The following is a 50,717-nucleotide window of genomic DNA, read 5'->3' as shown; positions in this document are numbered from 1 at the left end:
CATGTGACTTTGCATCATAATGATTGTATCATCGTTAAATTACTCTGCGTTGCCTGATTGTGTAACGAAGTCGCATTGTTTTCTTGGAAACGCCGATTCCCTAGTGATGTAAATTATTCCCTTACTTATTAAATACACAATTCTAGCTGTATACAGGGTTTATTGAAATATACCAGAAAGCTCTCGGCCTTGTAGTTCCTATAGGCCGTGGGTTCGATTCCCACAACTGGACAATATTTGTGTGATCAACATGAATGTTTTTCAGTGTCTGGGTGTTTATCTAAATGTTATAAGTTTTTCTTATATTATTCAAAAATAATATTCATCACTGAACGAACACAACACAACTGGTGAATTATTGTGTATACACAATAATTCATCAGTTGTACGCATAACACAAGCTACGCTTACTTTGGGACTAGATGGCGATGTGTGTATTGTTTTAATATATTTATTTATTTATTGTTTATTAACATTAATAAAAACTAACAAATTTCGTTCTACAACTTTTCAAAATTTAATGTTTGTTTATTTCTTACAAAAAAAAAACAATAAATCATTTTATTTCTGTAAAGTCTGACACTGTGAAACCAAAACACAGACTCAGGTCCCTGTAAAAAGCCTAAACAAATAATTGATTTTTGGACTGGAAATTGAATTTAAATAGTTTACTGATGTGATTTTATTTTATGTATTTATTACAACAATACCGCATTAATTGCGTTTTTAGATTGTTTACTCAGATCTTAGATGCACTTGGAAGGTTACCTGTAACTGAGCTTTGAGCTATTTACTAGACAAATGAGGTCAGGGCTAGATTTATATGCTATTGTTAGGTCCTGTTATTATGTCACCAGCACTTGGAGCTGCTAAGGTCGAATTATTAATTAATTACTATTTCTATATGTGAACTACTGTTAGGTAGGTATTTATCATTGACAGCCGAGTGGCGCAGTGGGCAGTGACCCTGCTTTCCGCGTCCAAGGCTGTGGGTTCGATTCCCACAACTGGAAAATTGTTTGTGTGGTGAACATGAATGTCTTTCAGTGGCTGGGTGTTTATATGTATATAATAAGTATTCATGTGTATTATATTCATAAAAATATTCAGCTATCTTAGTACCCATAACACAAGCTACGCTAACTTTGGGGCTAGATGGCGTTATGTGCCTTGACGTAGCATATTTATTTATTTGTTATTTATTTATAATTATTATTATATACTCGATCATTTATTCTATTAAGTATAGATAAAGATAGATTACCTTGTACGTCGTTAGTGAAAACGTGTTAGTATCACTTTGTTTAAATCCCATTTTCCAATACAGAGTAGCGAAAATAAGCCCGCTGTACACAAAAGCCTACGCTTCGCGATACGAGCACCTCCCGCATACGAGTTGAGAGCGTGTAATAGCTCTCCATGTATGTAATGGGAAGCATTGAGAACGGCCGCGACAGAACTCTCAAACAAAAGGCCCGTGTTTTATATTGCTAAAAGTACTTATATTTTATACCGATTTTTAACTTCCAGCGCAAAATTTCCGACCTCCCTAGCGCAACGCTAAGCGCTGCGAATTTATGTGGGAGGTCCCGCGTTCGATTCCCGGCAGAGGCAAATTAGGAATTTGTACTGCTTCAGCCGTGGCTAGTTATCCACCGACAATGACGTGTCGCTAAGCGATTTAGTGTTCCGTTGCGATGTCGTATAGAAACAGATCCGGTGTAGGGCTACCATATTTCCTAACAGGTAAGCCTGCTGCCATCTCAGACTGCATCATCACTTACCGCCATGTGAGATTGCAGTCAAGGGCTAACTTGTAGTGGAATAAAAAAAATAGGGTGGAAAACCGGATTTCTGTGTCTGCGCTTGTCTTTGTAGCGCTGAATAGATTAGCATGTTCGATCGAAGAACGAAGTCCTGGATTCTATACCCGGGTAGTATCGATACTCAATTTAAATTTATTTGCATTTTAAATGACATTACTTTATTCATATATGTCTTAACTAGCTGTTGCCCGCGACTTCGTCTGCGTTTGATTTTGTTTTTTTGATTTGGCATTCAATTTAGATGTAGTTTTAAAAAAAAAAGTATTCAGTATCGCTAAGCCTTAAATAAGGGGTTTGCTGCTGTCCGCTGAGGAGTAGGAGGAGGAGTTCTGTCCTTTATCTCCAACCACATTCATCAGATCTATACAGTTTGGGCGAAATTAAATGCATATTATAACCTCTATAGTACAAAAATAATTATTTAAATCGGTTATAATTTGTCGGAGTTATGGTGTAAAATCACTTTCATCCCATCTCCCAAAGGAAACGAGCTTAATGTCGGCATAAAAAGTATCCTATATTACTTCTAACACTTCCAAGAATATGTGCACAAAGTTTCATGAGGATCGGTTAAGTAGTTTTTGCGTGAAAGCGTAACAAAGCGTAGGGAAGTAGGGAAGTAGGGATAGGGATAGGATATGTCATAGTAATCAAAAGCAATGTAAACCCTGTTAGGATAGTAGAGAGGCGGACAATTCAATAATAAATTATAATATTTAATAAAAAAAATCCGTGTACTCAATAGTTAACCTACATACAAAAAACGAGGATCCTCGGAGGAACGGAGTTCCTCAATTCGGTTTTTTTTAATGTTTGTAAATTATTTACTAAGAAAAATGCTATTTTCGTTATTATTAATGTACTGATCGTAGTTTAGAGCTTATAACATATAACATGTTCATGTAAATAAATGACATTAGTCTGCGAGAGACTCGACACGCCACCAGGTCAAGCGTCTCTCGAGTTACACTCGGAAATGACATTATACTTGAAACTGTGTTTTAAGGAGACTAACCCACTTCATTACAGTGTTAATTAAACAGTATTTCATTCATTTAATAATGGGATTTTGAAAAATATAAAACTGACTTTATAGTTCGTGGTAGATAGTTGAGATTTATGCGGCAGCACGGCTAGCATGGGCAGGAGACAATTATATCTCCGGGGAAAGGATATAAATTTATATTCTCCAACAGCTTTTTTTTTATTCTTTTTTTTTTTTTTAATTTTTTTTTTTTTTTAAATAATTAAATATACTATGACAATACACACATCGTCATCTAGCCCCAAAGTAAGCTTAGCTTGTGTACTAAGACGACTGATGAATGTTTTTATGAATAATATACATAAATACTTAGAATATATGTATAAACACCCAGACACTGAAAAATATTCACGCTCATCACACAAACATTTTCCAGTTGTGGGAATCGAACCCACTTCGAATCGAACACGCTTTATAAACTCTCAGAGCACTGGCGCACAAGTGTATATAATATCCAAATAATATTGACATCTTCATTCTGTCTGAAGGTAGCTACAAAAGAACTATTAAAAAATCTCTTCAAGCTAATTGAAATATTAGTGTTATATTCGAGAACTTAATCGATATTTATTAATATTATTTTCTCTCTTTGTGTGTTCTTTTTCTTTCTTTCTTTTATATGAATCAATCAATTAGTTTTTCTATTCCTTTGTTGTTTTTTTGTTATGTATTTTTTTAGTAGCACTAGAGATTTTTTATTTATTTATTTACTTTTTTTTCTTTTTTTTGCATTAAGTTAATGCTATGACAGCTCATTTAATTTTTTGATTAGGTACTTTAGGTACCTACAATTAATATTGTCTGTCATAGTAAGTGTTACCTGTATCTACATCGTATCGCCCTACTGCTCCTTACAATATTATGTGGATAGTGTTGTGGATTACATATTAACCCTATTTTTTTTTCTTTTTGTTAAAATTAAGAGCTATTGTTGTAATATGTAATTGTTTCTGTCCAAAAATGTAAATTGTAATTTGTTGATGTAAATTGTAAATTGTTGATGTTGGAAAAGAGCAACTGCTGAGTTTCTTGCCGGCTTCTTCTCGGTAGAATCTGCCTTCCGAACCGGTGGTAGAATCACTACAAACAGACAGACTTGACGTTTCAAAAGTGCTTATATTAGGCCTACTTGAAATAAATGAATTTTGAATTTTTTTAATTTTGTCCCAAAAAGCTTTGTCGTCAATGCGACTATGCCGCTCTGTTAAAGCCACTAATTAAGTATATTTAGCTTACCGCTACATTATATAAATCAATTAATTTTTTTTTGTAATTTGGATGACATGTTTCCTAAAACTGTATTTATACCGCCAATAGATTGGTATATACAATTTGTAAATTTGAGAATTAAACATTTCTAAATTTTCTCCGGTCTATTCGTCAGTGGCGTGCAGAGGAATTTGGACCTGGGTAAGCATAGAGCATTAAAATGGCATAAAATGTCATAATCCTCCTGTGTTGCCATTTGTACGAAAATGTTATGGTAGGCAGCACTTTTGTGCATGTGTGAAGTGCACACCACTGCTGGTTGGGTTCTACCAACACAGACGCGCCACCAAGCTAGTTTACCTTGGTGAAACACCAAGATGTTGCGTTCCATCCCTCCTCCGAACTATGTGCCTCGCCCATGGCCACTTCAGTTTCGCGACTCGTTGAGCTATGTCGGTAACTCTGGTTCTTCTACGAATCGCCACATTTTATCACGTAAAGATACTCCGAGCATAGCTCTCTCCATCGCCCGGTGAGTGACTCTGAGCCTTCTTATGAGGCCCTTAGTTAGCGACCATGTTTCGGAGCCATAGGTCATCACTGGCAACACGCACTGTTCGAAGAGGCAACTTAAGAACGCACTGTTAGTTAAATCGTGGTTCGAATTGCCGATTTTTATATAAATATCATTTTTATAAACTAGGTGCATATAGTGACACATTTTTCCCCTTTTCAGATCGAGTTCTTAATGAGGCCGGAACAAGATGAAACCTTTCATTAAACAGGTGAGTTTAAATTTTGGAAAGTATATTTTATTATTCATATTATCTCATGTTCAGGAAATTGGCGTTATTTATCTAAACTGCGGTTGGAAAACACCTCATTACATTACTGCGAGTGGAAATACACGAGACAATTATCTCCCCGGGGAAAGAGTATAATTTTTTTCGTTTCTCACAGCTTTATCAACTCTCACAGCATTATTGGCGCACAAGTGGAAATAATATATGTGTATTAATAAACGAGGGTAAGCTTCTCCTATTCCATGTTCCCGTGCTTTAGCTGGTGGACACGTTAATTATAAATAAATAATAAATAAATATACTACGACAATACACACATCGCCATCAAGCCCCAAAGAAAGCGTAGCTTGTGTTATGGGTACTACGATGACTGATGAATATTTTTATGAATAATATACATAAAAACTTATAATATATACAGATAAACACCCAGACACTGAAAAACATTCATGTTCATCACACAAACATTTTCCAGTCGTGGGAATCGAACCCACGGCCTTTGACTCAGAAAGCAGGGTCGCTGCAAACTGCGCCAATGGGCCGTCTAAATTATATCCCTTGCCAACAAGGCTAGCATGGGCTGGAGACAATTATCTCCCCGGGGAAAGGATAAAAATGTACTTTCTCCCACAGCTTTATCAACTCTCAGAGCACTGACGCACAAGTGGAAATAATATCCAAATAATATATGTGCATTAATAAACGGGGGTAAACTTCTCCTATTCCATGTTCCAGTGATTTAGCTGGTCGACATGTTAATTATAGCCCTGCTGAGCCATATACCAAAAATAAATACAGAATATGGTGACTATAGTAATATTATGTTCGCTAAAAATGGGCCTAATAAGAAAGCTCAGAGTCTCTCCGCTAGCGATGGAGACAGCTACGCTCGGAGTATTACTGCCTTATACACATATTATGATCAAATAAATAAGTAAATGCAAATCTATCGCATCGCGTTTCTACTCTTTGACCGCATTCTCCGAAACATGACGCTGTATTTCGTAATGCAACTATATTACTTTGGAATAAAGAATTTTTGCATTGTAGAAGTTCTAAGTTGGAGTTTATGGCAGTCATATTAAACTCATATCCCTAATAGGTATCTACCCGATTTAGTATCGAAACGTTTCATCGTTTGGCGACAACCAGACTAGGAAAATCTAAAAATTCTGAATTGCCAAATTGACCCCGTCTGGCGATCCTAGCAATGTAATAAAAGACTAACAGACGCTCGCGGCTTCATCCACTTTTTTTTTGGTTTTCATAAATCTCGCCGGAGCCCTACTTTTTCTGGAATAAGTAGTAAGCTTTGTGTCTATTTAAAGTATTATTTAACTTAATTCCAATTGGCAGTCAAATTGGTTCAGTAGTTTATACGTGAAAGATAAACGAACATCCATCTACCATCAACGTATTAGTACGATCCTGTACCTCTATCCTGCAGGCGTTCGTGGTTTCCGGCGCGGCGCTGAACATCGCTGGGCATGGTTGCGCACACGGCTTCCCAGCGGTGCTGTTCGCGCAGATCAAGAGCGACGGCGGCCCTGTCACGCTAACGGATCATGACACGTCCTGGATAGGTAATTTCTTTTCACCCTACATACCCCGCATCAAAGTTGATGAAGTGAATAATCGGTTACCACGCTAACGGTTCACGAAACGTTTAAAGTAGACTGTCCTTATATCGGCCCTTTTGAAACATCGAGTCTGTATATTTGTGGAGATTCTTTATTTACTTGCATCTATGCCTAAACATAGTCATGAAGCCCTGTCAGGTCGTAAAGAAAAAGTTTGACCCTTCTAATTAGTGTTAGCAGAAACAAATGTCTTTGTCAGAATAATTAGTCACAGTACATTATTAAATTTATTATAACTTTAAATAATTGCTCAGCCAATTGCTGTCATTAAATTATGTTAAAGTTACTGTGACATGTCATATTACAAACAGTCTAGACGCCGAAAACGTCATCAATAACCTATAACCGTCCACCGCTGTACTAAAGGGCTCTACCAATCGGAGGGTTTGACCATATTGACCACGCTATGTAGACGAATTGCGATCGCAGTTGATGGTAATACAGCAGTTTTAGTTTAATACAAACTTTTCGGCAGACACGAAAATTAAAATCATACTATTACCTCATTAAGCTGTATATTTGGAACCCACGGGACTAGAATAAAAAAAGTACAATTATTTAGTTATAAGTAAAAGTATGTATTTTAAATAAATAAAAATCTTAAACTGAATGCCTTAAAGCTGTGACTTTCTTTTTTCTCTTTCCAGCGTCAGCAGTAGGCGTGATGGGAATCGTCGGCAACTTTATATCACCAGTCCTGATGACACGCTTTGGTAGACAAAAGTCTCACCTCATCTGCACCATCCCAGCTTTACTAGGCTGGATTGTATTCGTCCTAGGAAACTCTGTTCCTTTATTCCTCCTTGCTAGATTCTTACATGGACTTGCATTGGGCCTACGAACACCTTTAGCTGCTATTTTGGTTGCGGAATATACAGAACCTAGATATAGAGGAGCATTTTTAGGTACTTTTGCTATATCTTTAGGATTAGGGATTTTGCTTTCTCATGTCTGGGGAGCATACATGTCATGGAAAAATACAGCTGTAGTATGCTCCTTGTTTCCACTAATATCCATGGTTATTATAAGTTTGTCTCCTGAATCAGCGAGCTGGTTGATTTCGAAAGGAAGGTTTGAAGATGCAAAGAAGGCTTTTAGATGGGTGCGTGGAGAAGGTGTCGCCCAAACAGAAGAATTGGAATCAATGATCAGAGCACAAGAAAAAGAGATTCAGCTAGAAGGAATGAGAAAGAAACGTCAAGTGAATAAGAGATTTAAGATTAACAGGCTGTTTAAGACGATAATGGATACAATAAAAACTGTAATGAGAATATTTAAAAAGAAAGAGTTTTATAAGCCATTAATTGTAGCTATATGTATGCTGGTAGTTTTTGAGTTTGGTGGTGCACACATGGTGCCAGCTTACGGAAACTTAATTTTGCAAGCAGTTTTAAATAAACAGGAGGCTAAAGATGTAGCGTGGCAGTTCACAGTGATAGATTTGTTGAGGACAATTTGTGCATTACTCGCTATATTTTTACTCAAAAATGTGAAACGAAGAACTATTCTATTCAGCAGTGGAGTTATGACGGTACTATCATTAGCTTTAATATCAGCTTTCATATATTTGAGGAAAGCTGAAATTATAACACAAACTTGGTTGTTGGATACCGTACCAATGACTCTGATGATTTTATACAGTTTATCCTTCTGTTTAGGTTTAGTTCCTTTGAACTGGGTTATTTGTGGCGAAGTATTCCCGTTGACTTACCGAAGTTTAGGTTCAACTTTGTCCACTTCATTTTTGACACCGGCTTTTGTGGTGTCAATGAAAACAGCTCCACATTTCTACACATCTATTGGCGTGGAAGGTGCTTTTCTAGTCTATTCTGCAACTTTGACTGTTTGTCTATTGGTGATGTATGCAATGTTACCAGAGACTAAAGACCGTACTCTCCAAGATATTGAGGACAGTTTTAAAGGCAGAAAGTGCTCTGATGTCGAAGTACAACTAAGTTTAATGGACGATAAGAATAATCTTGTTAGAAAATAAGAAACAAAGTAGATGTAACATTCTTCTTCTCCTTCTTTCTTCTGGGCTTGTCTTCGTACTTGTTGGGCTCCCCGCGGGGTCAATCCAGCCAGCCGAGCTCACTCCAGAAGCTAAGCAGGCCGCCCAGGTCGCCAAGTGCTTCAGGGAGTGATGCTGGGGAGCCAAGGTATGCTTGCTACTCCTCTACATCGGAGCATTTCGTGTGTCAGTATCACATGTACCCCATGCTCTGCAAAGAGGACTGTCGGTTATATCTAAAGTGAAAAAGTTTTGTTTAATTGGCAATGTGCCCTGATATCATTTTTACTACCGTTCTTAGTTTGATCTGACATAGTTTTAGTAGTTTGGTTTGCTAGAATGTAACATTGTTCAAGAATCTAATAAGTTTACAAGATAATTTTAAAACGGGGTACTGCAACACCAACTATTAAAATAAATTAATATAAATTCAAGTATAGTTTAAAGTATATAATTCTAATTAACTAATTAGTACACGAGTGCTGTGATACGTTTTTGTACCACTATTCTTTGTAGTAATTTTATTATGTAAGATTTTTAATACAAATACCAATGTACAAACTTAAATAATACTGATTAAGAGACAATAAAATATTTTAATTGAGTCACCTGGTTTTATTATACCCTTATTTGGCAGGTATTTAAATGTAATAACAGTTATCTGACCTCCTCAGCCCAACCTTCCATCTTATAAATAAAATATAATAATTATGTTTTTTTAGTCCGACTTCACAAGCGGTGACTATAGCTTAGTGATAAGGGCTTCGGTTTTCATTTCAGGGTAATCAAATTCGATTCCCCGCACGCACCTCTAACTTTTGGAAGGTTTTAAAAAAAAAATATACTACAACAATACATTCGCCATCTAGCCCCAAAGTAAGCGTAGCTTGTGTTACGGGTACTAAGATAGCTGATGAATATTTTTATACATATAATACACATAAATACTTATAATACGATAAAAACACGGACACTGAAAAACGTTCATGTTCATAACACAAACATTTTCCAGTTGTGGGAATCGGACCCACGGCCTTGTGCAGAAAGCAGGGTCGCTGCCCACTGCGCCAAACGGCTGTCAAAAGTTATGGGCATTTTAATTTAAGGTTACATTTTAACGGGGTAGGAAAACATCGGGGAACACGCAAAAACATGTTAAGTTTTAATTTAGGGTTGCATTTTAACAGGGTAGGAAAACATCGGGAAACACGCAAAAACTCCGTCTACTAATCCGCACTGGGCCAGCGTGGTGGACTATGGCCTCAACCCTTTACGTTCTGAGGGGAAACCCGTGCCCTGTAGTGGGCCGGTAATGACTTGATAATGACGATGACTTCAAAGGCTCTTTTGAAATGTCAAGTGGGTCGGTTCTTAGTTACTCTACCATCGGAAGCCAGTCAATGTGTTTTGTTAGAATTGCAGTCCATCTGACAGCTGGCATGCGCTGTATAAATCGTTACAGTTAGACGTAAATAATGTTTGGTAGGTTTGTTACCCTTATATATATCTATTATTTTAATCCATAATAATAGCCAAAATAGTGAGCATAATAAGTACATTTAAATTGGAAACTCTTATATGCAATGCACATTTTATAGTATCAAATTAATTCTTCTCGCTTCTGATAAGTATTTAAAGTACACAAACTTTAAATTAAATTTATAAAAATTTAATAAAATTAAGTTTAGGGCATGTAGTTTTAAAGTTATCGACGATGATCTTACGTGACAACGACTAGGACACCGTGAGGTTTGCATCGTCTAGAGTCTCATGCAACACTGAAATGAAAAACAACCCCTGACTTTCAATATAGTGGACATTATTCTTATAGCCCTTTAATTTGATACGCATATTAAAGGGAGTTGTGAAAATAAAATGTTATTTTCCGATTGGATTTGAAATTTATCATAGTGCATAGTATTATATTAGTCAAGCCATTTCATTTAATACCAATATTGAAGGAGTAGTGAAAAATCCTATTATAACTTTAAGGATTACTTAAACGACAAAAAAGCTTGGGTGTGAGTTGCTCTAACTTCATAAATTTACTGTGAGATAGTGATAACAAAAAAAAAACCCGGCTAAGTTTGTTGTGGGCTCTTCTTAGACCAGGGCGCGTTTAGAACCCTTGTTTGAAGCTTTAGGTTTAAGTTGGCGAACGAAGTTATCACCATCCCCTTTGAATGAACGCTTCATAAGTGCCTGTGATAGGCCTACATGAATAAAGAAATTTTGAATTTGAGTTTGAATTTGTATTCGGCCATTTTTTATACTAAGCTTAGAATACTCCTTCCTAATTCACATTACAAACAAAATTGGTTCATTCGTTTGGGCAAACTACGATGCCACATACACACACAAACACACACACACACACAAACACACTCACAAACAAGTTAACAAACTTATAACATCCCGTCGTTTTTGCATTGGGGGTTACAAATTGTGTCGATGAACAAGTCTGCCAGACGTTTCGCGGCAGCTCTTTTTTTTATTCTATTTCTGTTCGAAGAGACGAATGTTTCAGCTTGGGCGGGCGGCGCCGCTGGGCGGGTGGATGAATTCTGGAGAGGCGCAGCGTCGCATCTTGAGCACGCAGACACGAACGGGACCACTCCATAATATACTCTCAGATAGCGTGAGAGATGATAATACCACCTCTAAAATGTTACTAGCAGTTTTTATAACAGAAATCTCTTTTATAAAAATCTCTCCATCATATACTTTCAGATAGCGTGAGAGATGATAATACTAGCTTTCAAATTTTACTAGCAGTCTTTATGACAGAAATCTCTTAATGTACTGAAATCCTTCCACACGATGCTATGGCGGCAATCGTCATCATCATCATATCAACCCATTATAGGCCCACTATAGGTCACGGGTCTCCTCCCACAATAAGGGTTAAGGCAGTCACGATGGCCGGCGGATTGGTGGACTCTACATACGACTTTGAGGATATTATGCAGAACGCTCTCAGGATTCCTCGCGTTCTTTTTCCTTCAATTTTCTTCAATAGCTTAAAACGCACATAGATTATAAAATATTGGATAGAAGCAGGCGTTACTTTGCGGAATTCCATGATATATTAAGCTGAATTTGCTATACTTCGCGCAAAAGCGCGGCAAAAGCAAATTAAGCTTAATTTTCATAATATAACTCAGGACGCCTCTAAGGCCTCTACAAGGCTTCTAAGTTGAAGTCCTAACCACTAGGCTATAACCGCTTCTGTCTTTAGGCAATATTAAAGTCTATATTTTACGGCCGATTGGCGCAGTTTGCAGCGACCCTGCTTTCTGAGTGATTTACAAGCACGTCACAAGGCATGCCAAGAATACGTCCTTCAACGTGCCGCCCTGTGTCAACTAACTTGAGGCGTAAGTGTAGGTAGGTAGGTCGGTCATGCTGTGTTCCGGTCTGAAACGCCTGGTGGCCGGTGCAAGTTACATGCAGATGATGTTTACCTCATGCACATAAGCCTCATGCGCATGTAATTTGCACCGGCCACCAGGCGTTTCAGACTAGAACACAGCATGACAATAATTCTGCTTTGCGGCAGTAATAAGCATGTCAATAGTTCTTCCACGGACGAGCTCTGAAACAAAAAGCTCTACTAAAGCTTGCAACGTAAACTGTCAGGGTAGAGGTAATAACATCTCTATAGGGTACTTTTAGAAATCGGGCATACGTGCTTAAGCAGTAGAAGCCTCGATGCTGAGCCAATAATAGGCTCGGTGTAACAAGATTCCCCTCCCCAAAGTCAGGACAAGTATTTCAACGTCGCGCGCTGATGTAGGTCAAGTTCATCAGCGAATCCAATGAGCTTTATTTGCTTGAGGAAAGTCCTTGTCTATCCATATTCTTGTTCTGTTACTACGTGGTCCTTGATATTGCGTAACCATCGACGACCTCCGTGGCACAGCGGTGAGCGTTGAGGAATTCAATGCGAGGTCCCGGATTTGATCCCCGGCTAAGGCACTTTGGGAAATTATAATTTCCTCATTTTCTCTAGTGTGGTCTTCTGTCTTTAGCAATGGCTAGTTGTCGTAGGTGTCGGCCTACTGTGAAAATGTTTGTGAGCATGAATGTTTTTCAGTGTCTGTTTATATGAATATTCTAAGTATTTATTGTATATTATTCATAAAAAAAATATTCATCAGTCATCTTAGTAATCATATCACAAGCTAACGCTTACTTTGGGGCTAGATGGTGATGCGTGTATTGTCGTAGTATATTTATTTATTTATTTAGTTACCTCCGTAACTTAAGAGATTTAGCGTTAAGGTGCGATGTCGCGCAGAACCAATTAGGGGTATGAGGCATGCCCGTTACCATCTCAGACTTAAAAGGGTCTCTCAGTTTGAGAAGAGAGACGTTAAGGCCGTAGTCGATCACGCTAGCCAAGCAAGGTTATCTAATAGACTTTATAGAACGATTATAGAAAACTCTCTGGTACACAGTTTCTTTATGGCTACTATTGACAGACACAGCATATGAAAAGTTAAAGGTTTTATCGTACTCGATACCCCAAGGATGTATTTACAAATACCTATAATGCACTTAGGTTGATTTTCAGGTTTATGCAAAAAAAATAAAAGTAGTTTTTCAGAAAAATGGTTAAAGAACACACACATCTAAATCAAATTACTTGTATCGTTTCCAGCCTTGGTAAAAAAACTTCACTTAGGGTTGTATTTTCCAGATTTTCAGTTGTTCAAATAACGCAGAGTGAAAATAAAGTTTTATAAAAAATGCTTTCCTAAAAATGGCTCCATTTTCTTATAAATTGCAAAAAGCAATCAACAAATCCCTCAATTTTCCATTTCAATAGAAGTGTTTTCCAATTTTCATAAGAACATTTGGCATGCGCTGTGGAAGGACTGTCCATACAGAAAGGGCTTTGTCAACAAATCATTAATATTTCCCCGTAAATAGCCCACAATATAATAATTCATAAAGATGTCTATTTATATAATATTATATATTTATTAATAAATATTTTAGGAGCAGACGTACTTCTTAAGGGGGTGTCTTTTATAATGCAAAGTTTGTGTATTTGAAGCTTTGAAAACTATACGCAACATTGTCCGCAATGCAAAATTTCACCAAGATAAGTTGTGTTTTCAAGCCATGCTACTTTAGCATAGCAACAATTTTTTTTTTTATTCTTGGAGTATTCTTTACTAGCAGCTTTTGAAAATTTAACGAAAATCGGTTCAATGGTTGCAACGAATATAACAAACTAACAAACAGACAAACTTTCGCATTCATTAGTATGGATTGGAGGAATGGTGCTTATTTTTAACCCACAACGCAAAAACGACGGTTTATTGTTATAAGTTTGACGTGTGTATTTGTATGTGTGTCTGTCTGTCTGACTGTGGTATCGTATTTCCCGAACGGATTTACCTATTGTGATTTTGTTTTTTTTGTTTGCAAGGTGAATTAGTCGGAAGTGTTCTTAGCTATGTTAGATAAAAATTGGTCCAAGATGGCCGCCGCTAGAAAATGGTGGATTGCATATTTTTTTCACAACTCCCGCAATATGGGTATAAAATGAAAGGGGTTGCCTAGTAGCATAATGACAGGCGTTTCATAAATTTTTATTTTTTAAATTTTATCAAAAAACCTTTTTAAAGTAAGCATCTTGTCAATTCCGTCGAGACAATTTTTCACTCGTCTCCTTTTTCTGCCCCTATACAGGGTGGAATTTTGTAATGCCACCTGAAGGATTTCCCTTTCATTTCAAGTTTCTTAGAGAGATTTCATCCCTATAATTGATCTTAACGGTCGATTCAATAAAAGCACAGGTTGTCATTTTTACAAATTTTAGTCGGTTGGATTCCCGGGCGTCGCAAGCTAGTTTTCGGAAAACTGTGAATGCAGTTTTCTTTGTATTCAAAAATAAAGGAATGTTTCCTCTGAGTAAAATTTTATATCTACAGCATTGAGAGAACTTTCCCTTCAGGTGGCATTACAAAATTCCACCCTGTAACCGTGTTCTAGAAAAAAGTGAATCTTCTGAAAATTAGCCTACGAGAGATTGAAATGGATGTAGATTATCAGGAGTATTAGGAGTAGGTATTAGTAAGATTTATTATTTTTTACCAAGCTCAAATAATATATTATCAGTTTCCATGTAACTAAAATAGGAATAGAAATGGGTACCTATGTAGCTATTCTTTAACATTCTCTCAAATATATTACTTTTTTTCTGTATCCACATATTATTCGGATTAAATATTAACTAAAATAGTTAACAGAATGTGTATTTCTTTATCGTGATTTTTTTAAAAGGTTCACATCTAAAAATTATTGAGAAAATCTAATTGGTGACATTAAGTGCTTGGATGCTCCCAATGAATGATAAAAATATTGTATTATAAATACATTTATTTTTTAATTTTAATACATTCTTTATTTATTTTGAAATGTATTTAATATGTCAATAACTTGTTTCGTAGTTTATAATTAGAATTTTTCGATACGAGAGTAGAAAAAATTTGTAACTTGCTCATTTCAATACCCACTTGCATTATTCCCATTCCTTTCATGATACACGCTGACGCAAGTGAATAAAGTAATACGTTTCATATTCCGTTTCAAAGTTAGCCCCTTAATATACTCGTAATGTTCATCACGCATGTGCAAAATATTTGAAAACCCATTTTTTCAGGTCGGCCATCATTGTTTCGCGCGCTTTCGACGGCTGCTGTCAAAGCGGCGAGGTGCTGGGAAACTTTTAGTTTTTTAATTTGAAATTATCATCTAAGCAACGGGCGTCATGTTTGCAGCCTAACCATGTTGGACAAATGAAAATGTATAGATAGACAATAGTTTTGTTAGTTAAGTAAATTGGATGTGGAATAGTTCTAATGGATTTCGTTTTATTTGATTGATTAAATAGCTACATTAATGATTCAAAAAAAATATGTAAAGCTTAATAAAGTTACTGGGAGCGTGTTTTAAGTGAAAATGGCTGCCGAAAGGTTACTATGGATGTCTTTGCTACTTATTCGCCTCTGGCTCGGAGCAGGCGATCTATGCTACGCACAGTAAGTACCTAATAATAATTAATCTATAATAGTTTTTGGTTTGTAACGTGGGAATAAGAAACGACTTCACAAAAAATGTAACAAGCGAGCGAACGAACTCTAAAACCTCATTTTTAAACAGCGCGAAGTGATCTAATTCTTTAATTCATTCATCATCAGCCTATTAACATCGCACTGCTGGGCGCAGGCCTCTTCTTTCATAGAAGAGATGCTTTTAGAGCGTAGACCCACCACACTCCTCCAATGCGGGTTGGTGGGCTTTAAAGATAATTTTTACATTTTGGTAATTATAACCGGGTCCGTCAGCTTAACGTTCTCTTCGAGGTACTGAGTTGGGCACTGCCATTTTTCTAACTCCGGTCCGGTACCTCCTTAGATTTTTTTAACATACGAGTAAAAATCCAATACCGATTACAATACCGACTTGGCTTGATAATCGAACCCTGTTCCTTGTGATCCCTGCCACATCACCAAGGTAGGGATTAAATCTAAGATACCTGTGTTAATAATTAAATTCTATTTTACACAAGTAAAATCACTGCCCCATTGGTCTAGTGGAAAGGCTAAAAAATTACGTATTGGGCAATTGAAAGCCCGTTAACATCATGCGATAGTGAGGAATCTCTGAGCTCCCTTATCTCGTATATAGACTGCTTGATCTCTCTCTACTTTACTATTTATAGAAATCTTAAAAAATAGAATAAAAACCTTGTACGATTTATCAACATAAATAACCTATGTGACGAAATAAAACTAAATTTCTTTCACGGGGGAGATAATTGACTCCTGCCCTTGGTAGCCGTGCGGGCAAAGGACAAAATATACGTGTCAATCTGCTAAAAAAAACACATTTAATACATCTATGTTACTATATCTAGGTCAAAGTCAAAGTCAAAAATATCTTTATTCAAGTAGGCCCATAGGTGGCACTTTTGATGCGTACATAAGAATTACACGGTAGTGAGATTATGGCGATAACCACATTCGTAAACTTAAAACTAAAGCTACGAGGGTTCCAAACGCGTCCTGGTCTAAGAAGAAGCCCACAACAAACTTACCCGTTTTTTTTTTTTTGTTACCACCATCTCACAATGTAATTTTAAATTATTAGAAGAGCAACCTGGTTAGAGCAATAATTTACACTCAAGCTTTTTTATCGATTACGTGGTCCTTAATACTATAATAGGACTTTTCTATAAGCTTACGTATAATACAAACTTTGTTGTGAAGGTTACTATACTATTGATGAATTTCTTAATGGCTGGTTGCCTGGAAGCAAGCCGCTCCGCTTCCATCTCACACAAGGTAGAACAATGATTGTTAAATTGTTTAATGATGGTGGAGAAGAGCAACTGCTGAATTTAGACGGCCGATTGACGCAGTGGACAGCGACCCTGCTTTCTGAGTCCAAGGCCGTGGGTTCGATTCCCACAACTGGAAAATGTTTGTGTGCTGAATATGAATGTTTTCCAGTGTCTGGGTGTTTGTATGTATATTATAAGTATTTATGTATGTTATTCATAAAAATATTCATCAGTCACCTTAGTACCTATAACACAAGCTACGCTTACTTTGGGGCTAGATGGCTATGTGTATTTTCGTAATATGTTAAAAAAAAAAAATCTTGCCCTGATTCTTCTCTGTAGAATCTGCCTTGAACCGGTGGTAGAGTCACTACATACAGACAGATTTGACGTTTCAAAAGTGCTTATATTGTAAGCCTACACGAAATAAATGAATTTTGAGTTTTGAATTCTAAAAGAGCATTACCTTACGCCCCAGCACAGGCTTTCCAGGTCCGGCGAAGTACTACCACTATGCCAGTGGCGTGCGCAGGGTTTTCAACCAGGGTATGCATAAAGCATTTAAATGGCATAAAATGGAAAAACTCCCCTCCAATATGAGTTATATAAAATTATTTGGGTATGCAGTGCTTTTGTGCATGTATGAAGTGCACGCCACTGCACTATGCATATTTCTTCGCAATGCTGTGTTCCGGTCAGAAGGGCGTGGTTGCCGGTGTTATTACAGCCACACGAAACTTAAAACCTACGCCTCAGTCTTGATGGACAATAAAGATGTGTTCCTTGCATGCCTTGCGAAGCGTTATTAGACGACGGTTTTCCAATTAAACTAGCTCTGGGCCAGAGCGCCACTCTTTCAATTCCTTCTCCTCTTGCTGACAATTCTGGACGAAGCAGTAAATACTTATTACGAAAACGAAACTATGGAAAATTTAGGGGACTCCCTAGGTATGTACCTATAGGTATCGCCTAATGTTTACTCTCTACGCCTAAAGACGCTCCGGTGCCTGAGCGTAACTTGCTTAGAGAGTAAATTGCCGAAGATCTGTTTGGTGTGAAGTATAAATATTGAAGAAATTATAAAAACGCCTGCTTTTCGCAAAGTATAGCAAATAATGCTTAATTTTCATAATATATCATGGAATTACGCAAAGTAACGCCCGCTTCTATCCATTATGTGTTCTGAAAAGTTTTTAAACCCTTCCTTCATTCTCTCAGAAAACATCCATTTTTTAATCCGCGACATTCCATTTTACTAGAACATTTTTTATATGTTTCATCAATTGTGAAAACAGCTTCTACCTGCAGTTAATTAATTACTAACATATTGATTTAAAGAAGAATTAGAAGATTAGATTTTCTAGTGCTGTAGATTTAAATGATCCGCAGTTATCAATTAACGTCAGGTAACGTGACTGCACGATTGCTCGCTATTGTCTTTAAATTAAAAATAAAAAACCCCCGACTCTCAATGTCGTACATACATTACTTTACTTAAAAAATCGGCCGGCAATTTTGGATTAGAAATTAAAATTGTGTATATTATTATGCTAGTCAAGCCCATTCATTTGATACCCATACTGAGGGAGTTGTGGTAAAGAATATGTAATCCGCATTCTGTGGCGGCGGCCATCTTGAACGATTTTCACTCCTGACTTATTTACGTTTGAATCAAAAACAAAATCGGTTTATCATACGATGCCACAGACAGACACACACACACATATCAAACTTCCAAAATCTCGTCATTTAGACTTGGGGTTTAATAAAACATAACTATCATTTCTCAAAAGTCATTCCAAGATCCACCTTCGGGATTCGCATGTGTTAGATTAAATTGTCCGCATATTAATAAAATTTGGATGTTTGTCACAATATGCCCAGGTCAACCCTGGTGGCGTTCCAGGACCTGCTGCCCGAGGACCCACGCCTCTACGACAAGATGCGGCCGCCCAAGAAAGACGACCAGCCCACCATCGTCAACTTCCACGTCACTGTCATGGGGCTGGACTCCATCGATGAAAACTCCATGGTAAGCTTTATACATAAAGTTTTGAAGTTATTTATAATTTTGTTCCTACTTATCTTATAACTTGATACGGTGATATCCTAGTGAGTAATGCTTCGGCTTTCCTCTCTGGGAGACCGAGTTCGAGCCCAGGCGAATTTTCGGAGTTATCTACGTTTTTTATTTAACCAATTTAAATATAACTGGCTTTAAACGGTGAACTGAAACACTGTGAGGAGACCTGCTTGCCTGAGAGTTCTCCATAATGTTCTCCATGGTGAAGTCCACCAATCCGCACTTGGCCAGCTGATGGACTACGGTCTAAGCAATTCTTATTCTGTGAAAAGACCGAAGAGGTTGACATGATGATGATGGATTAAGCGTTTGCTTTTATGCTACAAATCATATCTTATACAATGTGTAACAGAATTACGAAATATTATTGAAGGTTGCATAAGGAATCACCCTGTAAAAATATTAAATTAAAAGAAGCATATTTATTTCTGCATGTAAACAAATTCAAAACATTCAATAAAGTGTTTACTTCTGACAACCCTATTAAACATAAAAGACCGAAACGCGCATAGAACCTATGCTACGCGACGCGTACCATATAAAGTGACAGGAGACACATGATTTGGCTGTACCTACCTGATTTCTTTAACTAAAAACTATGGCAGTGGTTAACTCAAAAACTAATAGGTTTACGGTTTAACAGATAAGTATCGGAGACAATACATAATGTACATCTAAACCTTGTTAAGTATTATTTCGGTATTCATTTACACGTTGTAGATTGTATTATGTTATTGAAACAATTCCGTTCATGAAAATCAAAAGTTTTCACCAGTTTGATTACAAGGTTTTATTCCTCTACAACTTAGCCAATGACTGCAATGTAAAGAAGTGGTGGTGACAACTGACAACTGTATTCTAGATCTGCCGTCACCATAAGGCATATGTTTCAGCACATGGCAGTTATACGTAGCATGGGGCTAACCCTTCGATGGAAAAAGGATGCTTGAAATGATGCACTCTAAATATAGAACCGATAAAAGAGAAAAATGGCAGTTACACAGCATTCATTCAAAAATATGTAAAGAAACGCTAAATTGCTTTGGGTACACGACGTTGCTTGCCCTTTCGGCTTTGAAAATCCATTACGTTATTAATATTTTTTTCATCGACGTAATAACGGGTTTTTTTAGGTATGACTGTTTTCTTTATCTGGTCATCGCTCCAAGTTGTCAAGGTAATTGATCTATTTGGATGCGGTTTCCTGAACTATGTAAATACTAACGTATGACTTTTGGTGTGAACTTAGATAGATATTTTTCAAGGCATATATCCCATACATTTCGCAACTCGCTAAATTATGACACAATCTTGGTACTTCCATGGTGCTCCTTTCGGAGTGGCTGCGCACCGCAGTTTTACCCGTACAAAAAACTTAGCGTACCGTAAAAAAAAACTCAGATAAATTCGCCGCAGGTAATGGACAGTAGAACGATATTTAACGATAAAAATACGAATAACCCCGTAAGCCACCATTGGGAATTTCATGTTTTTTAGTAGACCAAAAGAAACTATATTAAACTCAGTCCTTTCAACTATCTCTATGCCAAAATAAAGTCGATTGCTTTATTATTTAAGGCATGAAAGAAGGACAAACAAACAAACAAGTAAATTAACACAAATTAACATTTATAATATTAGTAAGGATGTTCTCACTTTTTCTAGTCACGGAGTCAATCACCGATAGAGAGAGTCAAATAGTCAATCAGCTATAGAGAGAGTCAAAGAGTCAATCAGCGATAGAGAAAGTCAAAGAGTCATTCAGCGATACAGAAAGTTCAGAGCTCGTTCAGAGTCAATCAGCGGTCTATACGTACAGAAACCGTGTATACGACTAATACTGGAGCAACAAAAACCACAATCACTTCATATCATTAAGCAGTTGACAGATATTATTTTACCTTTATGTTTTTCATTAAATGGGTAAAATAGGAAAAATTAAATGAGTGACCATGTTTCCGAACCTTAATAGTTAACTTAGGCAGCAACCACAGTATGAAAAGTTTGGTATACAGGAACTGAGTGAGTAATATCTTACAGCCCATCTTCTCGTCAATCTTAAAGGTACATGCGATGTTTGTCAGCAGGTGTAGTCATCGAGGCTAGTAGCCAAATCTTTGCTGAATCTTGAAAAACTGACCTATTACTGTAAACCACTGCCAGAGCCAGATAGCGGGATGGGGACTGTAGCTTTTTGTACTCCCCATCTTCATAACTCCCCACTCTTGGCTTTAGTTCATCATATACTTACAGAGTCATTTAGAAAGGAGATGCTCAGATCACCAATTATAAAATGTGATACTCGTTTATATCGTTATAATTTCCATAACGTATTTTAAATTTTGAAATAAAAGTGACCTAAAAAAAAAAATTTTTTTGATTTTTGACGTGTATTGGTAAGCTTATCAAGATGAACGTGTGTATTTATCTGAAGCGGTGGTAGCTCAGCGAGTAAGAGCTTGGTTTACCATTTTGAGGGAATGATTTCACCGCGAACTTTTCAGAGTTTAAGATCATTATAACTATATTTACTTAAAGCATTTTAACTATTTAAGTATCCTGAACGCCTGAGAGTTGATAGGTTGATAGTGATGATATTAATCTGTATTGAACACAGGTGACGTCACTACCTTTCTTTTTATGACTACTCAGAACAGTTATTTTTCTCCCACAAGTAATTTAATAGCAAAAACTTCTAGAAAAGAGCGTCTTTCATTATTATGAATACTGTAATAGACCTTTTCAACTACTTAGCCTTGTAAATCTGGCTAACTTTTTACCGCGGCCTCGCTTTATCTTTTGTACCACGGAACAATAAAATTGAATTCTCTCAAAAGTTCGCGCAAGTAAGAGTTTCTTTATCTGCTCTGTCTGTTTTTTGTCCCCTCAAACTAGAATTGCTGCCATGAATAGGGATTTCATGACCTTTCTCTTTGATTCACCGCGCGGCAAATTGCAGCGTTCGCGGAAACCTCTCGCAACTGCAATTATTAAAAACTGAAGCTAAGTGTTTTACCTACTTTAGATGGACCGATTGAGTGAAAAAAATATATTAATTTGACTCAACAACCTTCCCATATAATCAGTGGCGTGCACTTCATACATGCACAAAAGCACTGCATACCCTAAAATTATTGTATAACTCATAAAGGGGCAGGATTTTATGCCATTTTCCTTCTTTATTATATATTCCCTGGTCAAAAACTCTGTGCACGCCACTGCATATAATATCTAAACAACATTTTCTGGACCAGTTATGTTATATGAGCTATGTATCATAGAATCACTGCCATCGACTGAGAATTATTTTATACTAAGTGGTAGTAGATATTTGTGAAGGAGCTCGTCCGGGGAAATATGGCCATGCTTATTTCTACCGCTAAGCAGCTCCGCTGTGTTCCGGTCTGAAGTGCATGCAGTGTGGTGCACTTCATAAATGCACAAAAGCGCTGCCTACCCTAACATTTTAAATAACTGGCATCAGAGGAGGATTTAGACATTCTATGCCATTTTACTGCTTTATGCTTACCCTGGCACGCCACTCTGCCTGGTTGCCGGCCTAGACCCGAGCACGTCCTGCAACCTGTAATGAGAACACAACATAGCAACAATGCTGTGTTCTGGCCGGTGGAGCTTGTTTTACTTAATCTACTTATACTTATAATAAAACTGTAACTGTACGATTTCTGTACATTAAATATATTTTGAAAATTTGCTTGCTTTATAAACAATACTGAGTCCAAAACTGATTTTTATTTAATTTTTGTCTGTCTGTCTGTCCGGGCATCACGTGAAAACTACTGAACGGATTTAAATAAAATTTGGTATAGGGGTAGCTGATATACCGGGTCAACATATAAGATACCTTTTATCCCGATAAACAATAAGTTTCCTCCGGGAAACGGGATGAAAAATTTTATAAATTTTACTTCATAGCTTCGTTAAATTTGTACCGATTTTAATATTTTTTTTTTTATTTTAAAGTGTGTACCTACTATAAAACATGTATTAGCTAATTTTAATGAAGATCTGATAAATATTGTCGGAGATAAACGACATCACTCTTCACAAACAACAGCAAGTAGCAAGGCATATGGGACAACGATCGAATACGTGCGTACCATACTACTTAATATTGTAAATGCTAAAGTATGTGAGGGTGGATGTATATATGTATACATCAACTAAAATAATGACAACTTACTATCTTAGTATACCACGTAAAATAATAGTACACTAGCTGTTGCCCGCGACTTCGTCTGCGTTTGATATTGTTTTTAAAGTATTCAGTATCGCTAAGCCTTAAATGAGTATAGTAGTATATATATAACATGTGACTGTCAATTAATTATAGACAAATAATTTGCAATAAAATAAAATTGCGACTATAATTAAAGATCTAAGCTATCCTATCTCTTAAGTTGGACCAGACTGCTCACGGTGTGTCAATTTAATTTAAAATCGGTTAAGTTGTTTAGGAGTCCATCGCGGACAAACATCGTGACAGGAGATTTATATATATTAAGATAGGTACATAGCTAGCACGTTGATTATGATCTTAGCATCACATCTATTCTAGCTTCTCGATTGACTCATACGCGGACGAAGTCGAGAGGGTCCGCTAGTATAATAATAAAAATATAAATACTACGACAATACACACATCGCCATCTAGCCCCAACTTAAGCGTAACTTGTTTTATGGGTACTAAGACGACTGATGTATATTTTAATGAATAATATAAATAAATACCTCTAATATACATATAAACACCCAGACACTGAAAAACATTCATGTTTTTTACACAAAGATTTCCCAGTCGAACCCACGGCCTCGGACTCAGATGGCAGGGTCGCTGCCCACTGCGCTAATCGGCCGTCAAACAAAATAACTTACTAAGTATAACAAAATGACTCATTTTCCTGTTCTAGCCCGTTCTTCCTTGATAATTAAAATTTTCTATCGGTGAATAAAATGTTAAAATCGGTCGAGTAGTTTCAGACCCTATTCGCTACAAAACATTTTGTGTAGAGGTATACAAGTAGATATATTATTAAAGATTATAAAATAAAAAAAATTAGGAATTAGGAAATTAGGTATTCTACCACTGCCTTGTATGTATATAAGAGATATGTGTATATTTGTTAAAAGATATCTTAATTTTTCAAAAGAAATTGTGAATATAATACGTATAAAGTCGTCAGATATCCCAACAAGCTCTGTACTGCAAAACGATGCAATAGTACATATTATATGAAATGTGCTTGCGGTATGGCTGTAAAAATATATAATAAACTACCAACCGATTTCGAAAACATGAATCTTAATATGTTTAAGAATAAATTAAGTAAAATGCTTCTCGAAAAATGTTATTATGATGTAAAAGAATATTTATTATAAACTAAATAAATTATGGATCATTATTTCGATTTGGTTATTTATTTATTTTAATTTAATTTGACATTTAATTAAGGTTGATCTTTTTAATATACAATGAATCAAATTCGCACTCTATTAATTTGGTAGAATGTTATGCTCTCTAAAATAACTATATTGTTAACCAACATCTTTATATTGTACAAACGTTTTTGCAAATAAATTATTATTATTATTATTATTATAATAGATTTCTTCCCTTCATAGGCATAAATACGCTCTATGCTAGGCATCGTTAAATACATATAACACCGTATGGATTAATATGGATTAAAGCCATTTATAAGCTGAACGCCCATTATATACATGCATCCAAAGTTAATAGCTCCAAACTTTTTAATATCGGCTTAAATTAATCTGTTAAAGGTTTACCAAAAAATGCTTGCCTCCCTTTTAGGCTATAAAAGCTCGATCGAAATTCGGATAGTGCTCTCACACGCACTAAATCTAAATATACGTATCTGTTTTATGCCATTAAAACTACGAGTACCTAGTGGTAAAGCTGTTTGTGACACATCTCGTCCGGGGAAGTACCGCCATGCTTATTTCTGCCGCTAAGAAGCACCGCTGTGTTCCGGGCGACATGTTCCCGGTGACACAGGGCGGTAGTTTGTAGGACTTATTATTTGCATGCCTGTTAAGTGTTGTTCTGTTTATAGACGATGGTATTCCACTTACCATCAGGTTGACCTTGTGATTGGTCCGTCAATTATTATGTATATATAAATTGTCCACCAATCCGCACTGGGCGTGGTGGACTACGGCCTAAACCCCTTCTCATTGTGGGAAGAGACCCGTGCCCTGTAGTGGGCCGGTAATGGGTTGATATGATGATATATAAATATATATTAAAAAAAAAAATTTAGAAGGGACTCAACTTCAAAAATAATGTACAAGGAGTTTCTAATGAAATTTCTTGTATTTTTTACTTCCTCCTTTTTTTCCTTCTGTCTGTTATCAATATATATAAAATAATAAAAATAACTACGAGACCAAAGGCGTTGAACTACTACATCCTGTGGTAGTATCATACGCGTTACTTACGCGGTATATCATAAAATTAGTTAATCGAAGCTAAAAAGTGTTTCAAAAACCCTACAAATCCTTTTGAATTTCAAAGTCGCCCACCCTCACTGCATATCCTTTTGGTTGAAACCTTCCTTTTGTTTCAGACGTACGCCGCCGACATATTTTTCGCTCAAACCTGGAAAGACTTTCGCCTCCGACTGCCAGAGAATATGACTACTGAATACAGGTAATTAACTTGCGTTTCTTTTAGATCTAGTCACCTGTTCTGCTTTTAGATTTGTTTGTACTCTCTTGGATTTCGACGATTCATGAACTCGATTTAAAATTCAAATTCATTGGGCCCTATACTTTGTGCGATTGTGGCAGGTAATTTAGGGATCGTCGTGCTTGTTACTATCCTGGGATCCACGTCTTTAGAGAAATAACTGAGCACAGTTTTCATTGAAAAAAGGCCTTGACAACCAAAACCGTAACTGTTTGATAGGCGTTACAGGTTCATAAAACCGTGATAAAAGTGAAACCTGGTAGCTTACTATGGGCCTCATTATGAAAAAAGCTCAGAGAGTATCTCTACGAGTAAGTAATCAGTCGCGAAGTAAAGTTGCAATGGGTGGGGCAAATAGCTCGAGGAACCGATTTTGGGGTCCGAAGGTCCTCGAATGGCAACTCCACACCGTTAAACGCAGCGTTGGTCGGCCCGCAACGAGGTAAAAAGACAACATCAAACGAGTCTACCCGAAAACCAGCGGCCTAAGACCGTGGACATTGGAACAACAAAAGATGTCCAGCAGTGAAAGTGACGTCAATTGGTCGAAGTTATCATAATGAGATATCTGAAATTGAGATAATTGCTTTGAGGGTGTTAAGATCTAACAAAGGATTTTTTTATTCATCCCGCAAAGGGATTTATCAGAGGAAGACAGTTTGTATGAAACTCAATTTTTCAAGTTATACCCATAAATTTCGCATTTTGAGTTTTATTTGCTCTTAGCTTTTCCTAAAGCTTGCATTCTGGTGACCACGCAAACGTTTCTTAATCTCACAAGATTTAAGAAATTCTACCCAGATGAAGAAGAAGAAGAAAAAGGCTTTATTGCACATACAAATATAAAATCAGGTTAACAAAAAAATAAAAGATGCTGGCATCTCCTGATCATTCATGGTGATGGGTTATTAACAACCCATTATCGGGCTACTGCGAGGGACAGGTCTTCTGCTACAATGAGAAGGGATTAGGCTGTAGTTCACCACGCTAGCCAGATAAAAAAATCACAGCATCTATGAACTAAAATGCCAATCGATGGCTTCGGCTTCACTTTCGGGGCGCCGAGTTCGTATTCTAAGTTATGTGCGTTTTAAGTCATTAAAATATCACTTGCTTCAACGGTAAAGGAAAATATTGTAAGGAAACCTGCATGCTTGAGAGTTCTCCATAATGTTCTCCAGGGCGTGAGAATTACACCAACCCGCACTGGGGCAGCGTGGTGGACTACGGCCTAAATTCATCTCATTGTGGGAGGAGACCTGCGCCGGTAAAGGATTGATGTGATGATGTTGATGACGAACGCTTCTTAAGTGCTTATATCAGGTCTCCATGATTGAAACATTTTCGACAATAGAATTTATTGACAATTATATGTTCTGGCTGAAAAGATGAAGCCATTACTCCGCAGAGGGACGTTAATGATGATGTGTTTACCCAAATACACACACACAACAGACATACAACTCTCATATTTATTATTTTTTATAGAGAGGAACAAGTAGTAAGTTATATATTTATAATAAACAAAAATTATAAATCAATTAGCCCATTAGTATCTTCCTATTATTATTAAGTAATTAAACTGCATGTATAATATTTAAGCTAAAAATAATCAGAAACCCAAGGGGGTGAAGGCACTGAAGCTGAAATACAAGGTTTCATGGTTTAGCTTCAGAAGCTTGTAGTAAAATAATTATTTAAGATTTCATGGATGCTCCATCCTATAAAATAAGAAAACCTTTTTCCTATATTGTTTAGACTTAAGATTTTTTGGAAATAAACATTATTATTATTATTATTAAATAAAAGGTTTATTTTTTCCACTAGGCTTCTCGAAGTGGACTGGCTGAAACAGATGTGGAGGCCGGACTCCTTCTTCAAGAACGCCAAGTCTGTGACGTTCCAGACCATGACAATCCCCAACCACTACGTGTGGCTGTACAAGGATAAGACCATCCTGTACATGGTGAAACTGACCCTGAAGCTGAGCTGCGCCATGAACTTCCTGATCTACCCTCATGACACCCAGGAGTGCAAGCTGCAGATGGAGAGCTGTAAGTAACCATTTTGTATACCTATCATTAATTTACATTACGACAATATTATTTATTGCTTTTGGATTTGACTGCGCTTCCAACATGGCTGAAAATTGTGGTGTTAAAAGAAAACTATCAGAGAAAACAAACAAAGAAGTTCTCTTCTGCGTTGAGTACACTGTATGTAAGGTCATTGTAATAATTGACAGACCAAGCTGATAATCAGTGGAAAACCATCGCCTATTAACAGGGCAACACGGACATGCAAGAAGCCCATCCTACAAAGTACCACCCTATTTCTATCAACCTAGCGCGCAGGTGTTGCCTGTAATTACAACAAAACTTTTAGGCGGGAACACAGAAATGCTGCTCGGCGTAGAAATAGCAGTAGCACTTTCAGACGAACGCTGCCTACAGGTCTATCGTTCAGATTTTTATTTTTAGATGTAGCTAATTACACCCCTCTTCCCACGCGTGTCGTACAAGGTGACTAAGGGAATATAATGGAGAGCGGGAAGCAGCGTCTTCTGAATAGAATAGAATAGAAAATAATTTTATTGTTCACTGTTTACACATAGACACGGGCGTAAAATTATATTATTAAATAAGTAATAAAATTAAAAATTAAAAAAAAAAACAATCTAAGTATAACCACAATGTAAAATCAGTGATAAAATATGATTATTAATAATTAAACAAACTTGAAACATTAAAAAAAAAAGAAAAAATCATTAGACTAATAAATTTAAACTAAACAGATCCAGAGAACAGTCTCCACGTCAACTGTCATCAAAAAAATCATTTAAAGAGTAATAAATAGGCTTTAGCAATCAACCAATTTTTTAAAACTGTTTTAAATTTGAAGATAGAGAGATATTTTATATTATATTCTGTGATGCTACTACCATCTCCTGGGATCACCAACGTCTGCCCAGTGCAGCGTGGTGATTATGGGCAGACCCTTTCGTTGGGAGAGGCCTTTGGTCCAGCGGTGGACTGTTATAGGCTATGGCGATAACCACCTTAAGGGCCAGGGCTCTTCTCCGCGTAGTAGAGTAGTAAGACCTTAAGGATTGGGGGCGAGCGCGAAAGCTCGCTATAAGAAGAGCCCCAGGGCTCGATGACATTGGGGGAAAGGGGAACGTCGAGCCTCGAGTTGACCGTGACCATGGTATGTACCCACGACCGGTTGTCTTCAGAAATGGAGCAACATCGGTATGATCGGACTCTGGTGCACAAGAATTCCCAGGACTATAGGCACCAGCGATGAGGATAAGTTTCATTTCACTCTATCGTTCCAACATTTCGATACTCGTAATCTACGATTGCGAGCTTAATAATCTCGTACCGTCCGGTTAGTCTCACTAATTAGTAGCACAAATACATAGTATTTCATAGATATGATCGAAGCCACTCTTGTTGAGTGGCGTGGTTTTAACCACAACAATAAAATATTCATTTTGTTAGTGAAGGTTTAACGTAGGTGTTGTTTAAAAGCTTTTTGAGTAATGGCTTTATTACAATCAGTTATTATGGCTTTATATCTGCTATTAAATATTTATTAATGTGTCTATAATTTATTTATTTGTTTGAAAAGGCTTTAATTTATCGATGCAACTACCAGTCGGAGAAAAACCTTCTTTCATTATCATCATTAAATCAACCCATTCCCGGCCCACCACATTAATTGGATCTCCTCCCACAATGAGAACGATGTGCCGTAGACCATCACGGCCCACTCTGGCCCGCGTTGGTGGACTCCAAACTTCTTTGACGCAAGTGACATTTTAAGGTCTTAAAGCGCACATAACTTACATACGAACTCAGCCCCACGAAAGTGAAGCCAAAGTCTTTCCCACTAAGCTATCACAGCTTCAGCGCGACCAAAAGAGCTTGAGGTTTTTGCCATTTTTAGTATCCCAAATAAATATAAGCTTAACCAAAATTACCAAATATCCCCACGTATTTTTTATTTTATCGCAATTTCACATATTTTTTACTTATATTAAAATTTTAAGAATAATAAAAACATCCTACTGCTAAAATGCGTTGGTGGTAGTTTTTACGTTTTAATCGGCTAGTAAAATTGTATCTACTGTGGTATACAAATTTTTTTTAGTCATATATGTTATCAAGAGTAACATATCTTTATTTCGCTGTTCAGAACTTGATACATTAAATAGAACTACTATGTTTGAATCTCATTTTGAAATGCTCAGCAACTTAAGCCTAGAATGATGCATGTAAGCCACATCTTTTGTCAGTCTCAGCACTTCCTGCGCGTCTGTATTCTGTGCCAAGGTGCTTCATTATACGAGAAGCTAAGAGCTCTCATATAAAACTATACAACACATTTTTTATTTTTTAGTCTTTACCTAGTTTTTATTTTATTTTCTTCCAAGATGCTGTCCGCGTTTTTCATCCGCGTTTATTCCGTTTTTTTAGGAATCCTGAGAAAACCAGTGTTTTTCCTGGAATAAAAAGTGACACTTTCCGTACTTAAAACTAAATCTATGCCAAAAATCAAGTTGATTGGTTGCTAAGTTATGGCGTGAAGGAAGGACAAACAAACAATTTTTTTTGGAATTTACAATAATAGTTAGATATAATATCAGTATCCTTACGAGAAATCTGACATAGTAATATTTAAGTATACATATAGATATTAGCAAACCTCCCTGGGTCAGCACGGCTAACGGTCAGAACGGCTTCTTCTTAGACCAGGACGCGTTTGGAACCCTCGTAGCTTTAGTTTTAAGTTTACGAATGTGGTTATCGCCATCATCTCACTACCGTGTAATTCTTATGTACGCATCAGAAGTGCCACCTATGGGCCTACTTGAATAAAGATATTTTTGACTTTGACTTTGACTTTAACATCGGCAGGAGACATTATATCCCGGGGGAAGGCTAAAAACTTATCTTCTTCCACAGCTTAACAACTCTCACAGCACTGGCGCAAATATTATCCAAATAATATATGTGTTGTAATAAACGGGGGTAAACTTCTCCTATTCCATGTCCCATGCACGGCACGTTAATTATATCCCTCGTCAGGGGATATAATCGGGGGATATAATTTTTGTCTCCTCTTATAAGTGGGAGGATTGATCCCCGGCGGCTATAAGGGTACTTATAATTTCTCAATAATCTCCGTCTGACCTGATGGGAGGGTTCGGCGAAGGCTAGTTACCACCCAACCTTAAGAAACCGAACTTCTCCTTCCAAAGTGAGAAGGGGTTAAGGCCGTAGTCCACGCTGGCCCAGTGCTGATTAATGGACTCCACCTTTAAAAACGTTATGGAGAGCTCTCAGGCATGCAGGTTTCCTTCACCGTTTAAAAAATCAAAAATTTGGAAAATCCAAAAGTGCACGCCTCATAATCTCATTTTTTTCACAATAAAATAGAAATTTTTTTAACTGAAACTTTCAATGCTCATTACAAATTTTTTTTTTCATATTAATTATTATTCATTTTTTGTAAACAAGACACGGGAATGTCATAATGATTGCACATTGAAAGTTACAATTAATATTAGCTAGAATAATTACATGGAACTTAAGAAATTATGTCGTGTGTTACTTTAGATAATTAAAAAAAAAATTATTCCGATACGATCATTTTTTCGACCAATTTTGATGCCACATACACCCGTCCATACACGGACGTCCAGAAAAGATTATGTTTAATGTTATTATTTACTATGTTAAACAAAAAAAATGTTATTGAAATGTATTTTATGTGCCTGACAAATTATTTGACTCGATATTAGTGTACTCAAATTTACCTGTAAGTGCAATATAAATAACAAAAAATCAATTTCAGTTTCGAGAAAACTGCTTTTTTTGAAATGTCGTGAGTAGAGCACAACCTCACTTATGAGGCGTGCAATAGCCGGAGTACATCCAATCTCGGAAACATACAAATTAACAATACACCAATGATTCCACAACTTGATTAAGAAAAAAAATACCTCATAACCCGAATGCATCACGTAAATATGTATTTTGGAGTGACGCCAATGATAAAAAGATATAATCCGTCACGAGAAATGTTTGTGCACTGTGACCTAATTAGATCGCTACATCATCATAAGCCTGATAACCTTCCCACTGTTGGGAACCTTCCCACTCTCTCATTTGAGTTAAGTTTTAAATAACCACCTCTAGTTATGCTAATGACAAGGTTGCTTGGAAGCATCCGGCTCCGCTTTCATTTTCACAAGATAGAAAAATGAAAGTTAAACTGTAAAATGTAAATTGTTGATGTTGGAAAAGAGCAACTGCTGAGTTTCTTGCCGGCTTCTTCTCGGTAGAATCTGCCTTCCGTACCGGCGGTAGAGTCACTACAAACAGACAGGATTTTCCCGGATCTGATCAAAAATTATTAAATAATATGTGGCTTTTCAAGAATTTCTCAATACTATTAGCTAAAAAGTGGTGTCACTTTGCTTTAGTTAAGTCGCCGGTTCCAAAAAGATACCTAGCATGTGAGGATAAAATTAAAGGCATTGTGGCATGGTGGGTCCAATCTTAACCCCTCTCTCCTAGTTAACGTTACAGTTTAGTGTTCCGGTGCGATGTCGCGTAGAAACCGATTAGGAGTTACTACCATACGCCCGAATAGTATGGTTAGCCCGCTACCATATTAGACTGCATCATCACTTACCATCAGGTGAGATTGCAGTCAAAGGCTAACTTGTCGAAATTAAAAAAAAAGAGGGAAGACCTTTGCTAGCTGTGGGATATTTATAGTGATTGTGATTGATTAGGTACTTTCGCAAATGAATATCTATTACAAGCCTCCTTCTTTGGAAGTCGGTTAGCTGGTTCCTAAATAGACGTTAGATAATTAATAGATAAAAACCAGAAAATTTAAATAGAATAAAAATAATTATATTATTATATGAATGTTTTTGAAATAATGACTGTCTGTGGCCTCTTCAGTTTATAATGATGTTTTTGAACTGGTAACCTTATTAACCATCCAAGCCTTAATGAACAAAGACTTGCCTTTCAGAGGCAAAATTAATATGGTTTTTCGAAACTTTGTGTATGTATTTTCGAGTATCATTCAACTATAATATGTTTTGTGATATATTTATTCTTTGGTATCACTAGCATTTCGAATATTGCAGTGTTTTTTATGATTCCCTGCTTGGAATAAAAATAAAATCTTTGTCTTTTGACGTGCCAATGGGGAACAGGTCTCCTCTTTTTAATGAATACTCTCTCTTAGATTTTATGATTAGACCCGTTGTTCCAATGTGGGTTTACGGATAAAAAAAACATGTTGGAAATTGGTTATCCTTATTTAATATATATGCATAGCTAAGTTGGTACGAATTTAATTTAAAGTTATGAAATTAAATATTTTCAGTAAAAGAAAAACTCGCCTGAATTTTTGAATAGCAATGTTGCTTAATTAAAATTTTGCTATAATTAAGTTAAGTGTTACGTTGGAAATTTATACTTTTAATTAATTATTATTAAATTAAAGCTATTCAATATGCATACCGTCACATTAGGGTAAGCTGCAAAATGTGGTTGAATAATTTTGCTGTAACAAATGTACCTTCGTTTGGAAAACACAACCTTTGCTAGCCTTTGCCTTGGCTAGTAGCTTAAATAACAATTTTCGACAAATCCGGTTACAGCGTTCAATTTTAAATGTATATACCTATCAGATTGACATATTTTTAACAGACTTACAAAAAAGGAAGGAGTACTCAATTTGATTAACTCGATTTGGAAGATTCTTCTTTTTTGGTCTGAAATATACCTAGTATACTGAAGTATACTTTCCATGTGGTCCTATTTTCATCATTTTAAGAAATGTTAAAGATATTCTGAAGAAATCGAGGGTCTCTGGAGAAATCTCTTGTTATTGGGAAAAATTACTCAAATCGCTATAGGTATAACGATTTGAGTAATTTTTAATGAAACTTGAGCATATTCTTTCGAAACGTACAATTTAGTCACGTAAATCTGACGATCAAGACCAAGGATGGCCACCGAAATTATACAATAATAAGTATTACACTGGTTGCGATTCGATTATGGTACATAGTAGGTAAGCAATTTAAGCTCGTCATCATAAAGGATCTGATGGTTAAGTGCCGGGAGAACTCCTCAACCATTAACCGGCTTCGGGAAAAGCAATATCTTGTAAAATGTTATGAGCATTTGACTATTAAAACTTAGTTATAATTGCAAACAAACCAAGTAAAAAGCGTGAAAAAAATGTTTGGACTAAAAAGAACCGACTTCGTGAAACTAAAAACCAAGACAAATATTTACTGCAACATTCTTAAGTCGGTGCCAGAAATATGCAAATAAATAATCTTATACATTTAACTTGGTACCGGCTTAAAAATGTTTTTACGTAAGTATTGTATTGGTTTTTCTGTTCAAGAATTTTAACCCTGAGTTTAAAATGGCTTTTTTATTATTTTTATTAGTGTTTTTTTAACCTACACTTGGAGGAATTATCAATTTTATAAATTTAAAATGCATATAAAAATTTTGGGCACCGACAGGATTTGAACCTGCGACTCTCGGGCAATCGCGGCCTGAGCGCTTTCACCAATTAAGCTACGGCTCTCCTACCGTCGATGCTGAAATTAGTATATGCCTTTCACATCAGTCTTATAGCGACTGTAGCGTCATCTAGTACGAAACGTTGCAGTTTCGATCTACTAAAAAAAATTAAAATGGCTTTGTCAACCCCCAGCCTCAGAGAGCACGTTAATGCGTTGCCTAGTTACTATCCCTGACTTGTAACAATAGTCGCCAACCGACATTGGAGCAGCTTGTTGAGTGTATGCTCTAACATCCAACCATGCATGCGAGTAGACCTGTTCCCAACAGTGGGACGATTATTTGATGATAATTATGAAATAATTATCCCATCAACCCATTAGGCCTACTAAAGAGAACGGATCTCCTCCCACAATGAGAAGGGGTTAATGCCGTAGTCCGTTACGCTGGCCCAGTGCGGATTGGTGGACTCCACACATCTTTGAGAACATTATGTAGAACTCTCAGGCATTCAGGTATCCTCACGATGTTTTTCTTCAACTTTGAAGCGAGTGATATTTTAATGACTTAATTCGCACATAACTTCGAAGAGGTGCGTACTATTATTCGAACTCGGCACCGCGAAATTAGTATGTAATTGGACGAACCGCACCGCATTAGTTTGATGTATCTACATAGTAAAATAATTTCAGTACATAATTTTTTTGCATGTCGCTGGGCGGATTGTTTTCTTAATATTATGCCAAGCAACGTTGTTAAACCAATCGCCAAAGAAACGAATTTAATTGAATTGAAATTACAGATCTCACTGCCAGCTTCTTCTCAGCAGAATATGCCTTCAGAACGGTGGAGTCCCCACAAAGAAGCAGATTGGGCTTATATAATGCTTGCTTAAAATAAATAAATTTTAAATTTAAATTTGATCTTAAAATTGAGTTAGAATTAGGTTAATATATTTAAATACCTGCAAGCGTGTTAGCACGTAAATCATTAATATTCATATGAAAAAGATCAAAGAGCTAAGCGATAAAATTAGACCCCGCTGTCAGTCCCCGCTTCAAGAGCCATTGAACAGCTAACGAGTTGCCAAGCGACACTCGTGTACACCCCAGCTATACCTACGTACTACCCACGACACCAGCCTTTAGAATTATTACTAAATTAAAAACCATCCATGGCGCAGTGGTGAATGCTGTGGCGTTAAGTGAGAGGTCCCGGTTTATTATTTCAGAATTTTCTCTAGTTCGGTCTGGGTGGCGGCTTCGGGCGTGGCTAGGTGCAAACCTAATGACGAACATAAGCCGCCAAGCGATTTAGCGTTCCGGTACGATTTCATAACAAGTATAACTAAACGATCTTTCGCTTTATGAAAGCTGAAAGCTAAAACTAATTTACTAAAAGAGAGTAAGAACGCTTTATACGTCTATATTTGGGCTACATGAATAAACTATTTTTATTTTAAACAGGTGATAAGGGTCGTTTAAACCCACCGACCTGAATTTGAGTAGCGTGGTAGGTGTAAGCTCTAAATCCATCTATCCAATGAAGATAATCTAATGAAAGAGATCTCTATGTAGCGATAAGGCCACCAAATTGTACCCTCTTGCTCTTATATGTTTATATCTCTGTAACTACTTTTTTCTTTGATGTATAATAAAAGTGTATTCATTCATTCATTGAATGTAATAATAATAATATAACACCACCAATCCACACTGGGCGAGCATGGTGGGAGGAGACTCGTGCCCTATAGTGGGCCGATTATGTATATTTGTTGATATGATGACGATAATCATGAAACTAACGCCAATACACATATCGCCATCTAGCCCCAAAGTATGTGTAGCTTGTGTTATGGGTACTTAGATGAAAGATGAATATTTTTATGAATGATATACATAAATACATATCTTAATATATATAAATCTCCTGTCACGATGTTTGTCCGCGATGGACTCCTAAACTGCTTAACCGATTTTAAATTAAATTGGCACACCGTGAGCAGTCTGGTCCAACTTAAGAGATAGGATAGCTTAGATCTTTAATTATAGTCGCAATTTTATTTTATTGCAAATTATTTGTCTTTTATTAATTGACAGTCACATGTTATATATATATACTACTATACTCATTTAAGGCTTAGCGATACTGAATACTTTAAAAACAAAATCAAACGCAGACGAAGTCGCGGGCAACATCTAGTAATATATATATATATAAACACCCAGACACTGAAAAACATTCATGTTCATCGCACAAACATTTTCTAGTTGTGGGAATCGAGCCCACGGATTTGGACACAGAACGTAGGGTTGTAGCCCACTACGCCAATCGGCCGTCTAAACGGAACGTAATATTGCAATGGCTCACTTATATAAATGTATGCTATAAAAAATCCATGTAAACACCCACCCAAAACAGTCCCTCACGACCTCTTAACTTTAAGAACTTGAAAACAAATAACAAGCAAACTCAAGACATGCAATAACAACCTTTAAAACCTTCCCACAAAAATAGCCTTCGAGGGCCTCACCTATTTATGGACTCCCCCACTTTATAACATAGCGTCAGTCCTCAATCGGCCTCTCAAAGATCTCTACGATAAAAACGAGCTGACTTCAGAGACTCTGAGCATTGTTGAGAACCCTTGGCCCACATTTTACGTGGCACTCGAGGAATCAATCTTACAGTATCACCCGACAAACTTTACCTACAGACTGTAGCGGAGAGCTTTCGAATGTTTGCAGATGGCGGGCGGCTATTGTTAAGCGATTCATGGTATTAACACCCGTTTTAACGCAATTGGTTAACACTTGAGGGTAGTTGTGTTAATGAGACGATTGGTGCTAACGCTGTTTGCTTCTATCGCAAGACTAGCGGTCCCTCGCGACTTCGTCCGCGTATAAGTCAACCTTAAAAGATAGACATATGCTATCGCGGACTTTTTTTTAGATATTTTAAAGGAGAACAACTTTGTGATACATGATTTTATCGAAACTTTAACCTTCAAAAGAATAAAAACGGCGATTTTGAAACATTCTTCATTGTTGCTATGTTTTATTATGTTCATAGGCTTTAAAGTTACATTATGTAATGATACTTTTCTGTGAAACTAAAGCCTAATAGTTTTTGAGTAAACCGCTGCCATATTTTTTACAGAAATAAATGAGATACAGTCCCAATATAACAAGCGAATCAAGTGTCACTTTATTAGGTACGCGTCGCGTAACGTAGGTACTATGCGCGTGTCGGTCTTTTATCTCAATAGGTTTGTAAACACTTAGAATGTTTTGAAATTGCCTATATGGAAAAATAAATATGCTTCTTTTTGGTGATTCCTTATGAAATATACTTATGCAGACTTCAAAATTATATCGTAATTAGGTTACACGTTGCATATTGCCTATAGCCTACCTTGATCATTGGGATATCAAACACGGAAAGATTTTTTTTTAAAAATTGTGTCAGTCGTTTCTGAGATCATCGCGTTCAAGTCAGCTAATAAACAAACTCTTCAGCTTAATATATTAGTATAAGATTCGAATGTTTTCCGATGGAGCATGCATGTACTCCCGTTTTAACGTAGGATAGTTGTGTTAATGAGACAATTGGTGCTAATTCTGTTAGTTATAACTCGTTCTAGACAGTTCGAATGAACGGCTATCCCTTTCTAAGGGGAGAATTCTGAGAAGGATAGCCGGTCTTTTAGGCCTGTCAGTTTAAAGATTTGTGTACAATTTATTAGCACGATTATTAATTGTAATAATCTTGTTATTTTCAAGGTCAAGGTTTGGGTCGAAAATGATAAATCCATTTTCACTTGCTCTCGAGCCAAATTTTTATTTTCATGCTCATGTTACAGTAATTTTATAAAGCGGGTAAATAGTTACCTACACTTTTGATGACTAATTACAATTCAATAGGTATTTTATAATTGTTATGTAATTAATAAATAGTTTTAAGAAACAATTTAAACTATATTTAATTACAACTAATGTTCATGACATTGTGTTGGTGGGTATTTCGATATAAATACGACTGCATTATCGATACACTCCTCTCCCCCCCGATGTCGTCGAGCCCTGGGGCTCATGGCGAGCTTTCGCGCTCGCCCCACTCCCCCGGTGACGCCGTAGCAACCCCTCAGGTGGTTAACGGCAAGTGTCCTTCCGTAAAATGAAAAATGAAAAATGATACACTCCAGTCCTATATGGACTCGAACGATGCAAAGATACCTCCCGGTGTCTCGTTTATCACTATTAGAAGTAAGTTAACTGTTATTAAATCGTTACATTATTCTTGCGTAGTGGTGAGCGCTGTCGACTTATGAGTAGATGGTGCTGGGTTTGATTCCCAGCAGGGGCCATTTGGATATTTGTTTTATGCGTATATGTATATGCACCACCTAACTATTATCTGTATTTGTCATCTTCGCCATATGAAGCGATAAGGCCGCAAAATTGTATACGTTGTTTTGTAATACTTTTCTATTTTATGTAATTTTTTGGTGTGTAATAAAAGTATATTCATTCATTAATTAATTCATTATTTGATGCATTTAACTAGGAAGTATGCAATGCTAACAAGTATTTTCCTATGAAAATATTTTTGATTAAATTTTTTTGGAAACGAAGTCGTGGCATTGTCCTTTAAATTCTAAGACCCAAAGCAGAAAATAAAATTTAATCTTTTATTTTTGTTTTAAATTTCAAGCTAGCACAATAAATAGATACATGTCAATTGTCATGTACACGCTTCGTTCAATAATATTATTGATCGCGGTATACACTTTAGGTTAATGATAAAAACGAAACAATGAATTTACTACATTGCATTGCATTTCGTAGCAATAAAAAAGTATTTTTATCGCGGTGCATTCACAAGAAAATTAAAATTCATAAACCTAATTAGTTCGGACTGAAAACTGAAGTCCTTATATATTTATTTTGATGTCGATAACGTTATAGCTAGGTATTTAAAATTCTTAACATCATTGTAACTAATATTGTAAATACTAAGATGTGTTTGTTGGTTAGTCCATCCTTAACGCCCTAGCTAAGCAACCAGTCAATCTGATTTTTGGCATAGAGTTTGTTGAAAGGATGAAGACTAAAATTTTTTATCCCAGGAAGCCAGTCCCATGGAATTTGTGTAACACTGAGCGCGGGTGAATAAGTATAACGTAACTGGCTATAGTTAAGTCAAATTTATTCCTTATCTAGCTATAGTTAAAATATACCTACCTACTTATTTCGATAATTTATAGATTTTGTTTGATTTGATTCGAACTCAGCTCCCGAAAGTGAAGCCGAGCTCCTACCCACTGCGCTATCACCGCTTCTCTACTTCTTCAAGAGTATACACGCGAAAAATAATAATTTCCGAAATCGGTCCATAGTTTGCAGAAAAAGTAGTGAAAATACGAAAATAAATCAAAAACTAAAACGTGACTACAGTAAAATTTATTTATTAAAGAAATCTAGAGCTGGAGTGGACTCTCGTTTTCAATTTTTATGTATAACTTGAAAGTTAGTGCCTATATAATTTTAAACCTGGTTTGACAAGAAGTATTCTGATTTATTGTGACGTCACAAAGCCTGGGACACTTGGGTCGCTAAAAGGAAGCCAACGATAGAATAATTATAAACGTCAACTCAATGGGGGCTTCCCAAAAGTGGAACGTCATTCTTCAGCTTGAAGCCGGTTAGGAAGTCTTATTTTATTTTAAGTCAATTTGAAAAGGGCTGTACTTTATATAGGGCTGATCGTAACAAGTGGAGGCGCATCGCGGGGGCTGCTGTAGCCAAAGAAAATGAACCATCGTCAACCACGAGCACTCTATCGAGAGTGAACGACAAAGGAGAGTACATTAGAAGCCGTAATAGGTAGTGTTAAAATCACGCCAAGCAGCATTGCTATGTTCCGATCTAAAAAGCGTGGTTGCCGGTGAAATTTCAGGCGCTTGAGGCTTAACACCTACGCCACAGTTCGTTGGACACACGGCGGCACTTTTTAGGATAAATATAAATAAATAAATAAATATACTACGACAATACACACATCACCATCTAGCCCCAAAGTAAGCGTAGCTTGTGTTATGGGTACTAAGATAGCTGTTGAATATTTTTATGAATATAATACATATAAATACTTATAATATACAGATAAATACCCAGACACTGAAAAACAATCATGTTCATCACACAAACATTTTCCAATTGTGCGAATCGAACCCACGGCCTAGGACTCAGAAAGCAGGGTCGCTGCCCACTTATTGTGTCTTGCGAAGTGTTGCCCTGTTTTTAGGCTGTGGTTTTCCACTCGCCTTACATCTGCTTGGTCTGTCAATTATGCATCGTCATCATTATCATAGCAACCCATTACCGGTAACGAGTAAAGGTGATGGCCGTAGTCACCACGATGGCCCAGTATTGGTGGCCTTCACACACCCTTTAAGAACTTTACAGAGAACCCTCAAGTATGCAGGTTTCCTCACGATGTTTTCCTTCACCGCTCAAGCGAGTGATATTTAATTGCTTAAAACGCACGTAACTCAGAAAAGTTAACACGTAACGAATAGCGTGCTGGGATTCGAACTGAGCCCCCGAAAGTGAAGTGGAACCCACTGGGCTATCACCGCGTCAGTCAATTATTACTTTAAAAAAAAAGGAATTGGAAGAGATCCCCATACAAGAAAAGCCTTGTTGGTTTTCTGGTACGAAACTCTTCGCGTTCAAGTACAACTTGCTCTTTGTCGGTTTTCACAATTGAAATACACTCGAGCTTAATTAAAACAGAATAATGTAATGCTGTATTTTAGTACAAATAAAGTCAGAAAATTATTTTATTTTTATATCCGCACACAAATCTGAAAGACTATATGAATGCGTTTAATTGATATACCTACCGATGCAAGCAAAGACGTCAAGAGACTCTTCCCGAATCGCGTGAAGAAAGAAAAACAGAAAAAAACGTATGTACACGCGTTAGATTTTATATTTTTTTGGCGTAGAAAGTTAAAAATCTTTTCAAAAATTGTAGTTTACGCTTTATTCTACGTTTGTATAGAAAGCGAAACAAACAATAGGAAAAAGGTGTTTAATACATTGAAAGTTTTATTATAACGCATTATCTAGTTATCTCATTAGCGAACCACCAAGTTTCACTGAACATTAAAATTTGAGATTTTTGCAAGTACAATTGAATCAATTAAACCAGCCGCAGCCCGCAGATTTGGCAATTGAAAGTAAGTACACTGTCAAACCTGTTTTTGAAAAACTAAATTGTTGACTATAGCTAACTTCAGGGTGTCGGCTTTTGAGACGGTGTGCGCGCATTGTAAAAAGTGAGCTGGCGGACGATGTATTCTCATCTCACTCGGTTTTCATCCTGTTAAAATCGTGTAACCATTGTGCGTGCGCATTTTGTTACATCGTATAATTTCACTCCCATGATTTTTTTTGCAAAATATAGTGCGATTCTTTGAGACCCTTAAGGGAGTAAGTCTCACTTCCCAGTACCCATTGCAGTCATTGGTAATACTGAGAAAATTTTTCGGAGTTAGGTGCATTTAAAGCGATGACATCAACAATGGTGAAGAAAATCATCTCGCGGTAACCTGCGTCCCTGAGACTTCTCGTGAATTATCTGTTTGGTTTTGTACTAAAGTGTAATAACCGTCAATAATTACGTAGCGGTTCCGCTGGCGCTGAAAATGATCATGGGCGGCGGTAATCATACAAACAATTGATACCCGATTGGCAGCGTGCAGCGACCCTACTCTCTGAGACCAAGGCCGTGGGTTCGATTCCCACAACTGAAAAATGTTTGTGCGATGAACTTGAATGGTTTTCAGTGTCTAGATGTTTATATGTATATTATAAGTATATATGTATATTATTCATTAAAATATTCATCTGTCATCTTAGTACCCAGAACACAAGCTACGCTTTTTTTGGAACTACGAGTACATGGCGATGTGTGTATTGTCGTAGTATATTTTATTATTTATCTTATATCTTTTATATATAATTGGAATCTCGGAATCCGCTCCAACGATTTTCATGAAATTTAGTATACAGGGGGTTTCGGAGGCGATAAATCGATCTAGCTGGGATTCATTTTTAGAAAATGTAATTTTATTTGTGTTTTGCGGTAATAACCGATTTGGTGCCACGAAGTTCCTAGATGCTGTAAATCTTCTATCTGGGTTATCGCGTATTATAATAAGCTTAGGGATGAAGTTCACAAATCCGCACTTGGCCAACGTGGTGGGCCGTGTTGGGTAGACTGTGCAATGTAGTGGCCCTGTAATGGGTTGATAATGACTATTATTTGAAAAAAATTTAGTAGTAAAAAAAAGTAGAATTAGTTTTTTTTATTTTATATTTTTTGTTAATATTATGTACTTTTGATCGAGTTGTATACACTAGTTTATGTATTAGTATGTAGTTATTCGCATGTATGTATTTTAAATTGTTCATTTGCACCACCAGCAGTCCACTCTCCTCTTCTTCTTTCCTAATTCAAAGGTTGCCTGCCATAGATCGCTATAAAGCGATAAGGCCGCATCTTGTATCCTACTTCTATCTTTATGTTTCTGTTTTTTTTATATTGTTAATGTTGTGGTATACAATAAAGGGTTAAATAAATAAATAAATTTGTGCCTTGTACTGATGGCATCGGAATACATTTGCGCCCACACCGCCTCTTCCCACAAGTGCCGTACGAGGCGACTAATGGAATATAACGGAGAACGGGCAGCTGCGTCCTCTGTACTACTACTACCATGTACTACGATTACGACCCCGCTTGCCCTGCTTGTCTAAAGACCAGCAGGACTGGTGTAGGCTATTGATGATGATTGATTGATTTGAAAATACTAATATAATAATAAGGTTTGTTAATCTTTTCCGCCTTATTTCAGTGTCGCATACGACGGACGACCTGATCTTCCAGTGGGACCCTGAAGTACCGCTGGTGGTGGACGAGAACATAGAGCTGCCTCAGCTGGAGCTCGTCCAGAACAGAACTGCAGACTGCACGCAGGTTTACTCTACTGGTGTGTTCATTATTATCGCTCCGCAATTGCTCCCAGTATCTACATAGCTTTGCCAACCTCTATGGCACAGTGATCAGTGCTGTGGTTCTAATAAGCTTCATTGTCGGATCCTGTAAAGAGGTCTCGGGTTTGATACCAGGCAGGTGCAATTTCTAAATTTATGTTTCTGAATTGTCTCTGGTCTGGCCTGGTGGGAGGCTTTGGCCGTGGCTAGTTACCACCTTACGGAGAAAGAAGTGCCGCTACGCGATTTAGTGTTCCTGTGCGATGTCGCGTAGAAACCGATTGCTTCCTTTTGCTATTGCTACCGATACGGTATGACTATCATGCTCCATAACAGGTTAGCCCGGTACCATCTTAGACTGCATCATCACTTACCACTTACTTATTTACTTTTTTGCCAAACCATATATAATCACCACTACAAGTGAATACAAGTAAGTAATTGTTTTTCTTGTCACCCATTTCAACATGAAATCAACTCGAAAATGAAACTAGAATACCCTCAAAAGAAAGTAAGAAACTCACAATCCACTAAAACATGTAACAATACCGGCAAAAACCTTGATCCAAAACGTAAGTTTACTCCTAATAGATAAAATGACCGTATTAGTTTCCAAAATGTTTCAATATTGACTCAAGTCATAATAATCTTATAGCGCTATTAATATTATCCCAATGTAAGTTCTTCTTATCTTGGTTAAAGTACTTTTTGTTGACTTTGGATTTAATTGAAGTTCGGTTAAAAGCCTTGTCCTGTTTTGAATTTACTAGATAAAACTGATTACTGTCGCTGCTTGCACATAAGTTAACATAATTCGTTAATTCTGCACTAGCCTTACCTTGGAAGTCAGGAACTTTCGCCTTCTCTCGTGCCTCAGAAATCACTTAATCCTTCAATCCCGTTTTCTATTACTTATACATATTTCTAGTACGGTGTACTTAGTAGTTGCGCCAAAATTTTTTAACAAAGACAGACGCACAGACAGACGCACTTCTGCATTTAAAATTTTAATTACTAGTATGAAAATAGCTCGGAGAACCGATGGACGTTGGGGTCTTAAGGTGCTGGAATGGCGACCCCGCACCGGTAAACGCAGCGTAGGTCGGCCCCAAACGAGGTGGACAGATGACATCAGGCGAGTAGCTGGGAGCCGTTGGAGGCAAGCGGCCCAGGACCGTGCATTGTGGAACTCCCTACAAAAGACCTATGTCCAGCAGTGGACGTCGGTTGGTTGAGATGATGATGATGATGATGATGATGATGATGATGAAAATAAAGCTCAATTCGATATAATTAAACAATAATTTAAGTTAATATCTCCTGTAATGATCAGGTGTTGGAGCGAATTAGAGAGAGAATTGAGAGAGTAATTGGAGGAATTATAAATTAAACCGTACTGTACGGAGGCTTCTGGATAAGAAAGGTGGAGGACCGTGTGTGGTGGCGCGATCTTGGAAAGGCCTTTGTTCAGCAGTGGACGTTTGTGGGCAGTTGACGATGATGATGTACGGTATCGGAGTCTCCTGCTTTTGGCGTTTAGTAAAGCAAATTAGGCCAAATGTTTGTGGTATATCATGCAATTCCGTAGGGTTACGCCGTTTACTTCTATCCAATAGTATTTCAATTCTGATCCAAAACCTCAGTATGGAACCTTTTCTAACCTACGAATTTGATGACTTTTTGTGGCATTAGACCTTTTTGCTGACGACTGTGTGTCTCCTGGTAACTGACTCGTTGGTCTAGTTGGTCTGGTACGAAGGATCACGCAGACCTGGGTTTAAATACTGTTCGAAGAAGTAGCAGTACCAACTCGGAGTTAGGGTTCTTGTACTGTACAGACGTTGCCTACTGTCAGCGGCAGCTGTCAACCTAAAGCAACCGCAGGCGATGCCCAGAGTAACCCTGCCATTGGCAATGTGACGTCTGTATAAAAGAACTCTAAGGATATTGCTGGTGTCAACCGCCTTACCACGGAGAGCACGTTAAGTCGTTGGCCCGGTTATTATCCTACAAATCCGCATAGGAGCAGCGCACTGTGTCTGTGCTCTACAACCGTCTGCTATGGGAGGCCTGTTCCCCGCAGTGGGACATTAAGAGTCTGCGGATTAAAAGTCGCCTAGTATGGCAATCCTCCAAAACAAGACTTGACGGCCGACTGGCGCAGTGGGCCGTGGGTTCGATTCCCACAACTGGGAAATGTTTGTGTGATAAATGATGATGATGTGATTATTTTTCAGTGTCTGGGTGTATATCTGTATATTATAAGTGTATTATATTCATAAAAATATTCAACAGCTATCTTAGTACCAATAAAACAAGCTACTCTTACTTTGGGGCTAGATGGCGATGTGTATTGTCGTAGTATATTTATTATTATAGAATCAAGCTATAACTTGGCAAAGTCTGCCCATAAATGGCTGTAGCACTCCAGGAAACTAGTCTCTGACTTTACCTACTTTGTTCCAGGAAACTTCACCTGTCTCGAAGTGATATTCAAGCTGAAGCGTCGCCTGGGATACCACTTGTTCAACACCTACATACCCACCTGCCTTATTGTTATTATGTCCGTAAGTTTCATGTTTCCTACCATATTGTGGATACTCCATCCGTGGTCTGTATACCGCGGACACGTACGAAGCGCTTCGCATCTTCGTTTCTGATCCGCACCGCTAGGATCTGGAATGCCCTTCCAGCTTCAATTTTCCCCAGTTCCTACAATATGTGTACCTTCAAATTCAAATCAAGAGTGAATTGGCATCTTCTAGGCAAGCGCGCTCCACCATAGGCTGCATCATTGCTTACCATCAGGTGTGATTGCAGTCAAGAACTCGTCGAACTCGAACAAGTCCAACGTTGTGAGTTTTATACTAGAACTTACCCCCATTCGATTAACCATATTTCCTTCAAAATTCATTTATTTCAAGTAGGCCTAATATAAGCACTTTTGAAACGTCAAGTGTGTCTGTTTGTAATGACTCTACCGCCGGTTCGGAAGGCAGATTCTACCGAGAAGCCGGCAAGAAACTCCGCAGTTGCTCTTTTCCAACATCGTTTTACAATTTAACAATCTTTTTTCTATCTTGTTTGAGATGAAAGCGGAGCAGCTTGTTTCCAGGCAACCTTGTCATTAAGAAATCCATCAATATTATAGTAACCTCGATGTATTAAATGTTACAGTGGGTATCTTTCTGGATCAAACCTGATGCGGCGCCAGCACGTGTGACCTTGGGCGTGACCTCACTGCTCACCCTGTCCACACAGCACGCGAAATCCCAGGCGCAGCTTCCTCCGGTGTCCTATCTCAAAGCTGTGGACGCCTTTATGTCTGTCTGTACTGTGTAAGTGTATTTCCATATCCATGTTCTAGATTTTATTATTTATTTTTATGTTTTTCTATGTTCTAGATTTTATGTTACCTGGCTAATTAACTTGTGGGCTTCTTCTGAGATCTGGGCGCGATGGGAACCCTGGTAGCTTAAGTTTAAAGTCATTAATTTATAAAAATAGAAAGAACATGATTTTAATGTATGTCACTTGATGCGCGTACCAATGTGTTTTTAATACTTATTGATGTTTAGAAAGATTTACGTACTTAAAATCAATTTTTATTTGGTATTAAAGTAATATACGTAGTTTCAGCTTTCAAACACAACTGGTCTGGTATTTTTGCGGGAAAAGCAAGGATAAATAAAAGAACAAGCTTAGGAGAGTCGGTTTTTTTTAAAGATGCCCTCTGCTAAACGTGACAAACATCTTAGGGATTATGCCTCGCTACGGTGGTTTTGAATAATTTTTAGATTTTATTTACGTACTTTTATTTTCGCGCATTTTTGGTTATTATTTAGGTTATTTTTGTTTAAAAATATTTTAATGGTAATCTTTAAATTTAGAATAGAATAGAAAAAACTTTATTGCAACACAACACAATAAAGACAACAAACAAAATTTAGATGTTGGGAGCGAAGGAAGAAGGTCTTGCAACAATTTGTTGAAGAGCGAGTGGTTGGAAAATGTATTTTGTTGGTAAAATACGAACAAAAATTGCCTAAGTAAACTTGGTGGGAGAAAAATGCCATAATGATTGATTCTTTTTTTTCAGTTTCGTGTTTATGGCATTGATGGAGTACTGCTTGGTCAATATTATCCTTGACGATAGAGGTGGGAAGCCCAAGGTAAGTTTTAGCTTTAACTTTATAGTAAACTAGCTTTTGCTAGCGTCCTTCGTCCGCATTTATTAAGATTTTCTACAAATCCTGCGACAACCTTATTTTACCTAGAATAAAAAGTAGCCTACGTCACTCTCCGTCCTTACCACTAACTCTATCCCAAAAATCGGGAAGATTGATTGCTTAATTACAGCGTGAAGGTAGAACAAACAAACCAACAGACAAACAAAGAAACAAACAAACAGACTTTCGCATTTGTAATAATTATAGCGATTAGTAAAGATAAAAATTACGGAGTTTAATTATAAGATCACCATCAATTTCATATTTCCATCAAACGAAAAATACAGCACTACGATTGTTTATAAGTACATTTATCAATACAAATCTGTGTCGAGTTGGTACTTATTCTTGGTCATATTGTGATTTGTGGAACGCGAATCAATCTCATGATTGGATCATGCTGTCATGGTGATTTGGGGCGTAGGTGGTCCATACTGTCGAGGTTTTTGAATTGGCACAAAAATTACGAATTACAAATGTACAGAACGCTTGAAACATTGCCCCGTCCGATCCCACAATGCCCCGTGCATTTCTCGTAATTTTTTACCCCCGACGCAATTACGTCACGATGTTATAAGTTTAACGTGTGTGTGTGTGTGAGTGCGCGTGCATGTGCGCGTTTTTCTATCGCGGTGGACATACATTGTTCCTAATATACTTAATAAGGTTCAAAGGATCATTAGGATGTTGATTTATTTATTTATTAATTTATTTGTTTATTTATTTAAGAACACTAACAACATGCATATTACACGTTTTTTAAACATAGCACACACACGAACACATGGACTGATATGCACGTCAATGACAAGTGCACATAGCATTTGTAATATTATTAATAGTAATATTGATGATGATATTAACCTTCCAGGAACCTGCCGAAGCTGCCAAGGCCCGGATGCGCGCAGTCAGCATTGACCGCTTCTCCCGCGTATTCTTCCCACTGCTGTTCGCAGTCCTCAACGCAACCTACTGGATCCAGTTCGCGCAGTACATCTGATTGTCTTAAACGACACATTATTGTGTCCCAACTACCTTCAACTCAGGAAAAGGAATATATAAGAAAAAAACTATTAACGAGCATCATAGGTTTAAGGTTTCTCAAACGTATCTCGCAATCATTGAAGTCATTTCGAATAGGCATCGAAATTTAGTGTCATAGTAAAAGCGGCCTAAACACGCTTTTTTTAAAGCTTCCAAAACTTTCGAATATATCAAATATGTACTTAAGATAATCATTTAAATAGCACATTAGATTAAAAATAAATAACAATCCCGATACAACATTACAATGTTAATTTATCTCGTCCATTCCACAAATCGGGTCAATTTATCGTCGTTATTCCCATACAAATCTATATATTCCTTTCCCTGAGTATTTCTAGTATATATGTATAGACTATGCCCGTTTTCACTAAACCCAAAAATAACCTTAATAAGAAGCCTAATAATTTAGGTGATTCCCAGAGAAAATAAACGTTACACGAACTATTATGTGATGTCTAACGAGGTTAGCTGCTGCGTAAAGTTACGACTACGATTCGGAAGATCGAAAAGTTTAGGGGACTCATAAACTGACACTTGACAAATGAAAAAAAAAACGTTTTTTTATAATAAACATAAATGAACAATATGATAATACAAACACAAAATAGCACATCTTGTGGCAAAAACCATTGACAAGTAAGGTATATGAGTTGCCTGGAGAAAATCGAGGTAAATGTATCCTTAGGAATCTTCTTTGACTAGGAGTTACTTACTTAGGCATTGCCTTGTCCATCGTTAGTGAAAACGGGTGTTCGTGTCCGCTTTCTGAGAGTTATTTAGAAGGCGGCACTACAAATACAAACACTCATGGTCGGCAGACTCTGCTCGGTATCCGGTGTTATGGTTTTTTTGTTTCAATTTTCATTTCCATTCCGTTCGCAATTTTTAGAATGCCAATATGAAATATATTTGTTGCTACCTCATCACAATCACTCTCCTTATTAAATGACCACTACTAGACACTTTCAACGTGTATGACCTTAATTTTCAAACAAAACATATGCCTAGGAATTTGCTTAGATTAGGCTTTATTTACTTATGGCCGTCGTTAGTAAAGACGGGCATTAGATTAAGACATCAACATCTCCTGAGGATGCTCCGGTGTCGGAGCGAAACGTGCGTAGAGAGTACATTGTCGAAGATTCGGTGTGCATATAGATTGAAGAAATTATAAATGACACCGTACAGATTCTTCTTTTCGCAGAATATAGAAGTTATGGCTTAATGTTCATTGTATATCACAGATTCACCCAAAAAAATATAATCTTGACTTAAGTTACTAAATCACATAATTCCAAACTAATATCGCACCCTACAATACACAAGTAATGAGCAACTTCAAATAGCGACCTCAGTCCTGAAGTTACCACAACGATTTCCTATCTCCTATCCAGGAGATTCTAAAGCCCTCGGATAGGATCGCCAGCCCTGAGACCTTATAGAGGGTTTACCCATAACTCAACTCTACAACTCATTGGAAATTTCTGGCAAAATAGTGGAAAAACCCCTTGAAAAAGATGAAATCTCGATGTAAACGATATTTATGTTTTTTCGCCTGTAATTTTTAAGCATCTATAATCATTTTTACGGTGAGGACTTAATTTGACTCATCTCCTAAAACTTGTTAATTCCTACGTCAAATTGAATCCTCGGTTTATCATTATTTGACGGTTGAAAAATCGGCCCTGATACGATGAACTTAACAATTATTCTAATAAACATGTTTTAAATCGCGATGTAGTAATTTCCGTATTATAAAGACTTCATTGTATATTATAATCTATGTTTATTTATCTATTTGCGTAAGTATGATGTTTATCATTTATTTCAACGTGTTTTCATCAATATTGTCTTTTTTGCGATGATTATCGATAATGTATTCAACAGCAATATGGACGCGTTAATTTTATTGCTTTTTCTCGGAATGGTGGTTAAAGTATTCTACTTACTTATTATATTTATATATTCCATTGATCTTCTCTCATTTTATTAGTTTCTCGTAAATAAACACGTTTAACCATAAAAGATTAAGTGTATGTAAGTTTCCGATGTTATTTTAAAAATTAAATATTAGGAATATTAAATTTAAAAAAA

General features: G+C 36.9%; 2 protein-coding genes across 4 annotated transcripts in view; both read left to right on the top strand.

Annotated features, from left to right (window-relative positions):
* Window positions 1-9,086, top strand: part of LOC120634574 (facilitated trehalose transporter Tret1-like) — a 20,902-nt gene extending 11,816 nt beyond the window's left edge. Inside the window, exons 2-4 of the mRNA XM_039905275.1 lie at window positions 4,817-4,865; window positions 6,331-6,466; window positions 7,171-9,086. Coding sequence (XP_039761209.1) covers window positions 4,845-4,865; window positions 6,331-6,466; window positions 7,171-8,516 — 1,503 coding nt within the window. The 5' untranslated portion in view covers window positions 4,817-4,844 and the 3' untranslated portion in view covers window positions 8,517-9,086. The remainder of the gene's footprint in view (window positions 1-4,816; window positions 4,866-6,330; window positions 6,467-7,170) is intronic.
* Window positions 9,087-15,246: 6,160 nt separating this feature from the next.
* LOC120634491 (glycine receptor subunit alpha-3-like) lies at window positions 15,247-49,168 on the top strand. 3 transcript variants are annotated; one of them, XM_039905137.1, is made up of 9 exons: window positions 15,247-15,589; window positions 18,800-18,925; window positions 25,585-25,667; window positions 27,534-27,760; window positions 43,209-43,343; window positions 45,814-45,914; window positions 46,525-46,685; window positions 47,447-47,519; window positions 48,448-49,168. In XM_039905137.1, exons 1-9 carry the CDS (start codon window positions 15,530-15,532, stop codon window positions 48,574-48,576), a joined length of 1,095 nt encoding a protein of 364 aa, XP_039761071.1. In that variant the 5' UTR covers window positions 15,247-15,529; the 3' UTR covers window positions 48,577-49,168. The 3 variants fall into 3 exon arrangements, with proteins under 3 accessions (XP_039761071.1, XP_039761070.1, XP_039761069.1); XM_039905136.1 differs by having other exon boundaries at window positions 18,778-18,925; XM_039905135.1 differs by having other exon boundaries at window positions 18,772-18,925.
* Window positions 49,169-50,717: the final 1,549 nt, after the last annotated feature.

The sequence above is a fragment of the Pararge aegeria genome, chromosome 24, assembly GCF_905163445.1.
Source record: "Pararge aegeria chromosome 24, ilParAegt1.1, whole genome shotgun sequence".
Classification (NCBI taxonomy): Eukaryota; Metazoa; Arthropoda; class Insecta; order Lepidoptera; family Nymphalidae; genus Pararge; species Pararge aegeria.
Note: the sequence above shows the minus strand (reverse complement) of the source record. Positions and strands in the feature narration are given on the sequence as shown.

Excerpts from the sequence above, each read along its gene's own strand:
- LOC120634491 (XM_039905135.1), top strand. The coding sequence starts at position 15,510 with ATGGCTGCCGAAAGGTTACTATGGATGTCTTTGCTACTTATTCGCCTC. Across the intron at positions 18,926-25,584 it reads CCATCGATGAAAACTCCATG|ACGTACGCCGCCGACATATT; the intron begins GTAAGCTTTATA and ends CTTTTGTTTCAG. Across the intron at positions 25,668-27,533 it reads AATATGACTACTGAATACAG|GCTTCTCGAAGTGGACTGGC; the intron begins GTAATTAACTTG and ends TTTTTCCACTAG.